General features: G+C 35.5%; 1 protein-coding gene and 1 pseudogene across 2 annotated transcripts; one reads left to right on the top strand and one right to left on the bottom strand.

Annotated features, from left to right (window-relative positions):
- Positions 1-14,841: 14,841 nt before the first annotated feature.
- LOC148781965 (uncharacterized) lies at positions 14,842-35,960 on the bottom strand (annotated as a pseudogene). Its single transcript, XR_016056009.1, has 4 exons — positions 35,791-35,960; positions 34,794-34,916; positions 34,385-34,487; positions 14,842-15,009 (listed from the first exon to the last, which is right to left on the bottom strand). The product of XR_016056009.1 is annotated as an uncharacterized LOC148781965 (transcript).
- Positions 35,961-37,580: 1,620 nt separating this feature from the next.
- On the top strand, positions 37,581-50,458 carry LOC18443588 (histone-lysine N-methyltransferase ATXR3-like protein). The gene is made up of 5 exons (XM_006853775.4): positions 37,581-38,383; positions 44,480-44,677; positions 45,251-45,533; positions 49,677-49,839; positions 50,077-50,458. Exons 1-5 carry the CDS (start codon positions 37,741-37,743, stop codon positions 50,278-50,280), a joined length of 1,491 nt encoding a protein of 496 aa, XP_006853837.1. The 5' UTR covers positions 37,581-37,740; the 3' UTR covers positions 50,281-50,458.
- The last annotated feature ends 21,631 nt before the right edge of the window (positions 50,459-72,089 follow it).

The raw sequence follows: 72,089 nt of genomic DNA, 5'->3' as shown, positions 1-72,089 counted from the left end.
TTATACCTTCATAGATGATTACTCTAAGTATGGATATGTATACCTAATTATAGAAAATCTGATGCTTTAGAAACATTTAAAGAATGTAAAACAGAAGCGAAAAATCATTTAGGAAGACATATAAAATTTCTAAGGACCAATATGGGAGGAGAATACACCTCATAATCATTTAACGAATTTTGTAGAGATCATGGTATAATGCATTAAACGACCTTACCATACACCCCACAAAAAAATGGAGTAGCAGAACGGCACAATAGGACTTTAATGGAGATGGTTAGATCTATGATGGGCCATGCCAACCTAACTCAAAATTTTGGGGAGAAGCTATTAGTACATCTCCGTTCATTTTAAATAGTGTCAACCAAGTCTATAGAATTGACTCCTTATGAACTTTGGACTAGAAGAAAACAAGTCCTTAGTATATTAAAAATTTGGGGATTACCTACACATGTGCTTATCCAACATCGCCAAAGAGACAAACTCCACAGTAAAACAATTAAATGTTTATTTATAGGTTATTGTGATAACTTTAAGGGATACAGGTTCTATGATCATGACAATAGGAGTTTAATTGAGAGTAGGGGTCCCATTTTCTAGAAAATTTAGATAACAAAAAGAATAAAAATAAAGAAGTTGACTTATTTGAAAATAATAAAGATCAATGCCATCCTATGGATCTTATACCAACCAAAGATAGATAAACCTAATTGAGTCCCCTAATTTAGATAGAAATAAGAGGTTTAGAGCTCATCCTTTCCATTTAGATGAATATTATATATTTTTAAATGAGGATGAGATAGATCAACCATGTACTTAGAGTGAAGCCATCAATTCACCTATATCATCTGAATGAGTCAATGCTATGGATGATGAAATTAACTTTATTCAAAGAAATTAAGTATGGGAACTTGTAGACCTTCCTAAAGATAGTAAGGTTGTAGGATGTAAATGGATTCTTAAGAATAAATTTAAAGCTTATAGAACCATTGATAAATATAAGGTTAGATTAGTAGCCAAACGATTTACTCAAAAAGAAGGAATAGATTCTGTGGAGTCATACTCTTCTGCAGATAAATTTGCATCTATAAGAATATTATTAATATTACTAGCATATTATGACTTGGAATTAATTCAATTAGTTATGAAAACAATATTCTTGAATGGAGAATTAAAAAAAGATATTTATGCTAATCAGGCAGAAGGATATGTAGGTACAGGTCAAGAAGAAAAATATATATAAATTGAATAAATTATTATATGGTCCAAAATAATCATCTAGAACAGTGGGAGTAAATTTGTGTTTTTATCTCGATATATAAATAATATTCTATTAGTTGGAAATGATAAATAAAACAAAATATTTGCTTAATTTACAATTTGAAATGAAAGATATGGGAGAAGCGTCATATGTTTTGTGAATAAAAATTACAAGGGATAGAAATTCTAAGTTTCTCTAGTTATCTCAAGAAAAATATCTAGAGAATGTCCTTAAGAGATTTAAGATCGAAAACTACTAACCAATGAAACCTCTTATTTGCATATGCATGAAGCTATTAAAGAAAGAATGTCCAATTAATGATGCAAATAAGGCTGAAATTGAACATATTCTATATAAACAAACCATTAGGTCTATTATGTACATTATGCTTTGTACAAGACCTGACTTTAGTTTTGCAATAAGACATGTCAATAGATTTCAAAGTAATCCAGGTATGACTCACTGGCAAGCAATTAAAAAGATAGTCATATATATCCAAGGAACCAAACATTATAAATTATACTATCTGGCTGATAACCTATTAAATTCAAGGATTCTCTGATGCAGACTTCGCATGAGATCATGATGATAGAAAATCCACTTTTGAAAATCTTTTCCTCTTTGGAGGAGGTTTATTTTCTTGGTTTAGGAAGAAACATGAATGTATTTCCCGATGCACAAACGAAACGGAATACATATCTTGTAGTATAGCTTCTACCTTTGCTGCCTGGATAAACCGTTTCATTAGAGATTTGAAGCTAGAAATAGTCGACGAACCAATTCAGATATTTTGTAATTACCAAGCTAGAATTTCGTTAATTAAAAATAGATCAATGAGCTCTAAGGGAATACACATAAAAGTTAATTATCACTATATTCTAGATAGAGTGGAAAAGAAAAAAATTGCAGTAAGTTATTTGTCTCTCAATGATATGATAGCAGACCCTTTAACAAAGGGATTGACTGCTAAAATGTTCTCCAAGCATGTGACCATGATAGGACTTAAAGAAATATAGTTTTTTTCTCAAGAGACACCTTTTGAATGCTACAAAGGATTAAATCATGTAGGTGGACAAAACCTTGTAGCAAAGCATGTCACATTGGGTAAAACCTTAAACGGGCAAAACCTTATGACTTAGCAACGTTGGTGCATTCAGCTTTTTGGCCAAGTGGGAGTGTTGGAGTATGGCCACTAAAGCCCTCATGACCGCCATAGCATTCATGGTCCCTCTCTTACCTTCTACTTTAAATGTATTTAATCTAATTTAATTATATTATATATTTGCTATAATGGTCTCATTGTATTCAAATCATTTGATTAACTTTTGTGGTAAGTTTCATTTTCTTTCTTCTTTTGTTTTAGCCATCCATTTATGATTATCTAACGGTCACATTAAACCAAACGTTTTTCTTTTGGGTAAGAGAGAGAATGATTAAAAAAAGAAGGCTTAGCTATTAATATGGACAGAGAGAAATCTGCACCATTGAATGTAAAACCTGCCATATGTGAAAAAGGGATAAACTCCAATGCTTATAAAAGGGGCTCACTCATCCATTATAGCATATAGAGAAAAAGATCAGAGCCATTACCCGTCTCTCTAGTTATCTACAAGCTTTACAGCAAAATTCCTTTTTCATATCCATCTTTCTCTCTCGATCACTTTCAATTGAATCTTTTTTAATTATTTTTCGACAACATAGTCATTGCACACTTATAAATGCTCATATGGTTGTGAGACAAGCCATGTATGGAGTGTTAAACTCACCATTTCGTGAGTATGGTTGTTACACAAGCCCACGTATGAGGTGGTTAAATATTTTAAATTCAAATTACTCACTTGACTTCCCCGGTTCAACACATCTGCCCAGCCAAGTATATGGTGAATTGCCTCTTACAAATGGATCATGCTCATGTCTTATCGGTCATTGCCTATGGTTCAACTATTCAAGCCTCTGCTAGTCTTAGTAGTTCACCAAATCCTACCACCTTAGGTATCCATTTGCAACATTTTACGTAAAGTTTCTCACCAGAGGTCTTTGCCACTTATTTTGCCAGCTGTCATTTCTTGAGCTCAGATTTTTCATTTTACGCAAAGTTTCGCACCAAAGGTCTTTGCCGCTCTTCTCTCCGACTGTCATTTCTTAAGCACATGCCTCCGGGGATCATGCTGTGTGTGGGTAGTGAAGTGGCTCGTTGCCATTTAGCTGGCTTTTGCTGATTTGAAAGCAAAAGACACCAGGCCATGGACAATTAGAGTAAAATATGTTTACACTAAACAAAGAGACAAACACTCGAAATTAACAAGCAAAGACAAATTTCATTACTAGAGGAAAAAATTACACAACCGAGAATTCTCACTTCAAATTTCAAGGATTCAGACTCAATGTTACATGGATACGGACATTTGTGTCGGTATCTAGCACATGCTATATTATCTAGTATGAGAGCCTAAAATGCCAGTACTTCCTGACAATTCCTAAGGTCTAAAGTCTTCAATGATCCCGAGTTGAACCTTTTTATATATTGTTTTCAGTCATTCTTGAAGGTTATTTGGCCCATAAAAATGTTTCTCATTCAAATTTAAAATTGATCTGTCAAAGGTGGTGGGGGGAACGACGTGTCGATCCAAGCGCCACAAAATGTGCCTCTTGTGTCCGATATGGTCGTCACGTTGTCATGACGTGTCAGTCTAGGCGACACGGTTTCTGCCTCCTATATCCAATCTCATTTGCTAGGTGGCAACGGCTGACACCTTGACGTGTTAACTAGGGTTAACGGTGTCTGAGGCCCAAATACAACTCAGCCCAATTTTTTAGGGTTTGTTTTCTAATTCAATTTGAGTCTTTTTCGATGAGTCTTTCTCACTCTTTTTGTTTTCCCTATTTTGGTTGGGTTTTCATAATAATCCTAGGATTTTGTGATTTATTTGGATATCTCCTAAGGTCTTCTAGAAATATGGGACCATGATCTGTGGTGCATGGATCATGGGAGCTGGTGTTCTAGGTTGTACCAGGATATTATGGTCCCTAGGGGTCCACCATGTCATTTTAAATAGTTTTTTTATGGTCATAAGGTGACTAATCTAGGAAATTAGGAATTGGGGAAATTAACCATTTCAAAACATGGGGTAAGAGAAAAATCTTAAAAAAAAAAAAAAAAAAACCCAAAAAGTTACTTTGATGGTAATCGAAACCCAAAACTCATACTATTTCAGGTTAAAGCCTGATGAACTGACTACCTAAGGAAATGCACTTTAAAGATGCTAACACATTATATATAACATATCGATATGTGCTCAAAGCTTACTGATATCATCTGACACATACAGACAGGGGTCAATATAATATTTGTGTGTCGACATGTGTTAACATTCGATACAAAAAAAACAGAATGTGTTTATGTAACACTGTTCATACACTCCCAAACCAATTTTCTACGATCAAATTAGACCACCCTACATGTTGGATACCGCAGGAGATCTCTCGCTACCGGTGGTGAGTAAGCAAAGAAATTGTAGGAGAAGTGACAATTTTTCTCGAAATGAACCATGGCGAAACCTGACTCTAGGCGAATGTTGTGATCTACCATCCATTCACCGAAGAGGCTTTCGGAAGAAGGTTGATCTCACCTAGTGGACCACTCTAGCTTGCTTCGATCCTAAGAATAGAGGAAGTAGGGGTCCTTAGGGTTTCTCTCTAAGGATTTCTCTCACTAGGCTTTTCCTTAGGGTTTCTCTCTGAAGATTTCTCTCACTAGGCTTTTTCCACTCCAAAGTCTCTGAGGCAAGATTAAGGAAATAAGCCTAATATTTGCAAAATAAAGACGTTGAGTGTTTATATATAGAGTAATGATCCTATGAGACCCTCACACACCTATGTGTGTAGGACCCCAAATAATCACCATTAAATTTGACACAGATCTTTAGAAAATTCAAGTCTCACATCCATTACAGCCCATGTCTCCACTACGATTTACCAATATCCCAAAATATTATATTCAAAGTCCAAAGCATAATACACCAAGTCCTGCTTTTTCTCCAGCCCAAATCCCATGTAAATCACCCTCTTTTTCCAGATCAGTGTATATTGACAATGTTTTTATTGCGGACATTGTCCTTGATGATAAACATGTCTAAGTCAACCCAAATAAATTAGATCTCCTGTATCTTCAAAACCATTTAAGCCCTCTTAATAGTATCAAGACTAGAGAATGGTATGAGTCTGTTTTAATGGAAACCGGATCAGTTTCAATTGTCCATTTTTTCCAAGGCAACACCAATTTATATGTTTATTCAAAGCTACAAATAAAAAAGTTGTTGACATATGAAGATTGGGGTAATAACCCCACTCAGGGAAAAAAAATTATTAACTACAGAATACCAATACAAATATTACAGATATGCTGAGTATCTTGAAGCCTGGCATAAAATATTCTTTTATCAAAATCCAAATAATTCTCACTCTTGGTACATCCAGTTTAAAATGCCTATAATTGAAAGATTTTGCAGTTGGTTCCGTCATTGGCTCCTAATTTGGGGATCCTCCACCCAAATTCTACTTGATACCTTCCAAGCCTTCCAACAAAAATTCTGTGAATATATTACTTGTTCAGACCAAATAGACTACCATATGTACTTCATGGCCATTTATCAGATCCCATGGATCGCAAAACAGAAATCAAACATAAAATAATATGTGAAAAATTACAAACCTCTGAATTAATACAAAAAATACAGTCCCTTAAGACATTAATTGAAAAAGAAATATGTAATGATTTACCTATTGCATTCTGGAATAGGAAACAACATATTATTAGTCTACCTTATGAGCCTGATTTTGATGAAAAGAAAATACCAACAAAAGCTAGACCAATTCAAATGAATAGTGAATTACTACAAACATGCAAAACTGAAATAGATGACTTAATCCAAAAACAACTAATAAAACCTAGTCAATCCCCTTGGAGTTGCTCAGTGTTTTATGTAAATAAGAATGTTGAAAAAGAAAGAGGAGTTCATCGACTAGTTATAAATTATAAACCTCTTAATAAAGTGTTATAATGGATTAGATATCCAATTCCTAATAAAAGAGATTTATTAGACAGACTTGTCAATGCAGTCATCTTTTCTAAATTTGATATGAAATCAAGTTTTTGGCAAATACAAATTAAAGAAAAAGACAAATATATTCCAATTTTGAACTATGTTCAATATGCAGTCATCTTTTCTAAATTTGATATGAAATCAAGTTTTGGCAAATACAAATTAAAGAAAAAGACAAATATATTCCAATTTTGAACTATGTTCAATGGACGTCAAAGATTTCTAGGATGTTTAAACTATATTAGTGATTTCTAGAAAAATCTTGCTCTCGATGCTAAACCTTTATATGATAGACTCAAAAAGAATCTTCCACTTTGGACGGATCTTCATACTAATGCATTTTAACGACTCAAACTAAAAGCTAAAAATTACCTTGTTTAACTTTACCTAATCCTACTGCGTTCAAATAATTGAATGTGATGCCTCTGAACTCGGTTTAAGAGGTATATTAAAACAACAAATTAATTCTCAAGAACAACTCATTCGCTTTACTTCCAAAGCTTGGAATCTTACCCAAAACAATTATTCCCCTGTCAAAAAAGAATTATTAGCTATTATACATTGTGTAACTAAATTTCAAAGTGATATTCTTAACCAACATAACTAGTCGAGGAACTCCTCTTTCTTTTTCAGCATTCTTATTTACACAAAACGCTGAGCAACTCCAAGGGGATTGACTAGGTTTTATTAGTTATATTTGGATTAAGTCATCTATTTCAGTTTTGCATGTTTGTAGTAATTCACTGTTCATTTGAATTGGTCTAGCCTTTGTTGGTATTTTCTTTTCATCAAAATCAGGCTCATAAGATAGACTAATAGTATGTTGTTTCCTGTTCCAGAATGCATTAGGTAATCATTACATATTTCTTTTTCAATTAATGTCTTAAGGGACTGTATTTTTTGTATTAATTCAGAGGTTTGTAATTTTCCACATATTTTCATTAATATGTTCAACAATCCTATCAGGAATATTTTGAACTGGAATTTGTGATGGTTGGTTATCATTGTGTATTACTCATGATTCTGGTAATCTTATGTTAGACCAAGATATTGTTTTTGGTACTACAGTGTTGGATTTTTCTATATTAGTTTGGAATAGTATAGTTTGACCTCTTGTATCTATTTGAATAACATTAGGACATAGGGTTGTCATAACTTTATAATAAATACGATAAACTATTGCAATATTTTGGGATCCTTGCATCATGTCAAATCCTTGTGTTTTCAGATTTAATGATAAAACATTTAATGTATTAGGATCTATTAAAGACACAGAATAATTAGGGAAACAATTAAAATATATTGGTCCACTACAAAGACTGGATTCCACCATTCCAAGTAATGAATCAGAAAACATATTATGCCTTGTATCTCTTAGGCATACAAGAACATAATTATTAAGTCATAACCTTGTTAATGGTTTAATTGCTATTTGTATTAACCCAATATGTAGATATTTATAATTTTTATTTTTATGTACTTGTAATATTTTATTTGATAGAAGTTGGAAGTCTTCCTGATTACTAGTCACAGATAAGGTCTGTTCTACAGTTTTTATAGCATAACCTATTTTTAAATCGAATGTTCCTTTTTTATATACATTATATATAGGTACTTTTGGTATATTCCAATTTTGTATTTGGTTTTCAATATCATTTATAACCACTTCTTCTTTATTCTTAATTCTTAGAGTATTACTAGTTTGTCCAACACCTTTATAAGTAAGATTTCTAATAAAATTTTCCATTATTAGGTTGCGGATGAGTGTTATCTGGACAGTCCTCCTTGACTACCTCTTATGTCTGTTTCGACCTCAGCGGCTCTCTTGGCCTTAACGGTCTTTAGACTGGATGTCTAAGCGTCTCTAACCTCAACTCTCGGACCAACTTTCTTTAATAGATAATTTTCTTAGATTTCCTAAGAATAAGTTATTCTTAAAACTAGTGATTCTCCACTAAGATAGTGAACAGGTGTGAACAGGGTTGGCTTTGATACCATAAAACGTGCCAAGATCTACCCTAATTAATTTACCATAAAACATGAAATTTATCTTAAAAACATGAACAAAGCATAATTATAATTCATTAATTGTCATAAAATTCCTATATAATAAAAGAATAAGAATATTAAGAAGACCGCAGAGATTACAGATATATCTAAGATAATCCAAAAAATATGGATTGAATTTCTGATTTTAATAATGAATACTAATTTAAATTGCATTAATAGTAGATAGAAAGATATATAAAACACACATAGATCAGATAGATCCAAAACCTCATAGATCATAATAGACAGATATAAAAAACTCATAGATCATAATAGACAGATAAAAAACTCACTGTTTACAAATACAATAACTGGAGAAGAAACTCCATTCGTAAGGACAATAACAGGGAAGGGAAGAAATATTACAATTACACAATTAAAACTACAAAGTGATAGAGGTTACCAACTTTGAGTCGATTATACAGGACTGTTATGAAAACTATCTATTGTATGAGAATTTACAGTAGTAAAGAAAGAGAATTGCAAAGACGAATAAGAGAGGGGTGACTCAGAGAGGAGTGATGAAGAGGGTCTTCTCGTATGACTTCCTTGAAATTCGACCTGTGTTGTCTATCTGGGCAAGATGTATTTATAGGCGTAGGTTTGAGTAAATCGTTGCCAAGTGGACGGCTCCTGGCATGCTGTCATTGCTTATCCTTATCAGATCTGGCTAAGATAGATGAATCATACGGCTGGATAAGGCGATAATCGATGGAAGCGACTTGTCGGTTGATAGAGCGTGGCAATTAGGCGACGTGGCCGTTGATGGTGCGGGAGGAGCAATAGTATACTGTGCAAGAGAATATTGTTCACTGTAGTTGGGGTCTCATCAAACACGTGGCAATGGTTAATATTAAGAAGACCGCAGAGATTACAGATATATCTAAGATAATCCAAAAAGTATGGATTGAATTTCTTATTTTAATACTAAATACTAATTTAAATTGCATTAATTGTAGATAGACAGATATATAAAACACACACAGATCAGATAGAGCCTAAAACTCATAGATCATAATAGACAGATATAAAAAACTCATAGATCATAATAGACAGATAAAAAACTCACTGTTTACAAATACAATAACTGGAGAAGAAACTCCATTCGTAAGGACAGTAAGAGGGAAGGGAAGAAATATTACAATTACACATTTAAAACTACAAAGTAATAGAGGTTACCAACTTTGAGTCGATTATACAAGACTGTTATGAAAACTATCTACTGTATGAGAATTTACAGTAGTAAAGAAAGAGAATTGCAAAGAGGAATAAGAGAGGGGTGACTTAGAGAGGAGTGATGAAGAAGGTCTTCTCGTATGGCTTCCTTGAAATTCGACCTGTGTTGTCTATCTGGGGAAGATGTATTTATAGACGCAGGTTTGAGTAGATGGTTGCCTAGTAGACGGCTCCTGGCATGCTGTCGTTGCTTATCCTTATCTGATCTGGCTAAGATAGATGAATCATACGGCTGGATAAGGTGATAATCGATGGAGGCGACTTGTCGGTTGATAGAGCGTGGCGATTAGGCGTTGTGACCGTCGATGGTGCGGGAGGAGCAATAGTATACTGTGCAAGGGAATATTGTTCACTGTAGTTGAGGTCTCATCAAACACGTGGCAATGGTGCATTATGCAAGGGAATAATATTCACTGTAGTTGGGGTCTCGTCAAACAAAAGGAATCTACTTTGGGTCATATCGAAATAAAGTAAAGAAAAGGAATCTACTTTGAGTCATATCATAATAAAGGATAAGGATGAGATTTTCCAATGGGCCGGGTCGTCAGTTTTCGGGCCTTTGGCTAAATTCTTCGAGGAGAGGATTACCAGATTGAACAGTTTCTTCTGACGTTGTAAGTAATGTCGAAGGGTCAGCAAATATTGCAAAAAGTTGTTTTTCTATTTCTTCTAGTGTAGCATGAGGATGAGCTTGTTTTATCTTTTTCATATAAGAAGAAAATGTATGAAGAGTAACAGTATTATAATCAGTAGTATTATGACAGAACTCCGAGGAAGGAGGAATCCTCTTGAGTAAAAAGGATTGTGGGTCAGTGCTATATATATCCCACCATTTAATTTTTATATTTTTCCCTAAACGGGAAATGTATTCATAAGTATTCGAAGTATTTTCATTAATAGCATACTCCCATTTTGCAATCCATGGGATCTGATAAATGGCCATGAAGTACAAATGGTAGTCTATTTGGTCTGAACAAGTATTATATTCACAGAATTTTTGTTGGAAGGCTTGGAAGGTATCAGGTAGTATTTGGGTGGAGGATCCCCTAATAAAGAACCAATGATGGAACCAACTGGGAAAACTTTCAATTATAGGCATTTTAAACTGGATGTACCAAGAGTGATAATTATTTAGATTTTGGTAAAAGAATATTTTATGTCAGGCTTCAAGATACTCAGCATATCTGTAATATTTGTATTGGTATTATGTATTTAATAATTTTTTTCCCTGAGTGGGGTTATTACCCCAATCTTCATATGTCAACAACTTTTTTATTTGTAGCTTTGAATAAGCATATAAATTGGTGTTGCCTTGGAAAAAGTGGACAATTGAAACTGATCCGGTTTCCATTAAAACAGACTCATACCATTCTCTAGTCTTGATACCATTAAGAGGGCTTAAATGGTTTTGAAGATACAGGGGAGCTAAATTATTTGGGTTGATTTGGACATGTTTATCATCAAGGACTATGTCTACAATAAAAAGTATTGTCAATATACACTGATCTGGAAGAAGAGGGTGATTTATATGGGATTTGGGCTGGAGAAAAAGCAGGACTTTGTGTATTATGCTTTGGACTTTGAATATAATATTCTGGGACATTGGTAGATCGTAGTGGAGATATGGGCTGTAATGGTAAAAAAAGTTGGCTGAGCACAGGGAGCTCAGATGGATGCAAAGGAACTAAGTCCATAAAGGTTTTTTGTTTCGAGTTTTGAGATGTAGTAGTATGCATTTTCTTACTCCTATGAAAAAGTTGCAAACCGTAAGGGAGTGGTTCGTCTGGTGGAAGAGGTAGTAAGGTACGGCCCCCTGCAAAAATTCACGGGTAAGAAAATCAGGCAAAGAGTTAGAGGTACCGTGAAGATGTTCAATAGAAAAGTCAAAAGCAAATAAAATGGCTTGCCAGCGAGCACTAGTTTTAAGAACAACTTCATCTTAGGAAATCTAAAAAAATTATCCATTAAAGAAAGTTGGTCCGAGAGTTGAGGTTAGAAACGCTCAGACACCCAGTCTAAAGATCGTTAAGGCCAAGAGAGCCGCTGAGATCGAAACAAACATAAGAGGTAGTCAAGGAGGATTGTCTAGATAATACTCATCCGCAACCTAATAATGGCAAATTTTATTAGAAATCTTACTGATAAAGCTGTTGGACAAACTAGTAATACTCTAAGAATTAAGAATAAAGAAAAAGTGGTTATAAATGATAATAAAAACCAAATACAAAATTAGAATATACCAAAAGTACCTATATCTAATGTATATAGAAAAGGAACATTCGATTTCAAAATAGGTTATGCTATAAAAACTGTAAAACAGACCTTGTCTGTGACTAGTAATCAGGAAGACTTCCAACTTCTATCAAATAAAATATTACAAGTACATAAAAATAAAAATTATAAATATCTACATATTGGGTTAATACAAATAGCAATTAAACCATTAACAAGGTTAGAACTTAATAATTCTGTTCTTGTATGCCTAAGAGATACAAGACATAATAGGTTTTCTGATTCATTACTTGGAATGGTGGAATCCAGTCTTTGTAGTGGACCAATATATTTTAATTGTTTCCCTAATTATTATGTGTCTTTAACAGATTCTAATATATTAAATGTTTTATCATTAAATCTGAAAACACAAGGATTTGACATGATGCAAGGATCCCAAAATATTGCAATAGTTTATCGTATTTATTATAAAGTTATGACAACCCTATGTCCTAATGTTCTTCAAATAGATACAAGAGGTCAAACTATACTATTCCAAACTAATATAGAAAAATCCAACACTATAGTTCGAAAAACAATATTTTGGTTTGACATAAGATTACCAAAATCATGGTTAATACACAATGATAACCAACTATCACAAATTCCTGTTCAAAACATTCCTGATAAGATTGTTGAACATATTAATGGAAATATCGAAATTCAATTTCCAAATCACCTAAGTCGTTCTTATCATGATGATTCAGTAGTATCGTCACGATATGATAATCCAATAAATGAATCTTTAAACTTAGAACCATCCAGAAAATCTGTCACGACATATGACAGACCACAAAGACCTGCATCTAGAAACAGCCAACATCTTGAACCTCAAATTCAAGGACTAATTACAAACCTCTGAATTAATACAAAAAATACAGTCCCTTGAAACATTAATTGAAAAAGAAATATGTAATGATTTACCTAATGCATTCTGGAATAGGAAACAACATATTATTAGTCTACCTTATGAGCTTGATTTTGATGAAAAGAAAATACCAACAAAGGCTAGACCAATTCAAATGAACAGTGAATTACTACAAACATGCAAAACTGAAATAGATGACTTAATCCAAAAACAACTAATAAGACCTAGTCAATCTCCTTGGAGTTGCTCAGCATTTTATGTAAATTTTTTTTTACAGAAACAACTAATCCAGCATGTTTCACTGTATTAATAAAAGTGTTATTATGTTTAAAATGTTGATCAATAGAGTCAGAGAATATTAAGACCTCATCAATGTAGACTATCATAAATTTATAATAAGGATTGAATGTATCATTCATTATCTTTTGAAATTCAGATGGAGCATTTTTTAGACCAAAAGGCATGACGTTCCATTCAAATTGGCCAAATGGTACATTAAATGCCGTTTTATATTTATCTTCTTCTTTAATTTGTATTTGCCAAAAACCTGATTTCATATCAAATTTAGAAAAGATGACTGCATTGACAAGTCTGTCTAATAAATCTTTTTTATTAAGAATTGGATATCTAATCCATTGTAACACTTTAGCATTATTTGCATAGATCATTATGAGATTCATCTGATGTATCTGACCAAATAAGATTTTCGTCTTGTATGTTTCCTATTAATGACATATCACTACTGGATTGAGAATCTGTATCAGAACTAATAGAGGAATTATATATTTGTACTAGGTCAAATAGATTATTTCTTAAGGATTCATTTAATATAAGAGTTTCGATTTTCTTTTTGACTTTACGTTGGCTTTTATAATGGCCAATTTTACCACATTTATAACAAACAGGTAATTTGTTTTTGCCCTTTTGATTTCTATTTGTAAAGAGCATAGAAAATGTTCCTTTTGTTTAATAAATTTTTTAACAGTATTGATTTCTTTGATTTTAGGTTTATCTAAAAATTCAAATTGGATTGTAGTATTGTTTATTTGTGTTTCTATTTTTGTATGAGTAATTGTCATGGGATAAAGTAAAGTCAGAAAGGGTACACCAAGGATAACAGCTTGACTTAACTCTTTAACCATGATAAAAGGGGTTGGAAAACAATGTCCGTTGCAGATCATAGTATTTGATAATTTATATTTAATATAAAATCTACTACCGTCAGCAGTGTTTAAAATTTGAGTTGTCTTATCAAAATAGTTAATAGGTACTAATCTTTCATTGAGACAGTTTAAATCCGCTCTAGAGTCTATTAAGGCCAAAGATTGGAAGTCATACTCATCATTGACTACGATTTTGACTAATACAAACCATTTTTGAATAATCACTTTATTGAGAAAATTTATATATATATATATATATATGTTTAAAAACTAGGGTGGATTACTAGGTTTTGATGGTAAGGAGGGTAGAAAATCAAAAGTTATTCTTGGCCAAATACAAAATTTACAAAAATTGGGCACCACAAAGCTCGAAACATCCATAATCCCTCCAAAAGGGGCTCCAACCCTTACCTATGCTATGGGGACGTCGGTTTTCAACTTCTGGTGCCAGAACGAGTGATCAGTCGTTACCAAGATGTAGATTAATGCGAGATGACCATTTTCCGCCAAATTTAACGTGAAACATTTCATCCATTTTCTATTTTTCGAGTTTCATGCAATTTTCATAACTACATTTCACTCTATCTTCTGAAGTATCAGATGGATTTCTTTATTCAAATGCCAGAAAATAGAAGGGCTCGCCGTCCCTATCGTTTCGAACGAAAAACTTGCGCGACTGCCCAAATTATGATTTCTTGAATGTTTAAAGATCATAAAATTATGTACAACCACAAAACTAGAGAAAATTCATGATCTTGACTCAGCATATACTAGCATAAATCCCTTCAAGTAAATGTCGCAATGCACCAAGTCTCATGTCTGGGTACTACATGAATGTAGAGATGTCATTGAAATTGTTGAAAAACTTGAGGGAAGAGATGGACCTACTCTTAGAATTAGAATCGCAAAGATCAGGCTTTTACCAAAATTGTAAGAACTCATTAAATTTCTATATACCTCTCCATGGCCATGAAACCTTTCTTAAAGAAAGATGGAGGAGGTCGTTCTCTAACATTCAGCTTCCTCCTGAAATCTCTGAGAAAACGTAGCCCTGTAATCCTGAGAAGTGGGTGGTTAGTTTCTAGCCATTAGATAATGGCACTTTCTCTCTCTAAGAAGCCTTCATTTTTTAGTGATAAGCATTAAATTATAAGAGACAGAAATATTGCACGTTTAAAGGCCCCATGGCCACACACACATACCAACATTGGCCATGAGGGACAGATATATTGAAATATCATAAAGTCTTACTACTTAATGAATTTAACATTTATGTGCATATTTTTATCATGAGCTTTCACGCAGGTGCGTTTATACAACTCATAAAAAAAAATATCCAAAGTCATGTCATGGTTTTTCACGCTAATGTTGTTTTTCCTCTCATGACCAAGACATCAAAAAATATCTCATTTGGGAGTTCCTGACTTAAATATTTCTAAGTCACATCAAAGCTACATGATTTTATAATATTTCTGCACTCAATCCCTTTGTTAAAGGGTCTGCAATCATATCTAAATATGGTAAATAACTTACAGTTATTTCATTCTTTCCAACAATATCATAAATATAATGATAATCAATTTCAATGTGCTTACCCTTGAAACTATAAGCTTCATTTCTAATTGATGAAATAACAGCCTGATTATCACAAAAAATTTTAACAGGTCCGTCGGCTATATCCAGCTTCAAATCATTTATGAAGCGTTTAATCCAGACGGCATAAGTTGTAGCAATGCTACAAACAATATACTCGGTTCTCATAGTTACCGAGCTACACAACCTTGTTTCTTACTAGACCAAAAAACACATCCACCTCCAAAGAGGAATACAATTCTTGAGGTTGATTTTCTATCATCTAGGTCTCCTGCAAAATCTGTATTAGATGACCCAGTAACCTTTAAGTTATCAGCTTGGAAGCACAACTTGTAGTTTTTAGTTTTCTGAATATATCTGAGTATCCTTTTTACAGCTTGCCTATGAGCTATCCTAAGATTACTCTGAAATCTAGTTACAAGACTATATGCAAGACTCAAATCAGGTCTTGTACACAACATGGTATAATTTATGCATCCTACAGCTTGAGCATATGGAATTCTTTCCATTTCAGCTTTGTCACTATCATTTAATGGACACATTTTCTTTGATAATTTCAAGCTTTTACAAACAAGTGTATCTATGGGCTCGCAATTTTCCATCTTAAATCTCTTTAAAACATTTTTTAAATAATTTTCTTGAGATAAACATAGAAGTCTTGAACTATTATCTATTGTTATCTTAATGCCCAATACATATGAGGCTTCTCCCATATCTTTCATCTCAAAATGGGAACTTAGCCATGATTTGGTATGATTAATCATGTCAACATCATTACCGGCTATCAAAATATCATCCACATATAGTGACAATATAACAAAATTGCTCCCACTATTCCAGACATATACACAATGGTCTAACCTATTGGCTATATAACCAATTTCAGTGATTGCATTATGAAAAGTAAAGTACCATTGTCTAGAAGACTGTTTTAGACCATATAAAGATTTCTTAAGTTTATATATTTTATCTTCTTGGCCTTTAATTACATATCCTTCTGGTTGTTTCATGTATAAATCTTCTTTTAATTATCCTTTTAAGAAAGTTATTTTGACATCTATCTGAAATAATTCTAGATCATAATATGCAACTAATGCAATGATGATCCTAATAGATGAAAATTTTGCTACTGGAGAATAAGTTTCTACATAATCTATGCCCTCCCTTTGGGTAAATCCTTTAGCTACCAACCTAGCTTTATATTTATCAATAGATCCATTTGCATTAAGTTGTTTCTTTAGGACCCATTTGCAACCGATGGCTAGTCTATTTTTAGGAAGGTCAACCAACTCCCAGACTTGATTTCTTTTAATAGAATCAAGTTCATCATCCATAGCTTGAGTCCACTCAACTGAGTTATGTGAGCAAATAGCTTCACTGTAGCTACGAGGTTCATCTATTGTATCATCACTCATTGAAGAGTAATTATCTTCATTCATAAATACATAAAATTCTTCTAAAGTCGTAGGTGGGGCTCTAGCTCTTTTAGGCCTATCTGGTATACTTGATTCAATTGAATCATTCTCACCAAACGTAGAGGGAGTCTAAGAAACACGGTCTTCCATACCCTTATCTTTATCAATTTCATGTAAGTCAATAGGCTTATTGACTTTATTTTTATCATCTATATTTTCTTAAAAAAAAAAAAATTCTACTCTGCATGGTAGCTGAGCATCTAAAGTTGCGTATGTTATATATTTTTTTACTGACCATGGACAGCTGAAAATCAGGCGGCTGGCATCTTCTTTCTTCCATTTTTTTGTTGCTAAAAATTAGTGCATATTTTTATTTTTTATTGAATCTTATTATGCACGCGCCAATTCTATTAGAGTAAAGGCTTACATAACAATTGCATGTATTTATTTATTATTATTTTTTTTGTGACCTATAATTTAGGGATTTTCGACATTTTTTATTTGCATAATAATTGTCACTGCATTGCATAATGATCCTATGCTTTGATCTCTTTAAGTTAGAAAATTTCATAATCTTGATTTTGTGAATTTTTCTTGAAAAACTTGAGGGAAGAGATGGACTCACTCTTCGGATTAGGGGCAGTGTCTTAAGACTATCGATCGCAAAGATCAGGCTTTTACCAGAACTGTAAAAACTCTGTAAATTTTTGTATACCTCTCTATGGCCATGAAACCCTTCTTAAAGAGGGATGGAGGAGGTCGTTCTCCAACGTTCGGCTTCTTCTTGAAGTCTCTGAGAAAACGTGACCCCGTAATTCTGGGAAGTGGGTGGTTACTTTCTAGCCGTTAGATAACGACACTTTCTCTCTCTAAAAAGCCTTCTTTTTTTAGTGATAAGCATTAAATTATAAAAGGGAGAAATATTGCACGTTTAAAGGCTCCATGGCCACATATACATACCAACAGAAATATCGATGAGAGGTCTTATGGATTGTAATTTGCATAATGTCAAATTCTATGAATTTCCCTCTAGTTTTTCTCCACCTTCCAAGCGAGTATATCCCTCACGCCATGCATAAAAAATGAAGCTCACGGTGAGGGGAACAACATATCGGAATTTTAGCTCAAGAGAGAAATCATGGCAACAGGTTCGCTCCAAAATGGTTAATATTGTAGATTTTTTGCCAAACCCATATGACCTAACTTGTTAACTTGTAAATGGTATATTATACTACTAAATCTTTAGTAAATGAGAGCAAATAAGGTCTAAATGACACAAGATTTGAAGGCATTGGAAAATGCCTACAAACACTTCTAGTCCACATGCACATAGCACGTTGTTGCACCAAGCCGTACTAGCCTCAACTCCCACACTGGGTAAGTAAAAGCTGAAGGTGCTTTCTCATATTGTTTTGTCGGTCTAAAAACTAACCCATTAAGGAAGGAAAAAGTTTATATAGTGATGAGGCTCTAAACAATCAAATTAGAGCCCACTTCAAAATTTTCATTAGAAGACGTTTTGATACCTAAATATCCTCAAATTGATCATCTCGACATCAAGATACATGGATATGAGAAAAAAATGGATTTCAGGTTTTGGAAATAATACGTCTTGTAACGCATTTTTGGATCGTCAATTTTTTCAAGTTTTTTAGTTTTCATAGATGTACTTGATCTACACTATTTTTGAAAGCTTTAAAGTTTATAATTAAAGATGAAAATATATTTTAAGGCTATCACAAAGATTTTAGTATTAAAACCACAGTGGTCGATAATATTTGAAGGCGCGCTTTATTTTGATTGTTTAGAAGCTTGACTCTATAGAAACCGCGCCCTTAAGGAGAAGCCTGAATCCTGCAGAATAGTTATTGCGTATACACGTGAATACGATCAAATAAAGATTGCAAAGATATAGAATACCTAAACATAAGTGTGTACACACCGAAATGCCTTTATATTTGCAAATGCACGTGAAAGAATATTTGAGGATATCCTCAAAAAAAAATATTATGTTGTTAAACCTCGTGGGTACCACAATACATCAAAATATACTGATATGTCAAGATATTAGGCTCGACAACTTTGGAAGACTTGGAAGACTGGCAAAAATATGATTCTAATTTTAATATTCTTTGGTTTTTTATATTAATATTTTGGGAACCTATTAAACAAGGGTTGAAAGCCCTTACAGTATCATTAAGAGGTCAATAGATTACAAATTACATCAGAGAGGCTTTTAAATTTCAATATCAATGATATACATCCTCAATAAAAATATTGAAAATTTTTCAAATTGCCCCTATTCGGTATTGGAAAGCCTACACAATTAGGGTTCCGTACCCCTGAGATCCCATTTGAATAGGGAGCGAATTCCCGATACATTGGGATCGAGATCATTATTTAACGAGAACACATTCCGTATACCCATGTTCATTAGGATCGTGCTCCTATCGACAATAGGAACGAGATCCCATTTAAGGATGAGTTGTGCCGCCATCTAAGAAAGACCATGTTTCTATTTGGAAAGGATCGAGCTTCATGTACTTTCCCAAAAAAGTTCGAATCCCCTTTTTACTCTTGCCAAGAAACAAATATAGTTTTTGAAATGATAATATTAAATGTTAGATATGCATTAAAAACCTTACGTGAAATGGAAATGGAAATGATGAGCATAAAGGATATCATTAAAAACACTTTTAAGTATTCATGTTCCCCGTGAGCCCGCAAGACCATATTATGTAAAAGTTAAATAAACCAAATGTTTCCTACAATTTTATTCTTTTTATCTTAATCTCTAATAAACAATAAACCTATGTTTATATTTCATTATAAAAGAGCAATTCAGGTTTGTCTTTTATGGCACTAAACAACAATTTACTCCGTCTTTACCCATAGAGTATTTTTAGAAGATAATAGTGTTTTATTAGATAAGGTTTTAATAAAATTTTCCATTTATCGGTACGGATAATGACTCTAGTCAACCTCTTACGTCCTGAACGACCTGAACGGCTCTTCTTGGCCTAAATGATCTTTAATGACTGGGCGACAATGAGTCTTAACACTCGGACTACCGTATAAATGACCAATTTTATTATAATCTTATCTTATAAAAAACTATTATCAGCTAAAAATAGTCTAATAGGAAAGATTTAAGAAACTTTACAGTGGCTCTGATACCAATAGAAGCCAAGATCTTAAACATTTACAAATTGGATTTGTCTAAGCAACATTGAAAACATTGTTGTATAATCTAATAATGATCTAAACAAAGAAGTATAATATAAAAAGATACACCGGATAATGATAAGGGAAATTACAGAAATATCTATTATGATCCAAGTAGTGTAAATATTATTTCGTATTTTAACGCTAAAAATTCATTTAAACTGTATAATACAAATATAGACAAGTTTTATTCAAACTGATTCAGAAAGAGTACATATACAGCAATTCTCACGAGACAGTAATGTTCACAAATTACATACGCAGAAACTTGCGAAGTGTTTCCATTCGTCCGAGCAGAACGAAGGTAACTTATGGAAATTACAATCACACATCTTTACAAATTATGAACAAAGGAAAAGATATTACCTGATAATAGCAAGCAAGATGAGATCAGGTAGGGTAATAGAAAGTAGATGAATCTTCGGAGAGGAAGCCTTAAGGAAAGAAAGGAGTTGGAGCTTCAGAGGAGAGAGAGAGTTCTTCCCAATCTATCTCAAATGAGAGATTCAAGTGGTTTATATAGAGGAGGAAGAGTGCTGAGTTGGCAAGGGATGAGCTGTCTCGTGACATAAAGCAGATTCGTTTTGGATAAAAAGTGAAAAGAGACAGGACGTAAAGAGAATCTTTACAGCTGGCACAGATTCGTTTTGGATAGAAAGAGAAAAGAAAAGAGATAGGACGTAAAGAGACTCTTTACAGCTGAACGAGACTTAAAGTCAAAAGAAAAAGTAAAAAGCATTTTCTATAGTAGCTTTTGTTGGCTATCAGGTACGATGGCATCTTTAATAGTGTTTTCTGTCAGCTACTTTTGTAAGGGAGCATCTACTTTGATTTGACTTTGTACAGTATTTTTGACAGCTAGTTATTTGGGCCTCTGGCTGAACTCGTCTTCCATTTGTTGGGGCTCGGACGGAGACGTTGCATCAGAAGCTTCTTCTTCAATTATTTTTAAAAGCTGATTTTCGAGTTCCTCTTTGGTAGCTCTTGGATTTTGCTTGCGCATTCTTCTGATATCTGCAAACTTATTTGGGTCGAATTCATTGGTATTATTGTTCTGATATTATGTGGGAGGAGGATTTTTTTTGGGTTTATTCGAGTTCGGGTCAATATTAAATATATCCCACCATTTGATAAATATTTTTTTTCCCAATTGAGGAATATATTCAAAATTATTGCTAGTATTCTCAGAGATCCCATATTCCCATTTTAAAATCCAAGGTATCTGATATATTGCCAGGAAATATAGATGGTAATCTATATCATCATCTATTCCATTATATTCTGCGAATTTTGTCTGAGCATTCTTGAAAGCATCAGGTAATATTTGAGTTCCAGAGCCCCATATTAAAAACCAATATCGAAACCAACTTGGAAATCTTTTTAATATAGGCATTTTAAACTGTACATACCAAGTATGAGAATTATTAAGATTTTGATAAACAAAGATTTTATGCCAAGCATCCATATATTCTGTATATTTATAAGATTTGTATTGAAATTCTTGAGTTTGTAGTTTTTTTCCTTGAGTTGGGGTACAGCCCCAATCTTCATAGGAAGACAATTTTTTTATTTGTATTTTAGATTAAGAAATAACCTTAGTAGTAGGGTTAAAAACGTGAACAAGAGATATGGATCCAGTTTCCATGATAACAGCTTCATACCATTCTCGGGTTTTGTTGTCATTCGAAAGATTAAGATGATTTTGAAGGTACAAGGGAACCAATTTATTTGGGTCAATATTAATATGTTTATCATCAATCGTAACATCTATCAGAAAGGCTGTTTCTTCAAAGACTGATTTATTCGAACTAATTGGCTTATTTAAGACAGGCACGGGAGTAAATATTGGGTTTGGAAGTTGGGTGGAATATTCTGGATAATTAAGGGATCTAGCTGGTGATAGAGGTGGATTTATAGATATTGGAGATCCGGGTGATGTCATAGGGATTATATCCATTATTGTCTTTCCTTTTCGTTTATCATTATTAATATTCATATTAAATAACTGTATTGGTAATGGTTCTTCTGGCTTAGGTAGTGGTGGTAGATCTGGACCCCCCTGCAAAAATTCACGGGTCAGAAAATCAGGGAGAGCATTAGCAGAACCGTAAAGATGTTCAATAGAAAAATCAAATGCAGATAGAATAACTTGCCATCGAGCAAATATTTGTTTAGAAACAAGATTTTGAACATCTTTTTGCAAGATATCTTTAACAGATTTACAATTTGTTCTTATAAGGAAAGTAGTATTAAGAATATTACTTTGAAATTTATTCACGCAATGGACTATAGCGAGAATTTCTTTTTTAATTGTCGAATAGTTCTGTTGAGTAGGATTTCATGCTTTTGAAGTATGACGTACTAATTGTTCTTTATTATCAATTCTTTGCTTAAGAATTCCACCTAGACCAAGTTCTGAAGCATCGCATTCCATAATCTTGTAAGCATTAAGATCAGATAAAACTAAACAAGGTAATGTTTTTTATTTACTTTTAAGAATTCTAATGGCATTAGTATGCTGATCCGTCCATTTAGGAGAATTCTTTTTTAATTGTTCATATAATGGTTTGGCTATAATAGCAAAAAATTTAATGAAATTAGCAATATAGTTTAAACAACCTAAGAATCGTTGTAGTTCTACTTTATTTAAGATAATATCAGGAAATTTAGTAGAGAATTCAATAGCTCGATCAATGGGAATAATCGTTCCTTGAAAGATATTATGACCTAAAAATCTAATTTTGGTTTGACATAGAACTATTTTCTTTGCATAAACTACAAGACTTGCATTTTTAACAGTATTAAGGAATATATTTAAATGTTTAAAATGTTGATGTATATCAAAAGAAAAAATAAGGACATTATCGATGTAGACTATCATAAACTTCATGTAAGGGTTAAAAACATCATTCATAAGTTTTTGAAATTTAGATGGTGCATTTTTTAGGCCGAATGACATTACATTCCATTCATATTGGCCGAATGGGACATTGAATGTTGTTTTATATCGATCTTTTTCGTTAATTTGTATTTGCCAATATCCTGATTTAAGGTCAAATTTCGTAAAAATACAAACATTTAAAAGTCTATCTAATAAATCTTTTTTATTAAGAATGAGATATCGAATCCATTTCAAAAATTTATTTAAAGGTTTATAATTAATGACTAATCTTGAAACTCCTTGTTCCTTTTCAGCATTATTTTCTACATAAAATGCGGCACTGCTCCATGGAGATGAGCTTGGCTTGATTAATCCTTTTGCTAAAAGAGACTTTATTTTGTTGTTACATATTTATAACATTATTGAATTCATTTGAATTGGTCGGGCTTTGGTTGGTATGTTAGTTTCAGAAAATCCCTCTTCATATGGAAGTGATACTATATGTTTTTGTCGATTCCAAAAAGCAGTTGGTAGTTCACTACATATTTCTTTTTCAATTTGCTGCTTTATATCTTCAATTTTTGTTTTAATCTCAAGGAGTAATAAATTTTCTTCAACTGTTTTATATATAATAAATTTTTAAAACAAGAAAAAATAACTTTAGGATTCTTTGAATGGCTTAAAACTACGTTACTTTTAAAAGGAATAAAAATCCCAGAATTTCAAAAACTCCACACTCTTGAAAATCAATATCAAACATATATTACAGATCAATAAAAAAATATTAAAAGCATTCATCCCGCTGAAAAAAGTATAAAAATTATAGGAAAAGATAAGAAAGAAGAATTAGAAACCATAGCTACTCCATATAAAACACTTTCTAGCTAACATTATCATAAAATAGAATTATTACCTCATATATTAGAACAAAATAATTATACAAATTTATATTTGCAAACCATAGGAAAACAAACAACTAGAATAGAAAAAATTATCAGACAACCAAAAGAAAAAATAGAAGAAAATAAAAAGGCAATACTATTTAAACCTCCTCCGCAAATTAATAAAGAAAGATTTCAGATGAAAGAAGAACATCCTTCTGAATTAATGCAACAATTAATTAATAAATTAGCAAAACTAGATATCAAAGAAAAAGATAAAGCTAAAAGTAAAGAATCAATAAAAATAACGGAACGAGCAGCTATGATGTTATATGACAAAATTTTTGTGTTATGTTAACGCGTATTCTAAAACACACACATTTGTGAAGGCATCCAATATTTTAATAATTAAAATTTTGATCATTACAGGCACATTTAATGCACATCATAAAAAATAAAGGATATAATATTTTAATAATAAAAATTTATCATTACATGCATTAAATACAAAATTGATCTATCAATTTTTAAAAAATGCATATTTCTATGGACCCGCACGACCATATTATGTAAACGCTAAATAAACCAAATGTTTCCAATAATTTTATTATTTTCGTCTTAATCTCTAATGAAAAATAAATCTATTCTTATATTTCATTACAGAAGAGTAACTCCGGTTTTTCCTTGATCGCACTAAACAACAATTTACTCCATCAGAAGCACAAACGTTTGTGTTGTGTTAACAAGTATTCTAAAACACACGTGAGTAAGAGCATCCAATACTTTAATAATTAAAAATTTGATCATTACATGTGCATTTAATGCAAATCTTAAAAATAAAAAATAAAGGATATAATATTTTAATAATAAAAATTTATCATTACATGCATTAAATGCAAAAGTGATCTATCGGTTTTTTAAAAACATATATTTATGTGAACCCGCACAACCATATTATGTAAAAGCTAAATAAACCAAATGTTTCCAATAATTTTATTCTTTTCGCCTTAATCTCTAATGAACAATAAATTTCTTTTTATATTTCATCATAGAAGAGTAACTCAAGTTTCTCCTTGATGACACTAAACAACAATTTACTCCATCGGTAGCATAAACTTATTGGGTTGTGTTAATACGTATTCTAATACACCTACGTGAGTGAGGGCACCGAGATCTACAATTTAAAAGAACGCAATCCAGGTGAAAGTGGGATCGCGATCCTTGCAATTGTGGGATCAAGCTCCGTTATGAATGTGATCGAGAATCCTATTTACGATCAAGCTCCGTTATGAATGTGATCGAGAATCCTATAAATAGGAGCGAGCTCCCAAAAAAATTGGAACGGGTTCCGGTCGAGATCCCAGCCACAGAGCGCCAGAGCTGGGTTCTAGAGAGGAAGCGCCACCCTAGTTTGGTGCTCCCGGTAACTATGGCCTTAGGTTTAGCAAAGCCTTGCCAATCTTGGAAGAAATCCATTTGGGAGTGGTGCCCAAAGGGCCTGTTGTCTGTTGCTCAAAATATAACCAAGGCTCTAATCTGGTCTTTTAAAGCGTAAGTGGTAGACTCCTTACGTTTGAAAATCCTATGATCCCTTTCAGACAAAATGACCCCCAGGGTGACTCCCACTGAAAGACTCATCAAGCACATTAATCAACTTGAATTTACGGCAAGATACATTGGGGCAAAAACCTTAAAAACTACATATACAAAACCTCCAAAAGAAAAAATAAAAGAACTTTGAAATCCTAGATACTTAATTCCACTCACATTGAATAGCAGAAGTTCTTCCAACTCAAGTAAAACACATTACAACTCTTGAAACAATTGCTTTACACCGAACAAGTTACATTAGAAAATGATCTCAATACATGCTACCAAGATATGATATATGAGTGAACAATACTAAATTGGCATGGGAAGCCGAGTTACAAGATTCTCGAAATGCCAGGGTGACTTCCTCGGTCTTAATTACAACCCTTGATACAACACTCTCCGATAGCGCAAGATGTAGGGGCATAGAAAAAAATCGAAGCATCCATCTAATATGTATAGTACCAGACAATGATGCAAGGTGCTCAAACAAATGTACTCAAAAGAAGGCCCTATGGGCGAATCACGTCTGGGCGAAAGGAATATAGAGAGCAATGTGGGAGAAAAGCGAGCACGCTAGCCAGGCATTAAAGATTTAAAATTATGGTAGCCATAAGAAATCTAGTATAAGATAGGCTTTAAGAGAGTACTTCTATGAGGCAAATAGCAACACCATAACTCACTGTTATGGTGTAGGGCTCACTCCCTATCTTTCAAGACCTGCACGAAACTCAAGACCTGGATCAAAGAATGGGAGTAGGGCTTACTGCTTTTGTTGTTTTGACAGCAAGCTTTTGATGCCAAAAGGGAGGAAGTGTCACGCCATAAGCAATGACGAAGGTAGCTTCTCGGGTTGCATGGGGTAGTCACTTCACAATGGCACTATTCTCTTCTTTAGGCTATTATACACTCTTTTGGCTCAAAGCACTAAAGCAAATGAAAATGGGTAGGACGTACCTCCCCTGGAGTTCTCAATCTCACATAAATAAGGGGTCTAAGTGTTATAGAGAGGTTTAGGGTTAGTGAGCTTTTGTAAGTGGTTCAAGTGTAGATTTAAAGGTAGATTAAGTTTTAGCCCTTACCTGTGTAGGTTTTGATCCTAGTCTTGCTTATTACCATCCATGACTATCATAGGATGGGTGAGATAAATTCACCATTACCACTAATTTCCCAAAATGCCCTCCAATTATCCCTTCGTAATCATTTTATTATTTAAACCCCTCAATTTTGGATGCACATTTTATCACCATTCATTTTCTAAAATTTGAACTTGACTATTCATTTGAAACACATCATAAGTGGGGTGTCCCACTCTCTCTCCTCTCTCATCCTCTTTAAAATTTAGAAATCTCCCTCTAAGCAAAAATGTCATTTTCACTTGAACACTTCTTACACATTGTGTCGTAAGATATCTCACACTAATGAGGTTGTCATATGTTGTAATACTAAACCTATAGAAACTCAACGCACACATAAAAACTTTGACCCTCAAATTTCATTGGTTGAAATTTCCATAATGTCAATAATATTAAGAACGTTAATTTCCTCATTCACACATGTGCGCATATGCACATTTGCCAAAAACCCTAATTTCAATATTGCACATAACCACAACATGTGATCTTACCAAACAAGGGCCGACGTGCAACGGAGACAGTCCACATCACCTCCATGTGGCAGTGACATGGCATCTTGTTGGGCACACATGTGCTATGGCGACACACATTGGGCACTTGTGTACAGACTCCACATGTGTGGGGTGTCCTTAGGTGGAATTTTGTGTTGACAATTTTTCGAAGCCATTTTTACTCAAATAAAAAAATATATAAAAATTCATAAAAATTATCATAAATCATTTCTAATTATGTTCCATCAAAATAACTTGGTTTGGCATCCAAGAAAAATCCAGATAGGGAAATTAGGATCCTTAATTGGGTTGTATATACTCTCCACTGGGCTAGCTTTGGAACCCTAGGCCATTTCTCATGTTTACTCAACAAACCAATGTCCCACAGTCTTAAGAAGAAACACATGCTTGATTTATCAAAGTTGACCCAATAGATGGTCTGGTTTTTGGATGTTCAGTAGATTATAAGTACACCCCTAAGGACATGCAGTCTTGTGGATGAGGGGGTCCCTCTTTTTGCACATGTGCATAGCTCTGATTAAGAGGATCTACTTTATCTAAGTGGCTTTCTACTAGCGACTATCCTATGCACATGTTGTGAGCAAACTGAATTGTTAGGATTTTAGGCACATATCAACTCAAAGCCAAGTCAACTCACATACAGCTGCTTCTCTCACGTTTGCGCAATCAAATCGGATTCTCCGATCCTATCTCTTATGCCCTGGCTCACACACTCATGAGGCATTCTCATACCTACCCTGAATAAATCCTCAAACCTCTCGGTTCTAGATAAAGCCCTCTAAACTTGCCTCATGACTCAGGGTATTTCGACTTTTCGGCTCCTAGTTTGCTAGAATCTTGTAAGTGCAACATTCCGGTTCACTCCCACTGCAACCAATAACTATCATTGAATGGCGGAGTCAAGGGCTTGTAAGGCCACAACTCCAAAATGCAGCACGTCCCCCCAAAAGTCCATGCCATGTCATAATGGAGGAAGAGGTGTTCATTGGTTTCTTATGCTGATTTACACATGGCGAGTCTATTGGAGGCCGTCAAGCACCAATTTTGTAGCTGGTCCACAGTGACGCCCTTTAGGATATGGCATCCAACTGAAGACATGGATCTTGGGAGGAATGGAAGTGAGCCAAGTTCTGTTAGAAAGGGAATGGGGGGAGAGGTGAAAGAATGGAGGCTGTTGAAGCTTCTAGTAGAATGATGACACCATAAATTCACCTGAGATGGCTGGCATCCAAATTAGCTTATTGTCTCCTGTAGCGAGTAGAAAGGTAGTTTGCAAGAGGAAGGAAAGGGACATGAATTTCAGACAGTTCACAATCTGAAAGGGGCCATCTGAAATTTGGGCTCCAAATCCTCACATTGTCCAAGACTTCAAATTGGTCAGCTACAGCAGCTTGTCGTTCCAGGGCCAAGATGAAAAAGTCATCGTACCAATCTTGTAGGTTGGATTTCCTTATCCAAAGGTCAGTCCAGAATCTTACTCTATTGCCTTCCCTTGCCCTGAACCGAATGTTATCACTAAAAAGGTGGTAGCTCGTCAGAAGGCTAAACCTCTAGGTAGAGGACCGCCAATTGGCAGTACCTCTAGGTAGTCAGGCTGATTCCTTACGATATTGGTGATTGATGACCTCTTGCCCCAGTTGGTTTTCTTGGGTAGCAAAGTGCGACCACCACTTACCAAAGAGGGCCAAATTACATCGTCTTAGGCTATGTGGAGCCTGGCTAATGAAAAAGCCACATCAGGCAGACTGGGAAATTTGAGAGAGTTGCCTTAATAAGGGTGAGTCTACCCACAATTGAGAGGAACCTACTTTTCCAAACCACAAGTTTGTGGTCAAATTTTTCAATAATGGGGTCCCATTGCTGTATTTTTTGTTTCCTGATGCAAAGGGGCAAGCCCGGGTATTTGGAGGGTAGATGTTTAACTCCGCACCCCAAACGACTAGCAAGGTCATGGGCTACCTGTGCCTTTGCTGGAACTCCCATCATTCTCAATTACCCAAAAAATTGAGAGAGAGGGAGAGGGAGAGGGAGAGATAATGTCGACTAGCAACTAATCCTATTCTCATGACCTGTTTCCATCTCCATCAAATAAGGGACAGGTTGATCAATAGCATTAATTTGTCTTTCATACAAGACAGACAAATAGATAGCATATTTATATACTTAGTCATCCCCAAAAGCAACATAATTACACTGCAAAAAGTCAATCATATGAACTGATGCTCCATGTTCCCGTATATATTGAGATTCAAGCAGACCGTGGTCAAGTGCATTTTTCTAATTGCTCATGACTGTCTTTATATGTTATGCTTGAAGGGTGTTCAAACAAACTGTTCATATATACCGTTAAAAGTGTTTCTCTATATTGAAGCTCCATGACTCTAACATCCTATTGCTTCTCACCCCAAGATCGATCATCATGTACATCATCAAGTTCAGTGTATAGCAAAATACAAGCTCAAACTAGCCATGATATGAAGATTTCAAGCAAATGATTGTCAACAAAAATATTTGTTTGTCTTTGATGCCTCTAGCCATCGAGAAACCCTAAATACTCTTTTAATAGGAAACAAAATCATCATCATCATCTGAGCCTTATCCCAACTACTTGGGGTTTGCTAGACGAATCTTGTTCCGCCATTTTGCTCTATTAAGGGGGTCATACCTTCAATTAGACCATAAGTCACTACTTCCATGCATGTCCTTTTGGGCCTTCCCTTGCCCTTTTAGAGCATTCTACTAGAACCAAATCGCCCCTCCTAACCAATGATGTACTAGGTCTACAATGCACATGACCCGCCCACCTAAGTTAGAGCCACCCCTAAGTTCCCTCGTATGTATTCATTCGGAAATCTATCCTTTAATGTCTTGCTACCCATACATCTCAACATCCTCATCTAAGCTACACTCATCATATGGCTATATTGTTTCTTGACTGCCCAACATTTTGTCCCATAAAGCATCGCTGGTCTTACAGTAGTCCTATAAAACTTCTCCTTTAGTTTCATTGGTATGCGGCAATCACATAAAACTTTGGAAGCACATCTCCACTTCGCCCACCCAACTCTTTGCACAACATCTTCCTTAATCTCTCCATTCACTTGGATTATCGACTAAAGAACTAAAATACTCTTAAATAGAAAACAAGAATGGCGATGAGTTTAATCGATATAAAGGAATGAAATGAGAAGCCCCTTTGTCTTAGGCTCTAAACTCTAAAGCTCCTAAAGAAAAATTAGGTCTAATAAAAAATGGACTAGCCTTGGAATTCAAGCCTGAATTCCCTCCAGAGGGGCAGGGAGGGGGGGGGGGGGGGAGTGTGTGTGAGGGGGAAGCAAGAAAGGGAATATAGAGAGGGGCTGATAGTAGAGAGAAGGGAGAGAGTTGAAGGTGAAGTGGATTGGCAAGACAAGAGGATGGACTAGGCGAAAAGAAGGGAGAGAAAAGAGATACAGGAGAGACGAAAACTTGAGAAGGGATCAGATGAAAAGGAGGGAGAGAAAGGGGAGAGAGGAGAGACGAAAACCAGAGAACAGAGGAGAGAGAGAGAGGGAGATAGAGAGATAGAGAGACTTTCTGGGTATTTAACTCGTTACTCAAGAATGCATCAAAATCATCCAATTGGACAATAAAGATTTTGTTATCAGATCAGTAAGCCATGTGAAACAACCTGGTCTTCGGTTGTCCAAGTAACTTGGTATGAAGACTTGGTTGTCTGCCCTGCAGCATATTTCAATCTAGGCTGTTGGCTTGAACTGTTGTGGCATTCAGGCAATCAATTGATTGACTCATCTCTATGTCGGTGCCAAAAGCTACATCCTTGACTTTGATTGCCGTGTTGGCGATGAGGGGCTCACAGGACATGGGATTACAAGTGGGATGGCTGGAACCATCAACTATGGCCAGCTGTATCAAATCAGTGATGCCTGCATTAGGGATGTTAATAAGAAGGCTAGTGGTAGCGAATGATATATGGTTGTTGATTGGAAGGATGTCTGAATGACCTTGAGTCGTTGATTGTCTCCAGCTGTAGTCCCACCTATGGAATCCAGAGCCAGCTGGCCTCAAGATGGCAAATGTGCCGCCTTGGACAGATTTAGGTTGCAGGGGCCATGGCTGGGATCAAGTCCATGCATGACAACTATTGGATGACTTACCATCTAGAGATCTTATGTGCCATCTGGATCATCCATGTGGTGATACTGATCATGCACAAGCTCAGCCACTTTTAGGCAATATTTTGTTGAGTGACATCTAAGATTGATTTAAACCATTCACTTGGATTCCGCCTGAGGAAGATGGTGGGAAATTTTGAAAGTTAACTTAAAATACCAGCAGAGTGTGATTGTCCTGCACATTTTAGATATGAACATGGAGAGGTTGATCAATGGCTAAGGATTGGTGAGGCCGCAAATGGGGGCAAAAATGGGTCAATGACAGCACTGGTAGTACAATTGTAGTTGTTGAGTTTACAGGGAGTGCATATGGTGGTAGATATGGTGGCGAATCATTTTGGGACAGAAACACATAACTGGACCAGGCTAGAATTTGTAGCATCAAGGGGGAGAGGTTTTTGATGTCGATGTACCTCCACCATCCTATGAAAGATTTATGAGATGGACGGCAGACAGTTTGCTTTGCCATTTGCCAACGAGTACCAATTGTCTACAATGACATAGGAGTCCATACCTTGGGTGGTTGAAATTGCCATTTCAACCGTCTATGGGGATTTGCTGCGATGGGCGGTGGTCAATTCCCCATGATGTTGTGTAAGGAGAAGTTGATTAAGGACATTTGTAAAAGTTGATGACGAGGGAAAGAGGTGGGGAGGTAAGCACGACCTCCAGAAGTGGGAGGTTCAGAAAAGTTGATGATGAGGGAGAGAGGTGCGGAGATAAGCACAACCTCCAAAAGTGGGAGGTTCAGACAGTGGACAATGGACACTGGACAATGGTGATTTGGAGGAAGATGGGCTCCCACTAGTAGACAAATTCGATTCAAATTTGAAGTTTAATTGGCAAGAGATGCTGGCTCCATTGAATTTGAATTTGGACTTGCAAGGGAATAAACCTATGGTGGGGATAACTGGGATGAATTGCAGCATTTGGGGCCGATATTTTCCTGCAGAGATGGACAAGAGGTTCCATGTGGCAAGTTTTTATGGATTGGGATTCAGTGGAGACCACCTGTTACACATCCATCATTAATCTTTCGACCAGAAAAGCTAACGTCAAAATTTTGTTTCCTGAAATTTAATCATCAATTGCATCTGGGAACTACAGTTTGCCAACTGTCCTTTCACCATGCAATATCTCTTTCGAGAAGTTTGGTCCCTATCTGTGTGCACCCAACTTTCATGCCCCCTCCAATGGTGACTCTATTCCACGTTCCATCCAAAGGGCTCCCTCCCTCTCTGGAATTCATGGTTAATGTGCAGCAAATAGGACTTTTGGACCACTGGAATAATCATTGTTTCTGGGATGAGTTCTAGTCTACCCATATCAATGAGCTCTACTAGCATTTCTGGAAAAGGAATTCCGGCTAATCTTAGAAAAACCTGCAGAGATTTCCAATCTGTCAAAAACTTTCTAGATGCCAAGCATGTACTGGTATTCCTTTGACCTTAATGGAAATTTTCCTCCTCTTTAAGGCATCTAGCACAGACCTCCAAGGGGCAGGATATTTTTAAAACCTGTGAAGTTGAAATCTGAGCTACTGGCTAGCCATTCAGTTGGGAAGGAGAATAAAATACCAACCACTGGCACTGGTCAGCAGTATAGTTCAAAGGAATCCACTTTAGTTTACCCCACTTTGTAATGCCTTTGAATGCAGAGGGGGCAGGGTTGGAGTGGGGCAGGGGTTGTCTCGTAGTGGTTTATTACAGTGGGGGATGAGTAAGAAGATGGCAGGTGGGATGGAGGGAGGGCAGGGGATGTTCTCGTGGTGGTTTATTATGGTGGGGGGAATAGTAAGAAGATGGTGGTGGTTTGACCAATTGTATGAGATTCAGACTTATTGGTATAACTTGTAGGATGCAGGGATCATTTGGTGTTGTGGTGTATGATGATTTCCTCACACAAGTAGGTCCACAAGAGTTAAAAACCAAAATATTGTTTGATGTGATATCCAGAGGTCTGGGATCTGTGATACTGGGAATGGGATGGGAATGATGGAATAAGAACTTGAGTCAACATTCCTTGGGGTTTTGTTTAGTCTAATAGGTGACTCTAGTTCTCATATAGCTGGGTTAGGAGTTGGACAAGGTATTCTTTTGAAAACTCTGAGGTATGTTTTCGGAGAGGCTCCAGAATGGGTTCTCCATTTCCACCGACATTTAAGTGATAGCTATGGAGTATGGTTGGCTATAATAGGGACGGGCAAGAATCACGCAGGTGTCATGGGGTTCCAGTGGAGGGGTCATGCTGCTTTGGGGGGAATCAAGCATCTCAGAGCTACACCTTATGATCGTAGTAATATTCCTTTGAATTTGTTGTTCTTCATAGATTGGACCGATGTGTTCTCAATCCTAACCTTTTATTTCTTTTGAGGGGGTAAATGACCCTTAATTCCAACCTACTAAGCGGTGTCTTATATGCTCGTCTAGTGATATTAACTTGGTAATATCATAGCTCTGCATGATATTCTGCTGGAATCGAAAAGCATGAATATGAACAGGATTATTGTCATATCATTTGTATAATTCATGCAATCATTGTTTGGAGTGTGGTGTTTCATTGCCAAGTAGTTCTTTATCACCCATTCAACCTAAGAGCTCTACGAAGGCAGCATCTCAAGTCTGTGTATTAGGTACTAAATGTTAACAGCATCACATCTCTGAAGCCTAAAGGGAACATCCCAAACTGGGATTCAAACAGGTTCAAAGGCTATAACTTGTCAGGTCAGAAGCAGAAAAGTTAACTAGTTCACAATCCATTATTCAATGAAGAAAGATGACTCCTTGTTACAGAAAGCATAGCAAACATGTGATCAACATCCCCCAGTAAGTAGATGTTATAAGGACAACACAAATGCAAGAATATAAGCAGATAAAACATCAAGATATGGGTTAGTGATTAGGGTATAAGGCCCACAGCACAGTGGCATTGGGTTTAAATCCTAGCTTGATGCAGATAAAATGGCCCATTTTTTAACCAATCAAGAAAACAAAAGAAGGTATCGGTTTAGGAGATGTAATACATACATTAGCCATAGCCATGGCTTCATCCTCGCCGACTCCCTGTTGTTTCAACTAAAGCACACGCCAACCAAACACTCGAGCTGGAGGGGGATCAAATCCACTAAATCTGTAGAGGATTGAGAACACAGTCAATGCTTTCCACAAAGTAAGCATATGTAAATGTCAAAGTAGAACTAAAGTAACACTTGATATGCAATAATCTCAGTCAAATTTGTGATACCCATAAAAGTAATACCAAGTTGGCATTTATAAACATGAGAAATTCTCAGACTCAATTGGTATAAAATTCGTTTTAAGCATGTGCGTGTCAATGTACACCTTGTGTTAATACTCAAGACTAAACTAAGATCATAAATGATAACCAAACTATTATAAATATGAAACTGATCTACAAAAAGAGGAAAAGGAGTACCTATTAGCTTCGTCATATAGAGCTTCAGGGTACATCTGATTGAATTTCTTCACGTAAACATCCTCAGGGAGAGTAATTTTCTCATATTTATCATTGGTACGAGGAAACGTCACAGGTGGAGCCCTACGTGGTGCAATCAAGTGTGAACACACCCAGCCAATTTAACCCAAAAACAAAAACACACAAATAGTATCACCACAATTAAGTAGTAAATGGGTAACATTTATTTGTTTATCTACTTTACATGCACCATTGGCGCCCAAGAATAAATGCACTAACAAACTTCGTACTGACACATGTTGCATTAACATCAAACAATAAAATCAACAATCTTTATACCCCCCCTTTCCAGCAAATGCCAAGGGGGTAACAACACTAGTAGGAAATTCATGAAATATAGAAGAACATATGAGTAATGAGGAATTGATGATGGAATTGATCAAATATTTGCACACTTGGATATGATAGATGACACTCAATGACTAATTATGCAATGTATTAGCAAACTAAGACAAGGGCACTATCCTTAACTTTTATTGTACGAACGTAGTGAGGCCTACTATCAAAAGATTTGGGAGAATCATTAGTTTCTTCTTGTCAATCTCTCAAACAGGTATTGGGACAACTTGGGTAGAGAGCTTGTGCAAGGGCACCAGACTAAAACGATTTTATCCAACTGGAATAATTTATGGAGGCTTAAAACCCACAGTAAGTTGTGTGTTTGATTCTTCTCCAACTCAATAACTCCCATAAAAAATTTCATATAGTCTTTCTATTTTTCAAGAGAACAGAAACATGTAGTGAAGAAATATAGGGCAATTGGTAATGCTTGACCTTCAAGAAATGGCAAATTCATTACTATCCAAGTCAATTCTATGCTTCGAATTTGAAGAAAGGAAACTAAATCGATTGGAAATCAGGTTTTACATTTTTTTTAAGGATAATTTCGTTAGAAAATGGAGAGAGAGAGAGAGAGAGAGAGAGAGAGAGAGCTGACTCTTCCATGGCTTCGAGCCAGAGAGGTTTGCCCTTGGCAAGGCCCTTCACAAGCTTCTTGGTTTTGGTGAAGAGGTCGCCCCTCATGAACGACATTTTCCCCACTAAACTGTACTATTTTGAAACAGTAATCTGTTTCGGGCTGAACGCCCCGATTTTATGCTCTCTTAATAATTCAACACAGCCTCGGAAGCTGTTTAACCGTCCTAATCGGTGAACCGGCTAACTCAATCATTCTAAGGGGAAATTTCGATCAAAAAAAGTGTTAAAAAATAAAATCTATTAAAATATAAAAAATGATTAAAATAATACACATTCAAATGAAATTGAAAATTAATAAAAAATAGATTTTTGAATTAAAGTGAGTATTATTGACCAAAACAATTTTAATTTTTACCTTAATATAAAAAATATTAAAAATATATTACAAACCAAATTTTTTATTTTTGAGAATTTATATTTATTTTTTTGAATTTTTTTTTTAAATACCGATTGATCACCAAAACTACTCAAAACCGGAATCCGTCACTGACCGGTTGCGATTTAACCGGGCGGTTAGATCCTCTAGTTTTACCAACAGTAAACATGAAAATCTTGAAAAAAGATGATTTAGATAAATTGTTGCAAGATGTACTATTTTTCAGAAGAGTAATGATACTATGAGACCGTCCTACACCCATATGAGTAAGATTTTAAAAGATCACCATTAAATTTTGACACATATCTCTAGAAAACTCATTCACCCAAGTCTCACATCCATGTCATAAATTTTTTAAAGGCTTGTTTTTAAAATTTAATAGTAATCATTTAGGTTCTACTCACATAGGTGTAGGAGGGTCTTATAATGTCATTTCTCTTTTGGAGAATCATAATATTTATTTTCTTACATATTTATCATACATCTCAATGTCGAGATGATCAATTAGAGAGCTTTTCAACATCAAGCAACATTTTTCAATCGATTTATATGATCAATTAGAAGATTTTTTAACATTAAAATAACATTTTCCAATGGATTTTCAATTGCACCTTAATTCTACATTTTAATATTGAGACCTTATATAAATATTTTTATATTTAAAGTACCTCAAGACAAAAAAGTTGCTACACAGATTTTTTAGAGTGCTCATAGGTATAAAGTGTTTTCTAAATATACTCAATATTCATGCTCATTATTTTTCTTTTGTAAAATAATATTTTTCAATCATGGGGTGTTGTTGGTCATTAAGAGAGATAAACTAGATATTTCTACAAAACACTGTGACATTCTATTAATTGTTAAAAAAACAATTAATGTTAATGTCACACGTTATACTTATAATATCATTATCCTTTATAATTACTACATGTTTTTCTTTCTAGTAAAAAATTATATTTTGCCATTGATTAATTATATACAATACTCATAAAAAAAAATTACTAAATTATGAATAAGCATCCGCAAAATTAGATATATTAAAAAAATACCTTAATATAATATCTATTTAATTTACTTATCAACCTGATCTTATTTTATTTATTTTTAAAATATATGTTTAGGTTATCATTCAAATATTCAAATCGACTCAAACCGAATCTACATCGACGATCCAACATTTCCTCTCCACTCCATGAATCCAAGTTTTGAAATACACGTGCACCCATCTCAAGTACCTCTTTAACGGGTTCCGGGCGGCGTAAATCCGGTTGGTTGCATTTGTTTAGACGCTGCGAATCCGGTTCGATGCACATGACTTGCAGCTCAATAGGCGGGCAGTACTCTAAATTATCTGCACCATTTCCACCGCTGACGATCAGGGTTTTGCATTTTTCTTTCCTATTATTCTCGGAGAACTAGGGTTTCCGGTCTTACTGGCTGCTGCACTTTCCGGTAGTTTCCTCCATGACAAGCCCATGAATTGGGGTTAGAGTTTTCTCTCGTCATAGTTGCAGAAACAGAAGCTTAGGTCTTATGGCTTCCTTGCCTCCTGACAGGTTCGGCCATAGCTGGTTCAGTAGACCTCCTAACCCGCTGCCTGCAAACCCTAACTTTTGCTGGATTTCAACAAACTGGTTCAAGAAGAACGAGCCACCTCAAAAGCCATTAGTGGCCAACAATCGATATAAGGAGAAGCTTGAGAGGTTTCTATGGGAGCAAGAAAACCTACCTGATTACAGGCACGCACCAGAGGTTGAAGAAATTCTCCATGAGGACTCTGTTTTCGACAAGAAAGAGCTCACACCAGAAGAGAAAGCAGATAATGAGAAATGGTGGGATAAGTTCGAGAAGAGCCCGGTTGTCAAATTTCTTGTTCGAGCTGAAGAAATTGCAGATGCCGTTAACGAGATGGAGTTGAAAGAGAATTCAGTTCCTTTTAGGAAGGAGGACCATGATCTATGGAAGGCTTTACCTAATGTTCCCGGGCTTGATGGTAGGCCAATGCCAAGGAAAGCCATTAAAACGGAGAAAGAAGCACATGATAAGTTTTGGGACTTCTGCAAGCAGTTCCTTTTTGGTTTATGGGGCTTTAGGCAAAGGCCTTATCCACCCGGTCGCCCTATTGATGTGGCACAGGCATTCGGGTACAAGAGGCTCGAGAAACGTTATTATGACTGTAAGTATCTATGCGATCTCTAGCTTTTGGTATTGGATTTTCTTTTGGTTTGCTCTGTCTTATTTATTTTTATTTTTAATTTTGTTTTCTTTGGTGTGCTTTTGTGGTTGCTTGTTCTTCTATTTTTATGCATGATTCTGTCGATTTTTAATAGCTTAAAATGTTCTGATATGCAAAGCATGGCTAGGATTTATTAGCTAAGATTAAATTTTTTTTTGAACGTGGCTAACTTTGATTAATAAAAAAGGAGAAATTACAGAACACAAGATGTAAAAATGGCAGCCCACAAAACAGGTGCTCAAGAGTACAAAGGGAGGAAGAGAGTGAATACAAACTAAAAGGAAATAAAAAGATGGAAAGATTCAAAAATAATAATAAAAAAGGCTACAAATGAGGGAAGTTCATAAGAAAATAAGCCCACAGAGTGTAAAGGAATAGCTGTCCGACTTTAAGTGCCAGGGGGTCGAAGATGTTCTGTAAGCTAGATACGTGATACTGTACTTTGAGGGATGGAGGACATGCTGATACCAGTTGTGTGGGAGAGTGAGGTTCCAAGGCCGAGGGAGAGGGAGGCTTGCTAACAGGTAAGGGGGGAGAGAGAGAAGGGAAAAGAGCAAGTGTGAAGGAGGGCCCTGAGTAGGAGAGATTGATAGAGAAGGGGAGGCTAGGCTTATAGAGAGTAGGGGCAACTTAGGGAGATCAGAGAGAAAGCAAGAAGCAAGAAGAGGAGGGCTTAATAGAACTAAGGAAGAGAGATGCTTAGAAAGTAGGGGTAGAGAAGAGGGGGGGGGGCGAGGGGGTAGGATAGAATAAAAGGCGGTGAGAGAAAGAGAACAATAGAGCTAATGAAGAGAGAGGCTTAGAAAGAAGGGTTAGAGAAGAGGGGGTGCGAGGGGGTAGGACAAAATATAAGGGGTGAGAGAAAGAGAATACATTAAAAAAAATAGATTTTCTCTTGAATATAAAAAGCAAAAAATATAGATTTTCTCTTGAACATAAAAGAGGTTTTTTCCGCCTTTTGTTTTTTTCTTTTCTCTTTTCCCAGAAGGACTGCGTTCATGGTCTTCCGTCTTTTAAAACCTAAGACACCGCATTTTTTGGGGGTACAACACTTATCTCAGGAGACTAGGTAGAATTTATGGTCCTCTGTGGTACCGCTCTAGAGAAATTCCTCATCAGTTTCTTAAGTCGAAGGGCCACCAAGAAATGGATTTGAAAAAGGGACATTTGGTAGATAAGAATGTTTGCAAGAGTGGATTTGATGAGAGCAATTATCCCTCCTAATGAGAGAAATCTGCCGTTCTAGTTGGCAAATTTCCAAGTGAATTTTTCAAGGAGGTTATCCTAGAGTTGCTTTCTGGGTTTACTAACGCTGAGAGGGAGGCCCAAATGTATGGAAGGGAGAGAGTCTGTGCCACAACCAAGGTGTTCGACAAGGGATAGCATTTCAACTTCAAGAAGCCTCACGCCCATCCAGAGGTAACTTCGAAACCCTCTCTTTCTTTATATCTTGCCTCTCTCCCTCAACTCCCTCTCTCTCACTCTAATCCTAGAGCCATAGGCATGCTATCAAAGCGGGACTCATTTTCCAGCCATTTTTCACCCGAAGTGGCAGAGAAATCCTAAGATACCTTGATGGAAATTATCTTTCCAGGTGAACCTCATTTTTCACACTGAAAACCCATTTGCTAAAACTAGCAGGGCTGCTCACTTAGCAGCATTGACCTCTTCTGGCCCTGCCCTCATTGAAATGGAGAAAGCTACAATCTTCAACTTCAATCTCACTCTCCCCATCATCGCCATCGTTGGTGAATTACTGCTCCTTATGAACAGTGTGAGAGACACGTCAGAGGTGAAAGAGGAGCAAGCCGCAGCCGTGATGAACATGGCGAGGATGGAAATATCAGGGCCTGGATCAGATGAAGAGGGAGGTGAGTGTGGATTTGGAGGTGAAGATGGCTGGGGCAGAAGAAGGTGGAAACTATAAAGGCCGTTTACTCCGAGATTGCGCCCCTCAGCTTGGAGATTATAAAAAAAAGGTATGGACAAGAAACTACTGGTATCTTGTGACCAATTTGGTGCTTTCTTCTTCCTCTCTCTAACTGGTTCGTGAATGAAGGGTGAGGCTTTGGCAACCAATGGTTGAAGAAATGCACATGGAGTAAATGAGAGAACATGAAAAAAAGGGATTTGATGAAAAACAATCATATTCTCAAGCCTAAAGAGGACTCCTGACCCTGCCTGCCACTGAGCTTCTTGGCCATACCTAAACCCCTATGTAAATTTTAGAGCACCTAATATCTCTCTCTTGATATATACAATTCTCAATGAAAATTGAATGGGTTTAGGTGCCCTTCTTTGTCCCTCCATTAATGGAGACTTGTGAAGACCATGTGTGTTGCTTCATCACACCTGAAAAGTTAAATGGAAAATCTGCCATGGAAATTTAGATCGAACCAGGTTTTTCGTATCAAAGAGCTGTAGATTAGAGAGAGAGAAAAGGGGGGGTTGGGGGAGAGAGACGAGATAGACAGAAAGAGAGTGCAAGGGTTTTGGGGGAGAGAGGGTGTGAGAAAGATAGAGAAGTTCAGGGTGAGAGGATGTGAGAGAGATATAGAGGTGGGCCCATGGGAGGGAGCGGATGTATGAGAGAAAGAAATGAGATAGACGGTGGGTAAAATGAGAGAGAGAGAGAAAGGGTGGGTGTATTTGAGATTTGGGACTTTATTTAGGATAGCAAAATGTTATTAAAAGCATAAAACGGGGATCAACACTGTTGAGGGGGTTGCAAGAAATGTTTTTAAAAACTTTAATGTTGCAAGATAGTTTTCAAAGTTCAGTGAGAAACTGTTCTAAAAAATAGGGTCTAGGGAGATATTTTCTCTTATTAATTTATCAAATAGAGTAAATAAAAAATAATGGAATATCAAAACATGACACATTGTACAAATGAAGAATCAAATTTTCATAAAAGAATACGATCTATGCCCAATTTCATCGTCCAAATGAGGAAAAATTCAATTAATCACAAAAAAAATCAATCCTTCAACTACAAACCTGTAAATATATCATAAAAGAAAAAAAAATGATTCACAACATAATATGTTATAGCAAAAACAAATCAAAACCCTTTTTAAATATCATAATGCTTTAAAATGTTAAAATCAAATCGATGTCGCAAACCTCGTTTATTGGGTCACCAAAAGTCCTCCAAATCGACTACTAGAAACTCAGAAAACACCTTGCCTTTGTTTTGGGAGGAAATCAAAAAAATTGAAAATATATTGATCTATCGATAAATCACAAAAATAGAGGTTTTTGGGGAGTTATTCTCTCTAGATGGTATGGATTTGGTTTTGGGGGTTAGAATGTCCCCCAAAACCCTTTCCCCCTTTTTTAGGGGGGGGAAATTACTAATTTTGACCCTACCCGAGTGCATTTTTCTGCCCTCGGCAACCTACATCGAGGTGGCACCTAGGCACCTTGCTTAAGTTTCGCCTAGTGGAGTTTTAGCAATTTGGCTGCCTAGGAGGCGGGGTGGCTAATTTTTCGAACATTGCTGCGCATAGGCCTATATCTATATGTTTAGCTCCGTTCTATAACAAGAGAAATTTATTTACCCAAAAAAAAAAAAAAAGAGAGAAATTTCCTAGATATTCTTTGATGAAATGCTGTGGCATAGATTGAGACAGAACAACAAACTTTGAAACCTATCATTTCAGGGCCCCATACATTAGGAGGGTGGTCCAAGCTTGCTTTTGGCTAGAACACCTTGTAAATGATTTTTCATGTCCATGTAATCTGCATTTCTGATGGATTTGAACGCTTTCTTTCTTATGTTTAACTAAAACTCCAAGGCTTCAATCTCTTCCTTGGGCATCTCTTGTGTGCCCAGAAGCTAGAAGCTTCTGTCAGTACTAAATGGCCTTTTTGTCAACTCGTGATTTCAAATATCAGGTATGGGGAAGAGGTAGTCTCTAGTATCCACAGTTTTACCTTTGCATGATTTTTCCATGCATTGTTCAGGGCACATGTTTCAAAATGTGTTCTATATATGCAGTCGTTAGCTGATTGCTCTCTGTTCCTTAGGCACATCCCTTTTTCAACTTACTGCTTGCATGTGTTTATTGAATTATTCTCCCCTGTTTTCTTTCCTAGCAATAGCCAAATTTCCCTCTTTCATGGGAATATTTGACTAACAAAGCATTCAGAAATTCAAATTTGGACTTGCCCATTGAAGTAGGTGGTTTGACATTGTCCAACTTGAAATTTTGATTACTTGGTTGACTAGGAGAGTTACACTAAGTTTGTGTGTAAGATCAGCTTCTAACTTCTCCACTCATGGTGTCAGAAGTGTGTTTCTATTTTCATATAGTGTTTAAAACTAAAAACCCAAACTTTGATTGGGACCCTCTAGGGTCCTGTGCCCAAGTCAGCCAGTTGGACTCAGTGGAATCTATAGATAAACAATGCAATGAAGGCCCAATAATGTAAGACTCTGAGATTCCCAAGTAGGCTGAGATAGTTTTAAAGACGGTTGAACAAAGGGTGAAAGGCTATCTACCTTTTTCCCAAGAAGTCTCTTAAGTCTCTTTTCAATCCTTGTTTGGTGCATATGTTTCATATGGCGTTCCTTATAACCAGCAGTTCCTTGACCATATTCTTTTTTTCTCCTCTCAACCAGCATGTGTTTCTTGAATTGTTCAAACCTGCTCTCTGTCCTAGCACCTATCTAAACTTTCACTCTCATAGGAGTATTTGACTAATACAAGATTCAAAATTTCAAATTTGCAGTTGCTTGACGAGGAATCAATTCTTGCGAACAAACACCTATTGGGCTAGGTTATTCAGCATTATCCAACCTAAATTGTTTCAAAAAATTTCATCAATCACACGGTTGATGTGGGGAGTCACAGTGACTTTGAATGTAAGATCAGCTTAGGCAATGGCAAGTAGTTTAGATTTTGGAGCAAATAAAGACACTCTAGATGGTGGAAACATCTGAAAGAGATATACATATGTGAAGAACTTCTATGGCTTTCTTTCCTGGTTTGTTCTTATTTCTTTTTTCTTCTATTATTGATGGAAAGGTGGATATGCAAGTGTTAAATGTTACACTGTGTGGCAAGAATGTAAGTGTGTATGGATGCACAAGATAAACTGATAAACCCTTGGCCACGTTTAGCATCAAAGCTGCAGAGGTCATCATTTCCTCCTTGAAAGCATACTTTGCAGAGACGTCTTCAGCTAGAGCCTTTAGGGCATTTAAGACACTGCACAAACCCTCATCTATTTGAGCTTCTGATATCAGAACCTCTGAGAAGTATTTGCTAAAAACAATCAGGTGATATTTTTTCTTCTTCAAAACAGCTGAACCAGAGCAGAGATGGTTCCCATCAAAGCTCACTGTCTCAGGCTATAGCGGCAAGAAAATTCCAGATGAACATAGTTGTGTCAAAAGCTCTTGGGACCTCAAGGCCACATCTTAGCATAGGCAGAAGCTATCAGTTCTGATTTTCTTCAATGTAATGCTTTGAGTTTTTGCTTTTCTTTGTGTTTTCTCCCAAAAGCTGTGTCCATTAATGGAGAAATTTGTGTTTTTGTTTTCTCTGCATGTTATGCTTTTTGTGGTGATTTTGGAGTGATTAATAGTGAACCTTTGAATTTTGGTTTTCTTTTGCTTTTTGCTCTGATTTTGTACCAGTTGTTTGTTTGTCTTTTCTCTGTTCTTTTGCCCTAATCTGGTGGTGGTTTCTTTTTCCATGTTTGCTAATGTCTATCATCTACAATATCTTTCATGGATATTTCTTTGGGGAGTACATCAAAATACTCATAAAATATGAACTATTTAACATTTTACCTATATCATTTGACTTTATTTGAAAATACCCATGAAAAGACACATGATCATGAGTTGGAATAGTTACAAATGTTAAAAATACTCAACAGCCTATCTTTAATGGCTATTAAGATCAGTTTCCCATTTCTTTTTGTAGTGATTCGTGGTGGAACTGCGAATTTTGGTTCTTTTTTTGGCCTTTCTTTCTTTTTTTGATCCTATATTCTAAGTTTGGGATGTTCTTCCTTTGCAAATAGTTATCATGAGGAGTGGCGGTTTCTACTACAAGGATCGGTTAGGTCGCACTAGAGGACCATGTGAGCTAATTCAGCTCAAAACTTCTTGGGCTGCTGGGATAATTGATACAAACACTTTCATATGGGGGGAAGACATGGATGAATGGGCACCAATTGGCATGGTTTATGGCTTGCAACCAGCAATTGCCACATGGGAAGGTTTGGTGACCATTATTTTGTTTTGTGATTTTTTTTTTTCAAAAGTTCTGCAGTTGTGACCACTGACAAATGGATTTGTTTGGAAATTGAGTTGATCTTCTATTTTTATGTTTGCATGGGTTGCTTACCATACATGAAGTTTCTTAAATGGTGGAACCCTCTTCTTTTAAAGAGTTCCATACCTGCAATACATTCACAAATCGTAAAGGAAAGTATGTTACAATTCACTAGCCTATGGCATACTTATTGTCCATTGCGTCATCACCATCCAATAAAATGATGCACTGACATGGACAGAAAGAGGGACCCAGCAGAACTGGACATAATCCCAGAACTGGACATAATCCCAATGGTGGTCTCACTCTTCCATTCCTATTCATCTATCACTTCATTGGACAATGATGTCTCCAGTGTACTATGTTTTGTTGAGTCCATTGGTTTATAGTAGGTGTCCCCATGAAAAAGGAATTTTATACTAGAAATTTGGTTCGAGTTCTTCACTGAGACTGGTTGATTGTATGATATGCTAATCATGCTGTTCTACTTTAAATACTTTTGAATTTCTCTCTGCAGTAAGGCTAGGGGCTGCTGCAACAGCTGCCCTTCATAAAATGGGGAAAGGTATACCTCCCTGGGTTCCCCTTAAGGGATTCGAGAAGAAGTCCTACAAGCAGCTTCAAGATGAAGCCATTGAGAGCAAGAGGCGCGATCTTGCTGTTCTTGAAGCCAATGGAGGGGTATGGCCTGGTGAAAGAATTCCCAGTCATGCCTTGTTTCTTTGGGCCAGTGGATCTGAGCTCACCACTATATTGGAAGAAGACCATATGCCAAACAAATTTATCCCAAAAGATCTCAGGTATGCTTCTTTTGTATTGGGCCTTTGTTTGGTTGTACTAAATCTATGTTGGAATGAGAAAGAGGATTTTTTTCCTTTTTGAGAAATAAAGGAAAAGAGTTTCCATAGTATGCTGCATTTACACTGGTTGCCATGGACTACTCAATGCCTAAGTATTATTCATAACACTTTAATATTGCAACATTTGTATCCTGAATGATTCCCTCCACACAGGAGCATGTCGATCTTACACTTCCATTTTTTTTATAATTAACTGTATTTTATTGATTGGAAGAATTTTGATTTACAAATTGCTATTTAACAATACAAAAAAAAGTAAAATATTTTTTATATATTTTCTAATTTTGTGCTCTATTTTTTAGTACACACGTCTAAAATTTCATTATGATCAAATTTTTAGAAAACATATTAAAATTCATATAGTGATATGTATTTTGAACTACATGATGAAGATTTGATGGCTGAGATTCCACCTATATTACTATTCATTATAGCTGCCCAGCTATTGTTAGCTTTTTCCTATATATATATATATATATATTGGATTGCTATATCTATTTGGTAATAGATATAGTAATTAAAACATAAATACATTCGTAACATTAGGATATCAGAAGTAAAAGAAGCCTTGAAGATGATGAAGATAAGAAAGGATTTAGGACCAGATGGTATTGCGATAGAAGTTTGGAAGTGCATGGGAGAGATTGGCATTTACTGGCTGATCAACTTGTTCAATAAGGTGTTGAGAACAAAGAAAATACTGAACGAATGGAGGAAAAACATTATGGTACCTATTTTCAAGAGCAAATGAGACATATAGCATTGTGCGAACTATCGAGAGATCAAACTTATGCGCCATACTATGAAGCTGTGGGATAGAATGATGGAGCGATAATAAGGCATGAAACGAATGTATCAGAAAACCAATTCAATTTTATGTCAAGGAGGTCAACTATTGAGGTTATTTTCCTACTTAGGCAACTTATTGAGAAGTTTAGGGCGAAGGAAAAAGACCTCCACATAATCTTTATTGATTTAGAAAAAGCTTACATTAGAGTATCTCGAGATTTAATTTGATGGGTGTTGGAAAAGAAAGGAGTCTCCTGATACTATATCGATTTGGTGAGAGATATGAACGAGGGAGCGCTAACTAGTGTGTGGATAACTAATGGACGAGAGTGAGTTTTTAATGACAATAAGTCTACCTCAGGGGACAGCATTGAGCCCATACCTCTTTGTCTTAGATATGGACGACTTAACTAGGCACCTGCAAGATGAGGTACTGTGGTGTATGTTGTTCAACATGGTTTTGATCGATGAGACTTGAAGCAGCATCAACACAAAGTTAGAACTTTGGAGGGATGCTCTAGAATTTAAAGGCTACAAGATGAGGTACTGTGGTGTATGCTTTTCGATATGGTTTTGATCAATGAGACTCGAAGCGGTGTCAACACAAAGTTAGAACTTTGAAGGGATGCTTTAGAATTTAAAGGTTTTAAAATTAGTCGGACTAAAACAAAGTATGTGGAATGGAAGTTTAGTAATAATTGGAGCATAGACAAGGAAGTAGTTAAGATTGATGGCCGAGAAATACCAAAAAGAGCGTACTGTCAATATCTAGGGGTTATAATCCAGGAAAATAGGGGGATTGAGGAAGATGTCGTATGTAGAATTAGAGTTGGGTGGGCAAAGTGGAGATGTGCACTTAGAGTGTTATGTGATTGCCACATATCAATGAAGCTGAAGGGGAAGTCCTATAGGAGAGCTGTGAGACCACCTTTGCTTTATAGGGTGGAATGTTGGGCTGTCAAGTAACAACATATCCATAGGATGAGTGTAGTTGAGATGGATGAGTGGCAATTCAAGAAGGGATAGAGTTCGAAATGATTACATTAGGGAGAACTTAGGTGCTGCTTAAATAGGCAATAAGATGAGAGAAAGTAGATTTAGTTAGGTTGGCCATGTGCAGCGCATACCCATTACAACACCTATTAGGAGGTGCGAATGTTGTTCGCAAAAGCTTTACACCCGATGGGTTGATTTTTGGCAAATAAAATACGAGAAAAATAGAACTAGCAACAAGTAAGCAACGAGCAAGAAAATAAAGCAAGAACAAAATAATAGGAGAAAAAGAACACTAGAATTTATGTGGTTTGTCACAGATGTGACTACACCACTGGCGAAAATGATCAATGTTTTTTCACTAATTCAAAGAAAAAAAATTACAAGGTACTTACTTTAGAGAATCAAAGACACAAAACTCAAATCTCTCACCAAGTCTTCTTCTCTCTATAATTTTCTCTCTCTAAACACCCAAAAGTTTTCCTCTATCTTTCTGGCACTTTTTTTCTCTACAAAGCACTCAAAATAAAGTGAAAAATGAACCCAAAGGGACACCTACATGGTGATCCACTATTTTTTTCTTTTGTTTTTCTATCTAGAATACAACTTAAATATAGAATAGAGAAACACCCAACAAATATATTCGTGAAGGTCCAACTTTTCCTAAGTTTATGGAAAATTAGCTTTATCCTTATCAACTATGGATCCAAAAGCTTATCCGAACCTAAATATGACTCACCCAAACTCCTGTAATTCGGTTAATAACAATCCCAAATTATAGGAATCCCAAAAATAAAGGAAACCATATATTACACAAGATTGTTCTAACGTCAGGTTAGGTCTAGATCCAAATCCAGGTCAGGAAAAGGTAATATTCATTGTTATTGCTGCAAGAAAAAGGGGCATATCAAGAAGTATTGTCAGAAACACAATTCACACAACTTTCAATCTCAATGTATTTCTATGCCCAAAATTTTCTTTGCTGAACGTAAATCTTTGATCTCAAATTATCTAGCAAGCTGAGTCTTCAATTTAGTGATTTCATCTCAAATTCTCTGACAATCCTTTTTGATATGCCCATTTTTCTTGTAGTAATAACAATGAATATTACATTTTCTTGATCTGGATTTGGATCTGGACTTGTTCTGACATTAGATAAATTTTGTATAATATTTGGTTTTCTTTATTTTTGAGATTCCTATTAATATGAGATTGTTATTAACCGAATTATAGGAGTTGATTTGGGTGAGTGCTATTTAGGTTAGGATAGGCTTTTAGGTCGATACTTGATGAGGATAAACTTTTCCATAAAGTTAGGAAAGGTATGGACCCTCACTATCTACTTTTTGGGGGTTTCTCTACTCTATGTTTAAGTAGTACTCTAAAGAGAGAAACATAAGAAAAAGTGGGGGGCCATCACGTGGGTGTTTTTTTGGGTTTATTTTTCTCTTTATTTTGGTTGTTTTGTAGATAGAAAAAGTGCCAGAAAGATAGAGGAAAACTTTTGGGTGTTTAGAGAGAGAAGAATACTTGGTGGGAGATTGAGTTTTGTGTCGCCGGTTCTCTCAAGTAAGTGTCTTGTAATTGTTTTTTCTTTGAATTAGTGGAAAAACATCGACTATCTTTGCCCATAGATGTAGTCACATCTGTGTTGAAGAACGTAAATTTTGTTTTTTTTTTTTTCTTGTTATTTCTTTTTTATTTGGTGCCAGATATATTTTTATCGTACTTTATTTGCTAAAAATCAACCCGTTGGGTTTAGAGCTTCTACACACAACAAGAAGTTGGTTCAAGTGGAAGGCTCAAAAAGGGCAAAAGGTAGGCCAAAAAGGACGTGATTAGAAGTAGTGAGAAAATATATGGAGACTTATTTGGGTCATGATTGGAAGTAGTGAGAAAAGATATGAGGACTTATGGCCTTACTGAGGGTATAATTTTTGATAGAGCAGAATGGCGGACCATGATTCATATAGCCGATCCCAAATACTTGGAAAAAGGCTTTGAAAATGATGATGATATCCATTTGGTGATGTGTGCTTTTCTCACTTTCACAGCTTAATTTTTCAGAAAAATGGGTGGTGCTGGCATTTATTGTTCCTCATTTTTGGATTCCTATATCCATTTGCAGATATTCACTTTCACAGATTTCTCATTGAAGGCTTCTTTACAGTCTTCGGCCTTGAACAGACTACACACCGTTAAAATATATTATCATTGGAAGTTTGCATGATTTGTGTCAGTTACTTTCGAAAATTTTAATCACCATGCAAAATGTCATTACTGACTGATTGTTTGTCTCAGGAAACGTTTGCAAGAGATAATCCCTGGATTGAGGCCTTGGGAGGTTCTTAGTATAGAGCAAGCTATGGACCAGATCACTTATGATGGAGGGTGGTATCGCGAGCCATTAGGTTCCTACACTACTGGTCCTCCATACATTAGGCATTGGAACAGAGACGTGAAGGTAACACTATGCTTTCCTTCTCGATTAACCATGAGGTTCTATCCTATATATTCTTAACCATGAGGTTCTATCCTATATATTCTTAACTAAAATTTTGTTATTGAGTATTCTTCTACTCATTATACATAGAAGAAATCATCATTGACTCGTGCGCTTGAGATTTCAGAAAGGCAATGGTATGAATTATGAGTTCTCTTGATGAGAATGATTTATGGTGATTTTGATTTGTTTATGCAGAGAATGTTTAGGCTTTTCCACAACCTCACCAATAGAGTTTACCAAAAGCTTGATCGTGTAATCCCTGGATTCAAAGTGATCATGGATAGGGTTCAGCAAGATGTGAATGAGAAGGACAAAAGGCGTGAGGAAAAGCAATCTCAGAAGAAACGGGGATTTGAGGAAATTATCGAGAAAGGTATATCAGACGTTCCAATTTCGTAACGGTCTTTTATTTTTCACATTTTTGTAAAGAGGACTTGTGGTGTTCACGCTTGAATTCTTGCTGTTCACTTTATCCTCTGTTCTTCATGGTTGAGCCGTTTGTATATTATGCAAGTTAACCTTCCTGCTTATTTCTATTGAATAGTGGAAAAAAGTGAAATTACCGGATTCCTCACAATACATGGCTCCTGTTATCCCAAATAGATGTGGTCAAATTCCTAAAATGGCATTCAAGTTAACATATGGCTATGATTTTCTACAATTAAAAGCTGATTTGGACCCAATATACTACTGAGTTTGTTAAAAGTTGGACCCAATATACTACTGAGATTGTTAAAAGTTATCCATGGCTAATCAGAGTTTGGACCCCTTGTCTGTGAGATTACGTGTGGGTTCCCTCACAAGTTTAAGGATAAACATTGTCGACCATTTGCTCCTTCGGACTGAGCTCTAACAAATTGGTATTTTCCGAGGTTTAATAACAGTTTTGGACAAACAATACTTGTTTTTTGCCCTAGAGCTTCATACAGTCTCTCCTCTGATGAAACCATTGTTAGCAAAATTGCCAGATTTAATCGCTAACTGCCCGGTTAAATAGGAACCGGCCAGACCGGTTCCGGCTTTGGACGGTTAGGGTGATCAACCGGTATTTAAAAAAAAAAAATCAAAAAGATGTATATAAATTCTCAAAAGTAAAGAATTTGATTTGGAATATATTTTTAAATATTCTTTATGTTATGGTAAAGATTAAAAATTGTTTTTGTCATTAAAACTTACTTTTATATTTTTCCATCTTTTTTAAAAAATTTTAAAAATAGCAATGGGAAAATATAAAATGGGTAAAAATCTGTTTTTTTCATTAATTTTCAACTTTATTTTAATGTGTTTTGTTTTAATCATTCTTTATATGCTTTTCATATTTTAGTATTTTTTTTATTTGTATTTTTTTTTTTTTTTTTTCCAACACTTTTTTTAGCGCCCAAGATTTGCCCGGTTAGAGCAGTTGAATCGACCGGTTTATTGGTTAGGCCGGTTGAACTGCTTTCAGGCTCATGTTTAGTTAACCGTTTCGGTTCGATTTTATGAACACGGGTTGAAATCGTGTGTGTAGAGTCTAAAGGGACTATCTTCGCAAAGAAAATTTGGAGCATATGTAGTAGGAAATATCTTCCATAAGTAACTCTTTTCATTTCCTTGAATTGTTATAAAAGGATTCTCTACAAAGAGATCGTTTACCTTTGGAAAAAGTTTATATAAGTTTGCAACCTTAAAAATATAGAATTACAGATGCATCTCAAAAATATATCGAAAAAGGTTGTTTTAATATTAAAAAACCCTCCAATTAATCATCTCAACATCGGGATGAAAAAATAAAAATTTGAGTCTAAGAAATTTTTCAAAATTTTTGTATGTTTATAGATCTACTTGATTTTAACTATTTTTGGAGTTTAAAATTTTATAATTAGATATGAAAATGCATTTCCAAATAATCATAAAAAAAATATACCAAAATTAAATGTTATGATAAAATTTAAAGGTGCGTTTTAATTGGATTGTTTAAAATTGCAATCTTATATAAACTACATTTTTTACTTTTTGTACAAAGAGGTTACAATTATTTTCACTCATTAGATGTCAAATCAAATGGCTTTGGGTGAGTCACAAAGTTCGAGAAATATTTTTGAGAACATTGTATATAATCAATGGCACTCTTACCACCACCCATTTTGAAATCTAATGAACTAATGATTGTGAACCCTAAACTCCAGTTATTAGCCCTAACATTTGAAAGATTTCAAGAGTGTGAGATAGTAATTATGATATTTTAGTTGGATCATAACAGGCATCGATTCTGAAGTACTTACAGAGCATAAGATTAGAAAAACAAAAAAAAAAAAAAAATACAGAAAGCGTTTTAGAGCTTTCTTGGGGGTACAAAACCATCGTACGATTATATGCCCATATATTCTTTAGCTAATCACCATAGCAACATCACACAATGCATCAGCAAAGGCCAGACCCACTGTGTCCTTCCATGTAGCATCTTGATTATCTTCTATGCCTTTTTTTTTTTCCGGGAGAATGTCACTAATTTCTCATTAGATACCTAAGTACAACAGAAGGATCAATAAAATGAGCAATTAAATCTATGAATGTGTTCCTGGTATATGTCCTCCTCTTCATTTGCCACCTCCTTATATGCAGGCCCACATGAAACATGCATTCTGCCCTATAGGTTGCATTCTACCCTATAGGTCCGTTTGGTTCGCATCAAATAGTTTGACAGAAAAATGTTTATTGAAAAATATTTACATATACAAAGAGTCTAGAGGGAATTAATTACTTAAGCCTGGTTTTTCCAATGTTTGGTAAACATACTTGAAAACAGGCAAAGAGAGAAACACAAGGACAAACAAACAAGCAACTATAAAAAGGTTGCAAGGATGCTTAGGAATTTGAGATAGTTTATACAAGATAGTTTTTTTATATAAAAATTTTGAGATAGTTTATCTTTACAAAAACTTAGAAATGGGTTTCTTTTTCTAGAAATTTTGAGATGGTTCTCTCTCTAAGATTTAAAATTTGATATAATTTTTATCTAAATATTTCAAGATAGTTTTTCTATCTAAAATTTGAGATAGTTTCTCTCTTTAAAATTTTGATATAGTTTATTTTCCTAGAACTTGAGATAGTTTCTCTCTCTAAAACTTAAATTTGAGAAAGTTTCTCTCTAAAAATTTCAGATAGCTTCTCTCTCTTAAAATTTTAAATTTGAGATATCTTCTCCATCTAAAAACTTTGAGATAGTTTCTCTCACTAAAAACTTTAAGATAGTTTCTCTTAAAAATTTTTGAGATAGTTTCTCTTTCTAAAATTTAAAGATAGTTTCTATCTCTAAAACTTGGAATTTGATAAAATTTCTCTTTCTAAAATTTTTCATAAAGTCTCTCTCTAAAACTTAAAATTTGAGATATTTTTTTCCTTTAAAATTTTGAGATAGTTTCTCTCTCTAAAACTTAAATTTTAGAATAGTTTAATGTAGGTCTAATAGAAGAAGAACCATACATGTGTATCCTCTATTTTCATATGGAAAAAATTCTAGGGATTATTTTACGACCCTGAATACCTTAGATATGAAACTAATAAAACATTTACTTCCAGGACTATGCTCATTTTTGGCACCAGCTGAATTAATTTATAGCACATTTGGTTCGCATGAAAATATTTTTCAAAAAATATTTTACATGAAAAAATTATCTCTTGTAGTTAAGTATGGGAATATTTTTACATCAATTAGTTGTTAGTTGGTGTGAAAAGATGCACTAATTAGTATGAAAATATTATCACACTTAATCACATGAGATAATTTTTTATGTAAAAATGTTTTATAGAAAATATTTTCATGCAAACCAAACATGCAGAGAATAACCTTCAACAATAGCCTATGACCTCAAATGCTTAGCTTCTATGATCCTTAAACCATGTAAAATTCCTTTGATCTAATCCTCTTTGGCTATAATTAAACCACATGGACTCGAGAAGGTTTTGTATGTGGAAGCTCTAAACCCGATGGGTTGATTTTTGACAAATAAAGTAAGAGAAAAAAGAATTAAAAAAAAAAAACAAGCAACAAAAATAGAGTAGAAAATAAAAATAAAAACATCAGGATTTATGTGGTTCGTCACAGATATGACTACATCTACGGGTATGGTAAACTGAAATCCACTATACCAATAAAAATTAAATCAAAGATTTTGGAATAAACCTCGACAAAAACCCAAATCGAGCAAACCCCTTTTTAAACCACTCTTCATTCCTCTCTTTACTTCTAGTAACCATCGTCAACAACACCAAATACAGATGCGAGAGCAACGAAAAATTGACTTTCTCTCTAACTAAAAGGAGATATAACCAAAAATCTTTATGAGAACCACTTCTCTACAAAAAACCAACTTCTCACTTTGCAGGAGTCTTCAGGAGACACCATCAATGTTTCTCTTCATAGGAAACTCTATTCTCTAAAAAGAAATTGCATCTTATGTATAGGAGGTCTTGCCCCCCTCTCTCTCTACAGGAACCACCATTCCCTTATGGTGAACCAAATAGGGTAGACAAATTTTTTGCACTTTCATCCCATGTATATAAGATTAGGAGTCTATACTAAATAGAAAACTTCATATAGATCTTACATATATCTCAAAAGACCAAGAGATATATCCAAGAGTCTTAATCCTTTTTAAATTTATATTTCTTTTAGGAAACTAATCAATATCATTCTCAATTCTATATAATATAAAAATATCTCAATCCCACATAATATGGATCAATCTCAATCAATCCCATAAAATATGGATTTCTTTATGTAAGTGATTTTGGATAGTATCAAATCCAACAATCTCCACCTTGATATCAAAATCAGATGCTCACTTTGCCAACATCCATCGGATAGCTTCATAAATTATTTTTCTTTTACTAAATAAATTTCTTCATCATTCATGCTGAAAAATAGCGTTTCCATCAAATTTCTCCACTTCGAACCTTGCATTCAAAACCTTTATTGTATTATCAAAAACCTCAAACCATGGCTTTGATACCACTTGTAGTGCTCTGATACCACTTGTTGTATGTGGAAGCTCTAAACCCGATGGGTTGATTTTTGACAAATAAAGTACGAAAAAAAAAGACCGACAAAAAAAAAAAAAAACAATAAGCAACAAAAATAAAGCATGAAATAAATAACACAAAAAGAACACTAAGATTTACGTGGTTCGTCACATATGTAACTACATCCACGGATCCGGCAAACTAAAATCTACTATACCAATGAAAGTTTCATGAAAAATTGTGGAACAAACCTCGACAAAAACCCAAGTCGAGCAAAAACCGCTATCCCTTCCTTCTCTTTACTTCTAGTAACCATTATCGACAACACCAAATAGAGACGCGAGAGGAACGATAAATTAATTTTTTCTCTAACTAAAAGAGGAAACAACCCAAATATTTTATGAGAACCAATTCTCTACAAAAAACCAACATCTCACTCTGCAGGAATCTTCAGAAGACATCATCAATGTTTCTCTTTATAGGAAGATCTCTTCTCTAAGAGGAAATTGCAACTTATGTACAGGAAGCTTTGCTCTCCTCTCTCTAGATGAACCATCATTCCCATATGATGATCCAAATAGGACACACAAATTTTCTGCATTTTTATCATATATATATAAAAGATTAGAAGTCCATACTAAATAGAATTAGATCTCGAAAAACCACTACATTCATTTCTCATAGTCGACCAATTCATTGTGATGTCCATTCTCCCCATTTGCTTACAAAGAAAACACACATTTCCCACGACATGTTTCCTTTTTTTAAGAGAATATGCAGTAAGTTCTTATAAAAGTTTAGAAGCCACAAAAGTACCTGCACTTTATGTGGAACGGGTCATTTTCAAATTTTCACAACTTACGTCGTACCCCATCTATCTATCACGAACAACAATATATAAATAGAATTTTTATCGAAAACTCACCATCTGATTGAGCTTCCAAGATTGTTTTGTTGTCCCAATTAGACTGAAATAAAAGTTTTCTAATATTTGCATTAACTTGGCAAATTGGGAGAGCACTATGCCTGGGAGCATATTGTATCTACAACGATATATTTAGCTCACATCCGGATATTATATAACTAATCTTAAAAATAAATAGGAAAATTGAACTTATCGATTCATTCAACAATTTTTAATGCCCAAACAGACTTTTATCTCCTCTTCCAACTAGGATCCTTACATATCTTTCCAAGAAAGGTCAGCAGTGATGTGCTATACCATGTTGGCCTTCGTACTTGCCAACAAGTCAGAATTGTGGTCCCTCTCAAATCTGGATTCCCCAAAATATTTTCCTTAGAAACAATTGCTGGGAAAACAAATTTATAGTTAATTAATATATTTCAGACATATGATGGTAGAAAAGCAATCCAACACAAATTTATAGTTATTAATATGTTTCAGACATATGATGGTAGAAAAGCACTAACCTGAATGTTTGGTTTGCGTGAAAATATTTTCTTAAAAACATTTTCATATGAAAAAATTCTCTCATGCGGTAAAATGTGGGATTATTTTTACATCAATTAGTTGCCAATTGGTGTGAAAAGATGCACTAAGACCAATTGGTACGAAAATACTCTCACACTTAATTGCATGAGAGAATTTTTATGTGTAAATGTTTTCTAGAAAATATTTTCACCCAAACCAAATGTGCCAGATCTGTGTTTAAAAGCATTTGTTAAGAACAAAACATAGGCGTAAATTCATTCTTTCATACACCAAATATAAGAAATGGAGTTGTATGCGATACTAACTCTTTTTTTTTGGATACAAGGAAGTCATAGTCATTTCTTGCAGTCATATGTAGAATCGGTTGGTTAAAAGTGAGCAAAAAAATACGAGAAAATTCATTTAAACTTACACCAATAAATAGCCTAATTTTACATTTAATTACTAAACGTGTTTGTAATCTTCTTGCCCAAATAGTAACCTTTTTCATTAGAAAATAAACCTTAAAAGTAAAAGAGAAAGAAGGTATCTAATGCTTCAACCAAATTGGGCACAAGTTCAATGATCCTGATAAAAAGCAAGAACCTGTACACGACAAAACCCCAAGAGTAGGAGCCTCTCTCAATATAGAAAATAAAGTGGCAAGCTGGCTGGACGGTCGAGATTCTCCCACTTATGTTGTTTTTTTCTAAAACTATTTGCCACTCAAAAATAATAGTTATAATAATGGAAGAAAGGAGCCCAAGTGGGCCTTGCTACTCATCCAAGAGACATTTTCTGGTCGAATGTATTCCTTAGGTACAACCTCAACAAAGAGTAATGGAGGAAGGTACTCTCTCTCTCTCTCTCATGCTTTTAAAGAAATTTCGAGTCCCACCACCTCAAGTCCTCTATAAATTGCACACATGCTCTCCTCGTCATTGACTAATCTCATATGGCTCGCTTTGTACCCATCTTGGCTACGTCTCTCCTTGCTCTTCTGCTCCTTTTTGAGTTCGGATCAGCACTAGAACCGCAAGCGGTATCTATCTACAACCATCAAAACCCAACTCTAGGGGTGGAAATGGGCCGGGTGGCCCGACCCGGCCAGCTTGGCCCTAAAAAACTAGGGCTTGGACCATGAAAGAAAAGCTGAAGCTGGGCTAGGGCCAGGCAACCATGGCATGAGAGCAGGGCCGTCCGGCCGGGCCTGGTCCCCTCCCAATAGGCAAAGGGTGGAGTCAAGGCCTTTTTGGCCTGATCAAGGGCCCGGCCAGGCCTGGGCCTGCCCTATGGGGACTAGAGCCCAAGGCGGCCCTGCCCAGGCCCTGGCCCTGCCTGTTACAATCCCTACCCAATTCCTCTTTGTGCCTTCAACACATGGAGGTTTCCTCCTCCTATCAAATCTATCGTCATCACATATCAAATGGCTTATAATAGAAAGAGATTCATCAAAATTTGAGCATCGAAAGTCTGATGGTCCTATGTTTTTATATGTTTTGTAGGTGCCTGAAGGCGCCCTCCCCAAAGGCACCATGGGTAATAATGCTACTATTTCTTGATGAACTAATAACTAAACTACTGTTTCCTAATTTATTTCAATGTTTCTAAGCAGTTTTGTGTCTCTTCTTTTGTAGATTGTGGAAAAGCATGCACCGGCAGGTGCAGATTATCGTCGAGGCCACACCTTTGCAAGAGGGCTTGTGGGACATGTTGTGCAAGGTGTAGCTGTGTGCCTTCGGGGACCGATGGAAATGCAAAAATGTGCCCATGTTATTATAACATGAAGACTCATGGCAACAAACCCAAGTGCCCTTAAGCCATAACAGAGTGCTTCTAGTTGCCACTAAACATGGGCTTCCCTTTCTTCTCTCTTCATTCACTAGATAGGCCAGTCTATGTACTTGTGAGTAGATTTAGAACGTTCATACTGTAGAAATAAGCGTTCTCCTCCCTCTAGCTTTAGAGGGAGATGTTTCCATGTAGCATCGTTCAATGCAGAATGTTGTTTGCAACTAAAAGAATCGGAGAAATTCATTTCCACTACAAGGGGGGATAACAACATTCCTTGAGAAACAGTGGACTAATTTAATTGAGAGAGAGAGATTTAGTTGAGTTTAATTGAGAGAGTTAGTGAGGGAAATAAAAACAAATATAATTGGGGGAGAGAGAGAGTCACGTAAGGGAATACAAATAAATTACAATTTCTCTCTACACCCTTTTTAATATAAGTGGTCCCTCACTTTCAAGGGGTCATATTTATCTAATAGTCAATGACTCTCAAGATATTTTGAACTTTTTGAGGTTATCCAAATATTTATCTCGTTCTTATATCTCCTTATCTCATTAATTAAAAGCCATAAGATTTTCAAAATACCCTCTCACCCATTAAAAGGTGGGACCCAACTAAAAATCAACATCTTCCGCTCGTCCCTCAATAGATGGGAACATGTCAGGATATGAGAACTTCTCCCATACGCTCTATGGGGAAATGAACCGTGAGTTCTTAAGAAGCGACTACATCTCTACAGAGAGAACCATATTAAATTTTTCATCAAAAATTAAAATATAAATTGGAATTGGTAGCCTTGATTTTAAAATTTATTACCGAATTTTAAAATTCATAATGATTTTTTTTTTTGTTTTTTGGCGAATATCATAAACTTTATTAATGAAAATACTTAGAGCGAGATATTACATTGTCAGTAACATAAAGAGAAGATAAAGATACCCTGAGACATGCATAAGAATCTACCTCAGAGTTAGCCTCCCAATAAACATGTTGAAAAGATAAGGATAAAGATTCTGATAAATACAAGATCTGAAACAACATCGTTCTCAAATCCCAAGGAATCCTCAACTCTTTATTGCACCGCCTGATCACATTCAGCGAATCCCCTTCTAACACACAGTTCACTCTTAACCCCTTATGTGCAAAAAGCTTTCAACCTATCAATAGAGAATCTCAGCGTGGTTAGCAGTGGCCCTGCCAACAGGGCCTGCATACTATAAAATCCTATTACCATGCCAATCTCTAACTACTCTACCAATACTTGCAGGACCCGGGTTTCCAACTGAACTCCCGTCAAAATTTAATTTAAAGCATCCATACGGGGGATTCACCCAAACGCTTCTTGGCCTACAACTTACCACCCCCAATTTAAAGAGATTGAAGAGATTTAACAAAATATCCGGAGCTGAGATCCCCCTACCTTCTTTAGTAATTGCCATCCAACACCAGATAGTGTGTTGAATAGTGCTCAAAACTCTATCAAGAGGACTGGCCTCCCCATCAAAGATTCTACAGTTTCTTTCTTTCCACACTTCCCATAAAATTGACCCTCTTACAATCATCGACAAAGCACAACCCACTTTAAGTAGATCTTAAAATGCAAGCTGGGAGATAATCCCCAAAACCGTCTCTGGCATGGCAATATGTATTCTTAACTAAGCAAGAGACCAAAACTAAATCCTAGTCACAAAGGGGAAATGAATCAAAAGATGAAACACATACTCTCCATTTGACTAGCACATTAAGTAAATGTTAGGCAAGATCCTACCCATTTTAATCAAATTATCAACTGTCAAAATCTTATTTTGGGTTACAAGCCAAATAAAAATCAGAATCTTAAAAGGGATCGGCCATTTCCACACTTGTACAACTCCTGAAATAGTCTATCTCGTATGCTTATGAAAGAGCAACTGATTCATGGATTTGACAGTGAATTGCCCATTCTTCTCCACCTCCGAAACTATCTCATCCTCAGCAACTGGTGGCAAAGATATCTGATTCAACTCTAGCAGGAGCTGGGAAATCCTAGTAATAACCGCATCCTCAACCCTATTATAAGGAAATGTAATATTTCAGAAGATTTGTTCTTCATTTCTTTCCACCATACCAGCCACTTTTGCATAAGGAAGTTGGACTTTTTAAAAAATATCTGGATAAGAGTCTTTCAAAGCCCTATCCCCAGACCACTTATGTTCCCAAAATGCCACATTATCCCCATTACCCACGCACCATCTAACATTATTCTCCACCATCGATTTACAGAGATAAATGGCCTTCCAACAATTTGACCCATTAAGATTTCTTATACTACAACCAATCCACAACCCATGTTTATCTTGACCATATTCGAGGCCAACACTTGACACCATAATTGGTCCTTAAAGTGTAAGTTTATCCACCACCATTTACACAGTAAAGCTTTATTAACCAAATAAATTTTCCTAATAGCCAATCCTCATTTACTTTTAGGTGTACAAACTCTATCCCATCTCAGAAGATAATATTTCCTAGCATCATCCTCAGAGCCCCATAAGAAGTTTATCATCACGGTTTCAATCCTTTTAACAACTGATCTAGGCATTTGAAACAAGACATCTGATAAACAGGTAAGTTATCCATACATGATTGTATTAGTGTTATGTTTTCCCCAATAGATAAAACCTTAGGCTTCCGCAAGTCTAATTTAAATTGAGCACTCTATACCACCTTGTCCCAAGATGAAACTGACAGCCTCTTATTAGAAAGGGAAAGCCCTAAATAGGTGTTTGGGAAAGAATCCAATTTACAACCTAAAGCACTGGCTAACTCTCTTCATAAGGGTTTCCCACAATTATCTCTTATCAGCATGGTTTTACTTAGATTAACCTTAATACCTATTACCACCTCACAACATTAGAGAAATCATCCAATATGACAGACATGTGACAGATGTTTCGCAAAACAAAAAGTATCATCAGTATATTAAAAATGAAAAATAGGAGGACCGTGTGATGCCACTTTGAAGCTAGTGAAATTGTCCCTCCTTTCAACATTCGAGATCATAAAACTAAAACATTCAGCATAAATAGTGAAAATAAATGGGGATAGGGGGTCCCTTTGGCACAGCCCTTTAGAGGCTCTAAAAAAGCCTTTAGGGCTTCCCTAATACAGATAGTAAAGTGAGCAGAAGAAAAGCATCTATAGATCCAGTTTCTCCATATATCTCCAAAACCTTTTCTCTTCATAACTTCCATCAAAATACACCATTCTACTATATCGTATGCTTTTTTTATATCCAACTTAAGCACTACTCCAAGTTCTTGATTAGTAATACGAGAGTGAATACATCTTGGAGTTACTAAGACACTATTTGTGATCAACCTATTTTGAATAAAAGCAGATTGTGATCCAATGATAATGGACGGCAGCACCAGTTTCAACCTTTCTGCAAAGCACTTTAGCCACAATTTTGTACAAACTTCTCAGTAAACTAATAGGCATGATATCAAATAATTCCACAATGACCGATTTATTAGGAATTAAGGCAATGTAAGTAGAATTAACCCCTTTATAAATTTCTCCCCTCCACAAAAATTCCCTCACCATCAGAAGAAGCTCCTCACAAATAAGATTCCAAAATCCATCAAAAAGGACCAACGAAAAACAGTCTGCCCGGGGTTATATCACCCAACAATGAAAACACCGCCTTTTTTAACTCTTCCATGGAAATATCAGCTTCTAATCCCGAAATAAATTTTGGAAAAAGCATTTTAAAAGGAATTCCAGTCATTCTAGGGGCAAACTTAACTTCAGAAGAGAACTCATAAAATGGTCAATGACACTACCCTCCAAACCGTTTACATCATCCTCTGCTATTCTCAAAATAGAAAGATCATAAATATCATTTTGACGCATGTGTGTACTAGCTATGAAATGATAAAATTAGTATTATGATCACCTTCTTTCAACCATTTATTTCTGGATCTCCGTTTCCAATAGATTTCATCCAGTCTAAGAACCTCCTTAAAGGTTTTAAGTTTCTAATTCCTCTCAATGATCAACTCCTTTGTTAAGAACCAATGTTAAGCATATGCTGGTCTAAGAACTGAATTTTCATCAACACCTCATCTATCTTGCCCTTCAATTGATACTTATTATCTGACTTCCATTGAACCAATCTATGCTTGACATTCAACAATTTATTATGTAATTGGAAGTCCATCGATCCAAAGGTAACAAAATTTTTTCAAGTACTCTTAATAAGATCCACTACACCCTGCTCCTCCAACCAAGCAATTTCCATTCTAAAAGAGTCTCTCCCCTCCAATGTGATCCACGGTGCTTAAAATAATGACAATGTGGTTCGAAGAGAGTCTAGGAAGGGCTTTAATAGAGGTTAAAGGGAACCTTTCCAGCCACTCATTCTGCATCAGAAATCTATCAAGTTTTGAGAAGGACAAATTAATCACACTACTATTAAACCACTAAAAGCTGCATCCGAAATTGGAAGGTCCTCCAAAGCACCCCTCATGATGAAGGGTATTAAACCTTCTCATAGAGGAAGTAATAACAAACCCCCCCTCCCCAAAGGACTCCTCTGGCTATCTGACCAAATTAATGTATCCCTTTAAACAAATATGATAAACAAAACCCAAAACAAACTCTAAGAGTTCAGCAATAAAAGGCTCTTTTAAAGCCATAATAGAAGGACTATATGTATTTACAAGCCCCCACGAAAACCCCAGAAATAAACCATTAAAGAAAATAACCAAAATTTATCTTTCTTTATTACATCAAAATTTTGTAGGATCAAAGGGTCCCATAAAATCCATAAACCACCTGAAGCACCAATGGAGTCACCATCAAAATTAAGAACCCCAAATTTCTTTCACCCCAGCTACAGTTGGTCTAGGAAATTTGGTTTCTTGAAGGATCAAAACCACAGGCTTATACTTTCTAACTAAAAACAAAACATCGTTTTTGCGTCTAGGGTCCCCCAAACCCCTTATATTCCAACTAAGAATATACATTAAAATTTAGAGGAAGATGCACCTGGTTCATCCAGGCCCTAACCGATGTACAACTGCTCCAACATCAAAGCTTCGTCCAAAGCTGTTGAACCCTAGGAAGACGATAAAGTCAGAGAGGCACTACTAATCTCCAGCACTTCTGCATCATTCAAAGTTTGTTACAACAAAGAGGATCGGGTGCTCCATAATAGCCTCACCATCCACCGCACTAGCCTCTACAACAAACTCATCATCTGGATCCAGTATCACCATAGGATCAAAAGCTAGAGCTCTCGAAGCTAATCCTTTCACCGCCTTCCTAGCTGGGAGCAACCTTATTCTTCTCAAAGAAAACATAGCACAAACCAAAGCTAAGGCAAAGAGATCACTAATGGATAATACACCAGCAGCACAAGGCTTGAAGAAAGAAGATGAAGAGATCTTACCAAATCGGTTAATCTCCTTTCGAAATATCCCATCCCCCAAAGGAGATACACGTGTACTCCAAGTGTCAACCATGTCAATATCAAAAATCAAGTCTCCCAATCCCCCAGTCTCAATCACCTTATCAAATAAAGCCTCCTTCGAAGGTAGACCTGTGGGACTAGAGGAGCCCTCAACAACATAAAGTGCACCGCAAGACTACCGGGATTCACAAAGGAAGATGGACCAGAAGAGTGTACCAAATAAGATAGTACTTTATTCTTCCCAGAAGTATTATCATGATCTGGAAGTATCTTTGTCCTCTCTTATAGGGAAAGAAAATAAGAACTCCCTGCTTTGGACTCCTCTTTATGCTTCAAAATCTGGAAATAGTCAAATCTGGAAGTGGTTAACTGCAATCCACTTCTTTTCAAATTTACAATAACGAGGCTTTCACCCTCTAGGAGGCTGCTGAAATTTTTAAAAATTCCGGCTAGGATAACTGTGATCCTGAATACCAGAACTAATAATTCGGCCACCTTGAGCTTGAGAATTAGCCCTAGAGTTATCCACTAGTACCATTTTTCCTTTGACTAACCGCTCGATCCGAAATCAAAGAATGAAGGTCCTCTTCTGACGAGACTGTAGTGTTAAAAGACTGACCATTAACAAGAAGACAAACCTTTTCAGGAACATGGTAGTAAGCCAACTTCCAGATCTTAACTCTAACAAACGAGCAGTCCGACCCCTTTAAATGATTCCAATCAAAATCACAATATCCCCCATAGGAATTTGCTAAAGATTGAAAAATGGGAAAACTCCAAGCATTGAAAGGGATACCCCCCAATCTAACCCAGACACAAACTTTTTGAATATGAGAATCATGAACAGAATGACTCCAAGGAGCTAAAGAAAGTAGCTTACCCCTAACCCGAGGGAATCTATTGCGAAGCACCGATAGGACCTCCTCCTTCAACCGAAGGAATAATACTTTTTTATTGCCACCAAAAGATTTAACCTCTGGTACATAAGTAAGACCCTAGCCTCTACGAGCCCAATCACTGAGCCCAAAAACATCATTAGAATGAGGTAAAAAAAACCGTCCTACTAAAATTTTGGTTTTGCCAAGAGGGGGTAGCCCCAATACCAAGATCAACCAGCACCCTAAGAACCACACCGCCTACCATCGTCGATACCTAAGCCATTTTTCAATGTTGTCTCTAGACCATTTTTTATTTTCCAATTCATTATAGCCTTGATTTTTAACATAAAACTTCATTGAACTAAGTAAAACATTCATAGCATTTTCTCTTCATGATTATATAGGAGCAATTGACAGATCTTACATCCCATCATGGGTTGAGAGCCACATGCATAGATGGTTTTGCAATAGGAAGGGTGTGTTATCTCAAAATGTGATGGTTGCAGTAGGGTTTAATATGCAATTCCAATATACACTAATTGGATGGGAAGGATATGCATTAGATTCTAAAGTCCTATAGGATGCTTTCAAAAGGGAGACCGATCAGTGATGGTTGCAGTAGGGTTTAATATGCAATTCCAATATACACTAATTGGATGGGAAGGATATGCATCAGATTCTAAAGTCCTATAGGATGCTTTCAGAAGGGAGACCGATCAGTTAACGATAAATGGAGGTAAGTTTCAAACGAGAAAATCATGCTTGAAGGTAGCTCAATTTTATAATCCTTTTGTATAGCAGGATGGTGAGTAGTTCAACAATGGACCATGTTAGTCCAACTTGGTGGGGGAATATATTATATTGTGGACGGAGGAGGGTATCCCACTATATAGGGTTTCATTACTCCATACAGCTTTGTTTGTTGTCATATGGGTAATTACAGGGTAGGCAATGGGGCATCGCATAACGCCAAATAATTATTTAATAAAATTTATGCATCACTGAGGAGCACCATGGAGCGAACTTTTGGGTTGTAAAATGCACACTTTCCAATTCTAAAGTGTATCGATATGAATATCCTTTGAGCACAAGAGACAATAGTAATTGCAACAGTTGTTTGCACGATTATAATGATTTGAGGAGCAAGTGGGGTGCATGAGTTGCAATTTCAAGAAAGAATTTAGAGAACATTGCTAATGGGGTAGATGACAATGATCAGGTGGCAACTTAAAGTAATGAGGAGCATGTTGAAGAAGTACAACTGTGAGATGAAGTTAGTTGCATTCCAACTGTGGCACCACCATAAAAAAAGTTTTTTAGTATTATTATTTTTTTTCATAATTAAATTTTTAAATTTTTAAACTTTTAAATTTTTAAATTTTTAAATCTTAAATTTTTAAATTTTAATTTTAATTTTTATTTCTTTGAAATTACATTCTAATTGTGGTACAATCATGAAAATGTTTTTTTTATGTTTATTTTAAAACATAACCAAAGAAAATCGTCTCCTTATTTTTGTTGTATTAAGAGAACTGTATATTAATAATTATTATTTGACTCTCATATTTGGACTCTACTTCCTTATATGTTGAGTCTAAACAAATCCAACTTGATGTGTCTGACATTAACTTACAAATCCGATTGAAGCTAAAAAATGTGTTTTCTATTTAAGGAGCTTCTATAGAAGAGGTTTTTTTTATAGAATTAATTTCGGAATAGAATTAATTATAAAAAATGATGATGAAATTGCCATAAAATGGTTGGGCTGCTTATTGCAGTTTATTCATTTTGGGGGCTTTATACCATTCTTCTATATGGACTAAACTGGTTAGTTACCCTGTCTCCAGGTATAATAAATTCCAGGTGGTACGAAACAAGTTTCTATGCTCCCTCTAAATTCCGGACAAGTTACCAACCATAATATTTTCCGTACAAGGAGCTAAAAAATCCAGCTTCACAGGAAGAAAGAACTTCCAAATTCTTGATAACAACATGCCAGGAAGCTAGAACTTCCAAATTCTTGATAACAACATGCCAAGAAGCTAGGGACAACAACAAAATTGTCAAAGGAAGTGCTAGATAAGGTTGATATATTGCTCCACACATGCGTGATGAGGCATCTAGTTGAGAATTGTAAACATCACTCCGAGATTATTTGAATGTGATGGATAGGGTTTCAAGGTTTTGAAATTTAAAAATCCTGCAATTTTGAATCTCAATTTATTATGAGTTTTTTGAGATTCATTTCAAGAATCATACATGTCAAATACCAATAAAGAGTTGAACGTATAAGTATTGAATTTGGGTTTTGATTATATTGAGGAATGAATAGAGGAACATTATATTGGGTTTGCCTCTGTATATCTCTCAATTCTCAATATTCATGACCATCTCTCTCAAATTGTTGTAAGCAAAAGTGGCCCTAATACTCTTTTTTTTTTTTTTCTTTTTGGGTAATTTAGTGGGGAAGACAGCCCCTACCCATTTTTTCAAATAGTTTAGGAGTTAGTTTTTTGAAAATATTAGTAAAGTGGGGTCAGTAAAAATAAAAATCACAATGTGATGACTAAAGTGTGGGGTGCTACCAGTACAACCCAATCCATTTTGAACTACCCTTAATATTCAATACACTATGGAAGTAGCAGTTTAGGTATCAGAAATAAGTTCAAAGCATTGAATAGTTTCTTGAAGGCATTCATAAGACAGTTTGTTCATTATTGTTCTCAATGCTAATGAACGCAGTAGGAACACACCAGCTAATCAAAATGACCTGGCAGAATGGGTGTGCTCAACGAACAACTCTCTCTTTTGAGGTTCTACATGGATAAATATTAAGTTCATTTGCTAATAAAGCTGATTGAGTTATTTTTTAAAATGTAGAGAAAGTGGGATCGTTCGAATTATGGACTCAGAAAAATCTCAGATCTGGTCTTTTTCTGAATCCATTGGAAGCGCCAGCTCCAAATCCGTATTTTGACTTAAAAAAAATGCTTCTAAATTTAATTAAATCTGTTGATGAATTATTTTCTAGAAAACAATTAAATAAAGTGGATAATTAAATAAAGAAAACAAACTAAATTAAAAAAATATATATATACCTACCTCTAGGGACTCGAAACCCGGAGTTTCGGGCTTAAATCAGGCCGCTTTTTCGATTTGTGCAGCCATATATATATTTTAGATGTTTTTGCTTTATGTAATTGGTAGATCTAAGGTTCTTTGACCTAGATCTAGGATTCCTAAAGCAGAGAAAAAAGCTGAGAATTTTAAGTATGGTCTACCTAAGCTTTTCTTAGGATTTGAGGAGAGTTTCTTAGTTTTATAAGGTTTTTGGAATCTCCAAAGTTAAATATGAATTTTTAGATTTTTTTTGTGATTTTTGGGAATTTTTTCTAATTTTTAGGAATTATCTAATGGTTTTTTCTATTTTTGGTATTTTTAGTATTTTTGGGCTATTTTTCTAATTTCAAAAATTTTTAAGGGATTTCTTGATCTCGTTTTTTATCCTTTTTTTTTGGTTATGAAGGGGGTATTTATAGAATTCCATTGGTGATTTTTTCTAATTCTTTTGGAATTTTTTTCAGATTTTTTTATTTATTTATCTTGAAGCTTGAGCCTTATCTAATTAAAAAAAACGTTTTTACTACATCATAAAAATGTATTAAATGCATCATAAATGAATTTCCTGTATCATCAAGCTGTGTTTGGGCCTACTAAGCCGCGTTACAGCCCGGCCCACGATCAGACACTTGAGTCTTATAGGGACTAAATTGTTATTTGTTATATCATTTTATCCGTAGGTCCATAGGGACCAAATTGGGTAGCTTTGGGGGTAATTAAATTGGGTCCAGGTTGTGTGGTCCTTCAGGACCAGAATCAAGGTTTTTAGGAGTTTCCTTAATCAGAATTTCGAGGGGGGTGTCTAAAGTTGCCCCTCTTTAGCATTCACCTGCGGCGCTAGGTGAATGGCAAAGAAGTAAACACTTGAGATAAGTTGGGAAAAAAACCTTTTTCGATGGATCATTCTTTGAATGACCAGTACCTTTTGGGTAGGCAGTACGCCGATGGATGCTTTTGATCCGTAAGAAATCGAACTAACACTGCTACCTTTGAGTCATTGTCGTTGAGAGATCTCCGATAAGCGCGATCTGAAGTGATAGTCAACATGAACCATGCTATCTTTGTGCCAGTGACACTTCTTGTTGTAGTCACTCCAATGCTACCTAGAAAGCTGCCAGTGTAGTCATCTTCGACATTAGACCTCTTTCTTGGGATCTGATTATCCAATCGAATGGGACTTTGATTTAGAATAAATGATGGGAAGATGAATTTTTGGCTAATTGAACTTCCTGATCGCCTTCGATTCTGATTTTTGGGGTCTATAGGTTCAAGGTTTTTAGTATGGGAACCTATGGGTTGGTCTTTGTTTTCTTAAGGTTTTGCAAGCATGGCAATCTAGGATTTGGTGACGGCGGACATATCATATCCAAGCCTCCATGAAACTCCTTCGTTTTTTTAAAACATTTTAGAAAGTTTTGAACATAGATTGAATTTTGAGACAGAAATAGAGTTTCGAGCTACGTTTTAACCAAAAAAATTAAGCTTTTTGAAAACTCACGAAACACATAGGAGAATTTTGAAGATGGATGAGAAATTTTAAAAAACAAATTTTGGTAATTATTATTATTATTATTATTATTTATGAGCTTGCTGAGCTTTTACTTGGGACTTTCAAGACGAAGAATCGCTAAGTACTTCATCATCTTCCAATCTTGGAGAGAGAGAGATAGAAAGAAACTTCCAGTTTCAATACAAACCATTAAAATGGTCAATGGCTCTCTTTTGACTGATGATAAGCTAAAGAAAAGGGCCAAGATTATTCTAAATGTTTGTGTTATCGAAGAATCTGTGGATCACTAGTTTGTTGAGGGTTATTTTGCAAGAATAATGGGTTAGAAACGTTATGCAAATGGACATAGAGACTCATGGTCTAGCTGCTGAGTTGCTCATGGAGAGTTTTAATTGCAATTTTAATGGGGTTGGGAAGTATGGCAAGATAGGATTTATAGAATCTTTGAATAAGGTGTCGAGTATTGAGGTAGGTAATTCAAGGAAGAGTATTGCTCAGCATGGTTGAATGGTTGCAGAAGAAAGGATTTTTTGGAATTTAATGTATAGAATTGATGACGTTTTAAATGTAAGTTGTAGAAAAAAAATATGAGGGTGGGTAATTGGGTTGTCCTCGCAAAGAGGTATTAAAGCTTAATTTTTTTATGGAAGCTAATTGGGCATTCATAGAGTAGGCGGTATAGGAGGGGTTATAAAGAATTAAAGCTTTGGAAGCTAACTGGGCATTGATAGAGTAGGTAGTATAGTACGCGTTACAAGACATTGAAGTTTAATTTTGATGAAAGCTCATTGGGTATTGGTATGGAAGGGGTTATAAGGAATAGTAAAATGAATGCTTTAAGAAAATATTATAAATGCTTAATTTAATTCGTTGTTATAAGACTTTGAAGCTGATAAGAGGAATAAGGAGTAAATTTATTGTTGAGGATCATTCTTTAAATATTATAAATTGGTATGATGAGAAATGTTCCCTGGGGGTTGGTGCATTTATTCAGGGAAGTAATAGAACTGTGCCAAGGCAAAGCGGTAGTCTTTAACATATCTACAACAAAAGAATATATCTTGTTCGATGGTTTGGCAAGCTGTAGTGCGGAAGTTCAAGATTTATGTGTGGAATAAAGGATGTATTTTAAAGTTTTTATTTTTTTTATTGATTCTTGTTTTGCATTGATGTTGCTAAAGGCTTTTGGATATTGGGTATGTTAAGGTACTCATAAATATGAGTATTTCGTTAATGTGTTCAATATTTTTGAACACTCGATACTTTTATCCTATCATGTAGTAATCTTTTTGTTTAGAGGCATTTAAGGTAATTACTCAAAGATAAAGAGAATTTATTATAAAAAGAAGATTATTTATTAATTATAGTGGAAGATAACATCATCCACATAAAATGTAATATCACCCACATGAAATATTAAATGTCATCTTTTTTTATAAAAATATCTATTCTACTTTCTCAATAACAAAAAAAATATCTTTATTAAAAAATATTGTATTATAAAACAAGTATTTAAAATTTATTGAGCATAATTATAAAATACTTTATAGTGTGAGCACCCTAACATAACTTTACAATAATTGTTCTTTTGGATTAATAAAGGAAAAAGTGATTCTTGTTAAAATAAAATAAAATAATAATAATAATAATAATAATAATAATAATAATAATAATAATAATAATAATAATGAAGTGAGACCATGAGGTAAGAGTGGAGGCCAACTTGTAGAGAGAGAGAATAAGCAAAACATAAAGTTGGTTGGGAGGTAAAGAGGGCATGTCAAACTTTAGATTGTGGAGAGAGAAAAAGAGAGTCATCCACACAAATGTTATGATGAGGTGAGACGATGTGAGGGTAAGAAAAGTGTGAAGGATGTTTCAAGTTGCTGCCGGTTGTTAGATGCAATCCAAAAACTCATGAATACGAGGGTCCCCATCCTCATCACCCAACAAAAAGTGGAGCCTTTCATGGTGGTAATCGTTCCATGAAAGATACAATCTAGACAGAGGACACTCACAATAACCTAGATGAGGATGAGGTCCTCTTGCTTTCAAGATATTAAGGTTCTGTATCTTATTCTCCTATCAAGGAAAAGGTCCTAAATCTTCGTTTACAACCAAGATTTAGGGCACAATCGGACCAAATTAGTTGTCCGATCTGTCAGACTCCCGACGGGTGTCTTGGCTTCTATGGTCTAAGATTAAACACTAGGTTTGATAAAACATTGGTCAAAATTAATGTTTGATCGATTTTGGCTTTTTCAACTAGTCAATTTTAACCCGTTCAACTCGTTAAGGGCCATTTTGGATGTCAAATAAAAAAACCTTTACGTTAAAAAAAATCATAAGTTTCTTTATCCTTAATCAAGAAACATTGCCATCTTTTTTCTTTTTCTTTTTAATGGTAGACTGTTTGGATGACGTTAACATATTAAAAGCAAAGTCGCATTCTACCATTTCAAAATTCTCTTGCCAATCCAAAAGATTTTCCTATATATCTCGCAACAGTAAACAATTTGCTTCCATACCATAATCAAACATGCAACCCGAGGTTCTCCTTATTCATGAAGAGAAAAGGTTTCCCATAGGCGTGGTATGAGAGAAAAAACTTGTCTTTTGTAGAAAGAGAAAGGGCATTGACCTTACAAAAATACCGCTTAGGGCTTCTATGGATGGGCCTTAAGCTTCTCTGGTTTTTTGCTACTCGAGCTTTTCATTATTCATGAATAGAAGGGCTTCCTATGGGTATGGTATGAGAGAAAAGATTTGCCTTTTGTATAGAGAGAGAAATTCCTTTTGTAGAGTGAGAAGGGTATTGGCTTTACAAATACGTCACCTAAGGCTGACATGGATAGGGTTTGAGTTTCTTTGGGGCATTGGCTTTACAAAAACCCCACGTAGGGCCTCATATATAGGGCTTGAGCTTGTCTATATTTTTGCAGCCCGAGCTTCTCCTTGTCCATAAAGAGAAGGGGCTTCCCATGGGGGTGGTATGAGAGAAAAGGTTTCTCATTTTG

The sequence above is a fragment of the Amborella trichopoda genome, chromosome 5 (genome assembly GCF_054954075.1).
Source record: "Amborella trichopoda isolate Santa Cruz 75 chromosome 5, AtrichopodaSantaCruz75HAP2 v2.0, whole genome shotgun sequence".
Taxonomy (NCBI): domain Eukaryota; kingdom Viridiplantae; phylum Streptophyta; class Magnoliopsida; order Amborellales; family Amborellaceae; genus Amborella; species Amborella trichopoda.
Note: the sequence above shows the minus strand (reverse complement) of the source record. Positions and strands in the feature narration are given on the sequence as shown.

What these genes read in the sequence shown, in the direction of transcription:
- LOC18443588 (XM_006853775.4), top strand. Translation starts at nt 37,741, where the DNA reads ATGGCTTCCTTGCCTCCTGACAGGTTCGGCCATAGCTGGTTCAGTAGA. An exon ending in TTTATCCCAAAAGATCTCAG is followed by an intron (nt 45,534 to 49,676) that starts GTATGCTTCTTT and finishes TGTTTGTCTCAG; the next exon opens with GAAACGTTTGCAAGAGATAA. An exon ending in ATTGGAACAGAGACGTGAAG is followed by an intron (nt 49,840 to 50,076) that starts GTAACACTATGC and finishes TTGTTTATGCAG; the next exon opens with AGAATGTTTAGGCTTTTCCA.